At 41.2% G+C, this 55,273-nt stretch overlaps 1 protein-coding gene across 1 annotated transcript; it reads left to right on the forward strand.

Moving 5' to 3' along the window:
- Nucleotides 1-1,875: 1,875 nt before the first annotated feature.
- FHL2 (four and a half LIM domains 2) lies at nucleotides 1,876-44,124 on the forward strand. Its single transcript, XM_075265087.1, has 6 exons — nucleotides 1,876-2,072; nucleotides 24,025-24,203; nucleotides 37,894-38,068; nucleotides 38,706-38,875; nucleotides 40,478-40,664; nucleotides 42,418-44,124. The coding sequence occupies exons 2-6, from the start codon at nucleotides 24,048-24,050 to the stop codon at nucleotides 42,567-42,569; spliced, it is 840 nt and encodes a 279-aa protein (XP_075121188.1). The 5' UTR covers nucleotides 1,876-2,072; nucleotides 24,025-24,047; the 3' UTR covers nucleotides 42,570-44,124.
- The last annotated feature ends 11,149 nt before the right edge of the window (nucleotides 44,125-55,273 follow it).

Genomic DNA, 55,273 nt, shown 5'->3' on the forward strand with positions numbered 1-55,273 from the left:
TATGTGTGTGTCAGTGATGTAATGAAGATGGCTAGTGTTATGGCTCAGTTCATCAACTAAACCAGTCCCGTTCTCTATCTTGACATCAGGCACATCAGTCGAATGGGATCAGCTTATTTAATAAGTAGAACCAGATAGTTAACCCCCTTTATCATGTCACCGACAGAGAGAGGGAAAAAAGAAGTCCTTCACCTGTGAGTCTTAAAGGAATTTTCCTGGAGACCATATTAACATATTTACATAAGTGAATGTATGTGCAAAAATACCTTTTCTCTGAAAATCTCTTTGTTCCTGACAAAAATCTCCATTTACAAGATTTTCTGTGCAATACTGTGGGTGAGCAGCGCATGAACGTATGTGTAGTAATGCTCTCCAATAACTCTGTGCTGAAATCATTACCAGGTAAGGGTTGGTTCACACTAGTGCTTGTATTCCGTCCGCAAGGGGTCCGCATGGAGACCCCCCTGGACGGAATGCAATCGCAATTGCAAGCGATGTGCTTGCAAAGCACATGGAGCCCATAGACTATAATGGGCTCTGTGCGCTTGCCACGCACTGCCCGCACGAATTAATTGTACGGGCAGTGCGCGGCATGCACACAGAGCCCATTATAGTCTATGGGCTCCGTGTGCTTAACTGCACAGCGCTTGCATTAGTGTTGGTATTCCGTTCAGGGGGGTCTCCATGCGGACTCCTTGCAGAAGGAATACAAGCACTAGCGTGAATCAACCGTAAGACTAAAGCAACACATAGCGTCCAGCAGAAAGCAGTTTTTCTGCAGCGCTTTTCATAGAAAGTTCTGCTTCCATTATAATTACAGGGAAATCGCCGGTGTTTCCATAGGTATAATTGATAAGCTGCAATTTCCAAAAGCACCACCATTTTGTAAATCGCAGCATATTCACAGCGCATATGTCCCACACTGTGGGGATGGGATTTGGCACCTTCACTATACAGTGACTGTAAGACGTCACATTTTTTTTCAGCAGTGTTTCTGATGAGGGTAAACCGCAGCGTTTACGCCATGTGGGGCCCCAGCCTGAAAGTGCTTAGCAGGGACCTGCAGGAGCAGCAAGCAGAGGGGTTGCTCAATATGTTGTGAGTTGACCCCTTTAATATAATGATTATATCGTACCAATCTCTGCACTCTAGAATTCTGGCACAAAAAGTACAAAAATAAGAATTTGTGACATTTTGAATTTATTTGTTCAAAAATCTGACTTTTTGCATTTTTACACCACTCTCTCCATTTTTGAGTGTGTGAGAACATTGCTGTCAGTCTGTCTAGTAGCCTGATCCAGATTTATCAAAAGTCACAAAAATTGCTGCAACCTCACTCCAGTAAGGAGGTGGAGTAGCAACTGAAGTAAATCTTTGGACAGAAGTGTTGGACTTATATGTGCACCAAATGTATCATTGTGTGACATCTGATAAATTCAGGTTACACAGCAACGCAGATGCCAGCAAAACTGAGTTCTATCTTACCCATATTATAAAAAGTTACTATTCCAATGGCCATATTCCTGTTTGCAGATACATTGCCTCGTTCATGGCTAGCGTACCTAATATATTACTATTATAATCGTTGTAGACGTCGATGACTGACAGGTACTTGTAGATCTGGCTACTGACCTGGCAACTCATGTGGATCCTGGATGAAAGATCTGTGCTGAGTTTGATGGGATATTTCATTGGGAACCATTTAATGTAGTAGGTTAGAAGGGAAACAAGTCGGTATGATTGCAGGAAACATTCTAACAAAGACATTTATCTGTAAAATGAAAAAAGCCACAACCTCTGGAAAGAGAAAGTGTTGGATGCCAGCTGCAGAGTAAAAGAGTGCGAGAGTGGGATGCGTTTGTCTCCTTATATGGTAAAATGATATGAAGGGGTTTCAGTGTGCTGTGAAGGGAGCAAGCTTGCACACAATCTGGATGTAGTGCAGGATCCTGCAGTGTCACTACTCCAGCTGTGCAGCTGCCTAAGAGCACTGCTCTGTGCCACTGGATGTGTGACTTCCTCTCAGCCCCTGCCCTTGGGAGGAAGAGAGAGCACTGACTGGCTGCTGCTCTGTAAGTACAAGGCTATTCTCTTTTGTTAGACATTGCTCTTCTTGTTGGCTGTGGGTTAACATGCTGGCTGATGGAGGAAATACTAGGACACAGGAGTGTGAGAGATGCAGGCAGCATCCATGTACTGGATCACGTGTGCTGTGTGCAGTCTTATGAATGAAAATAGGCAGCTGGATCTAGCCGACATCATTTAGATTGGATTTACACTGGTTTTCCATGTGATACATATTTCATTTTTACAGCTGAATGTTAGCGTGTTAATATAACTGTTATTGGTTGTACAGAAAACGAAGGGTACAAATATAACATTAGTTGATATCTAATATTTCATGGTTGAAGTTTTGAAGGACATTACAATAGGATAGCAAAATGCACTGTTAAGTGACCGATCAGAATGTTAGTTGGTACATTCATGATATGATATCTCTGTATTACATTATTTAAATTTGCTTATGGCAGAAATTAAAAAATCCTGATATGTGAATTGTGACATAAATGAGAGAAAATGAGCTAATAATAAATTAATAGTTGATTGTTTAAAAATAACGATAGGTATGGGACTATATAGAACATTGCGCAGAGCAATGATGTTTAGTAAAACACAAATTCATAAATTTTGTATTTTTCAACTTTCAATAAATTGTACACAATTTTTGTAATTTTGTGGATATAGTTTGTGTTCAAAGCATCCCTAAATTTAGAGGGGACCTTTTACCTCTTCCAACAATTGCAAGTTTTTGTATGTACTATATATGTACTACTTTTTTATGTACTGTTTCTCAAAGGAATACAGATGCGGAGGCTCTTGTATAATGTAGGAAAGTTGAGGCTGTGGATCACTTCAAACACTTATATCTAGGCATTGTATTTCTCAGAACAGTGGTTCTGTTGTCATATGAAAGATGAGGTTGTTGGAGTTCTACCTGTGTTCTTTCCAGAGATATCATTGGTTGAAAACACAAATGGACTGGGAGCCGCTACAGCTCTATATAAATGTGCCAATAATGAGTACGTATTATTATACATAATAATACAGGTAGAACTATAATCCTGGTGTTATATGAAAGCTGAAAATGACACATATACCAGAAAACTAAAAGTTTTGGTATGCTTTCAACACATAGCTCTAGTTCAGTCCAAATTAGGTGAGGCACTGAATGACACTGTCCACCAATGCTGTGTGCATCAACTGCAAACTACTGGGTATTTGCTTTTATTCGTACAGTTACTGAATGGCAGCCATAATGCAGAAAACCTCAAAATATGCAGGTCCCCAGGACCCACAAATGAATGGAACTGATGGTCAACTATTCTATTCACTTCTGTGAGACTATTTCCATCCCTCCTATAAAGAATGAGTGGAGCTGTAGTGCTCAGGCTAAACCTGAAATTTGATTCAGATGGGGCACAGGACTCCTATTCTCATCATCAGCAGGGGATCCCAGCAGGTTAACTTATTATTATTTATTTATTATGCTTGCTTATATAGCACCATTATATTCCGCAGCGCTTTACAGATATTGTCAGTCACTGTCCCATATAGGGCTCACAGTCTCCATCAGTATGTCTTTGGTGTGTGGGAGAAAACCCATGCAAACATGGGGAGAACATACAAACTCCTTGCAGATGTTGCCCTTGGCAGGATTTGAACCAAGGACTCCAACGCTGCAAGGCTACAGTGCTAACCACTGAGCCACCGTGCTGCCTTTAACTTCAACTTAACACAATACCTCTATAAGTAGCCATACCGCAGCCATGTACTAATATGTTTATACAATGTGCAGATATCACTTAGAAGTAAATGAGAACAGTCCACAGATCTGATGCTGTTACAGGGTGAAATGCTGAAATGATGTTCTATTAGGGTTATTGGCAACATCTTTGAACATCCCTGGGAATCTAGGCGATTGAAAGCATCCATGATAACAGAATATATGTTTGCTTTGCGGTCTGGACTCACTGATAGTAATGGATGGTTCCATTGAGGCGTGTGCAGCACACTGATATAATTTATGTGCCCTACATGCTGTTCAACCACAGACCTGGCACAAGCACACATTTGTGTGCAAGTAACCTATGGTAGAGAGATACAGACAGAGCATAATACTAGTATGATCTAAAAGTAATGCAGGTATCTTCATGATCAGAAAGAGCTGTCACTACAGGAACAGCTTTTTCTTTAATTGCTGTGACATAAACTTGATGGGGGCGCTGTGGCTGCTGTTCAGGATGGATATGATTGGGGCCGGGGATTCATAGGGGAAAGGACTTATGCTGGGAATTATAGCTGGTACTTATTGGTGCACTGTGGAGTGAACTAATGTGAGGCAGTGTGGCTGGCACTCATGGGGTATATCTGTCACTGTCCTGGGGGCACCTGTGTAGGCTATGCCATACTTACTACCAATACTACCAACTTTACTGTACAAAAAATAGGAATGCTTTAAAGGATTGTTTCGATTATTGTTTTTTTTTTTTTTATCAGCTAATCCTACTGCTGAGGATTCTATAAACATAAAAAAATATTCGACCCCCTTCATTTCCAGCAGTGGTCTTTAGGTTATAAGTCCCCTCGGGTTGTTTGTTTGGGAAAAATCACGGCATTTTACAGTACAGGCAAAGTGGATGGGATTCTAATAAGTTTCTTGCCCACTTTGCAGTAAACACCACGGCGCAGATAGGCCCCCGATTTCCAAAACGGGTGTGGTTTTGGAAATTGCAGCATGCCAATTGTATCTACAGAAACATCGGCGGTTTCCCTATAGATATAATTGTTACAGAAAGTCAGTGGAGGAAAGCTCCGCAAACTTTCTGTTTACAGGCTGGGGCCCCACATTGTGGAAATACAGCTTTTTTGTTGCAGATTTAGTTGTGTTTTTTTTTTTTTAGCCAAAGCCAGGACTAGATTGAGCAGAAGTTAGAAGTATATGAGCTTTCTATATATTTCTATAATTATAACCACTCCTGGCTTTGGCTCAAAAAAGCCGCAACAAAATCTGCAACAAAAAAAGCTGCATTTCCGCACAGTGGGGCCTTAGCCTAAAAAACACCCAACTCTTCCTCCTATTTTTTACAATAGGAGTCAGTGGCAGATTTTTTCCTCTTCTGCACTGGTGACTGCTAATCATGCTGTCTGCAAATGTACTTTGGCGTTATAATAGTAACGCAGATCAAGTTTAAGCACATCCACTTTAGACAGCCCTTAGTAAGTAAGCTGGCTCCTGGGAATATCTTTTAACACCTGCTATCTCTGGGTTCGCAGCTTTGTGCCTAGTAAAGTCTACGTTTTGTTGTTGAAAGTTTCTAGCTCTATGATTAGCAGTAGTACAGTACATGGAAATCTTATGGAAAGTTTGTTACACAGGATAAATGGTAGATGGAGGTACCTTAAATAGGTTGTCTGGCAAAATTATTTTTTAAATAGGCCGGGGAGGTGAAAAAAAAATCATACTTACCTGTCCCCGCTGCTCCAGAGTCCTCCCAACATGATCTGGTCCTGCTGCTCAGCTGTCTGCTTCAAGTGAAATTCCTCGCTGGCTGTGACGTCCCACATCCTTTCTGTTGAAGCTGCTGATTGGACTCGTGGTCACATGTGGTAGGGACTTCCGCCACAAGACATCAACGAAACAACAAAGGTTGGGAGGGCAAAATCTCTTAATTTTAACAAGGCCAATATTCCCAGGTTACGGGATGCACTTCAGAATATAGATTGGGAACAGTTGTTGTCAAATAGTGATACAGAGGTTGTGGGAGACATTTAAATGTACATTGAGTAATTATATAGCAAAATGTAGACTAATAGGGAACAAAGAGTGGTGAACCTAGCCTCTCTGCTGCCTGAGGCGGATGCTCAAAAGACGCATCCCCCTTCCCCGGACTGAATACACTGTTTCAGTAAAAGTGATATGCAAATGAAGCTCAAGAAGTGCAGGCGGTGTTCCCCTTGTGCTCTGAGCACACCCGAGTCATCACCTCTCGCTGCCCCTCTAGTTCATTCCCTTCACTCCTCTCTTCATCTTCTCCAGATCTTCTGCCTTGCGTAGGCATCCGACACTGCGCTATATGTGGTTGAAATTCCGTGTATGCGCAGTCAGCTCTGCCATTTTGGCTTCAGCTTAATTTTCATATCACAGAAATGGGGGGGGGAGGAGCAGAAGTAAATGGAAGGTAGGAGTAGAATAGTCTTTATAAAGGCTATTCCAATGTGCCATTACTTCAAAAGGTTATTTCTAATGATAGACTCCCATTAATATCCATTGTGGGGAAACTCTGAGCGGCTCTTAAGCAGCTATATACAAGAGTATTTCAATATACATAATATTATAAGTGACAGACAGCATGGTTTTACTTAGGACAGAAGTTGTCAAACTATCCTGATTTGCTTTTATGATAAGGTAAGTAGAAGTCTGGAAAGATGGAATGCTGTGGATTTGACACTGTCCCTCATAGACATTTAATGGATAAAATCAGTTCCATCATGTTGGAAATATATAGTTTGTAATTAGACTGAAAACTGGTTAAAGAATTGTATCCAGAGAGTGGTCAATGACAGCAGCTCAGACTGTTCCCCTATTATAAGTGGTGTACCCCAGGGTTGTTATTTAACTTCTTTATTAATGATATAGCTGATGGGATTAATAACATTGTCTCTATTTTTGCAGATGACACAAAGCTATGTAGTACTGTGCAGCCTATAGAGAATATACATAGGTTACAAGCAGACTTGGACAGACTGAGTGTTTGGGCATCCACATGGCAAATGAAGTTCAATGTGGATAAATGTAAATTTATGCATTTGGGTAAAACTAATCTGCCTGCAACATATGTCCTAGGAGTAAAGCTGAGAGAGTCACTGGTGGAGAAGGACCTGGGTGTTCTTGTAAATCATAGATTAAATTACAGCATGCAATGTCTATCAGCTGATTCTAAGGCCAGCAGGATATTGTCATGTATTAACGGGGTATAGACTCACAGGAGAGGGATATACCGTATTTTTCGGACTATAAGATGCACTGGACTATAAGACGAGGAGGAAAATAGGGAAAAAAAATTTTGAAGCAAAAACTGGTAAAATATTTAATATATGGGAGTTGTAGTTTTGCAACAGCTGCAAGGCCACATTGACAGGTGACCCTGCAGCTGTACGGGGACGCATAGAGTGTTTTTTTTTGCGGGGCCAGATGTACTTTTTAGTTATACCATTTTGGGGAATATCTATTGCTTAGATCACCTTGTATTGAAAAAAAACCCGGTGGTTCATGATATATGATTTTCTACTTTTATATATATATTCTAGAGACAGGAGGTGATTTAGAACTTTTATTTATTTCATATTTTTATTATATATTTTTAAAGCTTTTTTTTTTTTTACTATTTTATTCCCCCCCGGGGGCTTGAGCCTGCGGTCACTTGATTGCAAGTCCCATAGACGGCAATACAACTGTATTGCCGTCTATGGGACATTCTGTATATTAGTATTACGGCTGGTCATAGAGACCAGCCGCAATACTAATACAGCAGTGACAGGCCTGGGAGCCTCATTAGGCTCCCGGCTGTCACCCGAACAGGTCGGCTCCTGTGATATCGCCGCGCAGGAGCCGACCTGATACTTCACAGGTATGGGGCCGGTGGGGACCGGCCCCGGGGGAGAAGGGGCCACCGATACTGACCCGGCATCCGCTGTACTAGAGAGGCGGATGCCGGCAAGGGATAGACGCCAGCACAGGTGCCGGGGCCTGAGACATCGCTGCGCTCCTCTGCCCTGCATGAAGCCAGCGGCGGGGGGACAGAGGAGCGGAATAGCATCGCCGCTGCCGCTGCTGGCTTCATGCAGGGCAGAGGAGCGCAGCGATGTCTCAGGCCCAGGCGTCTATCCCTTGCCGACATCCGCCTCTCTATTAGAGCGGGTGCCAGGCGCCACATTCGGCCTATAAGACGCACCCTTCTTTTCCCCCCAAATTTGGGGGAAAAAAAGTGCGTCTTATAGTCCGAAAAATACGGTAATATCAACACTTTATAAGGTATTGCTGTGACTTCATCTGGAATATACAGTTTAGTTCTGGTGATCAGTTCCTAGAAAGGGTGTCCTAGACTTGTAAAAGGTTTAATGGATGGAAACAAAATTGATAAGGGCATGAAGGACCTCAGTTACCCCTTGTTCACATTAGTGTTTGGATTCCGTCTGGGGGAGTCTACATGAGGACCCCCCAAACGGTATACCAACGCAACTGTAAGCGCTGTGCAGTTAAAGCACACAGACCTCATAGACTATAATGGGGTCCGTGTGCTTGCCACGCACTGCCTGTACGAATGATTCGTGCGGGCAGTGTGCGGCAAGCACACTCACCCCATTATAGTCTATGAGGTGTGTGTGCTTTTAGAGCACAGCGCTTGCAATTGTGATTGTATTCTGTTCGGGGGTCTCCATGCGGATTCTAACCGGACGGAATACATATGCAAACATGAACCGACCCTTATGAGGAGAGATTAAAGAGGACCTTTCATGTCCTCATCAATGTGCGGGTATATATATTGTGGTAAAGTGTACGGTAAGGTGGTGGACGGAGTGTATATCTCGCCTGGTTCAGGCAAGATAAAGGAAAGCCAGAGCAATAATGTTCTAGCAGAGCATAGTCTGCTAGAGCTCTTGTTCCATATTATGGGGTGGCTTTTCTAGACTGGAGGGCAGGTTGGTAGTGGGAGCCTTCCAGCCCACACCCTTACTCCACCACGGGTTTTGCCCTGAGTCCGGGGCATTCACAGGTGAAGCTTCCTTAGGGCTATTTACTGGGGAAGGAAGCTCAGTTATGGGCCTGATACACACACAGAGTGTGTGAGGAAAACACTCTTGAGACCAACAGGTATAGTGTGGACTTTGACCTGCTAATGTGGTGACTCCACCTGCTCTAGATCAGAGAGGTAACCTGTTATATAGGCAGAGCCGGACAAGGCTTAGGTTTTTGTTGTTTTGTTACTTTGCTGGCACAGTGTTTTATGCTGAAATCCCAAATAAAACACTCTGGACTTTCCTACTACTTGTCTGCATGGTGTCATTGCCGTTCCCAACTGTGTGAGCTGAACCCCCAAATATATATATATATATATATATATATATATATATATATATATCTGCCATATATATGATCTAACAGAACATGGAGGGTTAGTGCAGTTTTGTTTTTGTAACTGGACACACGGTTCATAATCTCTGTTGGCGCTAAATACGTAACAATTAATACATAAATACATTATATGTACAATATTTCATAATACAGGCCAAAAATAACTTTATGTAATTATGTGTAACTAGATTACTAGCCGCTTTATTAATGTGCTATGTCATTTAATTAGCTCTTTCTGCTCAGAAAGTACACATAGGACAAGTATGAAGGTCATGGATAATGTCCTGAGCCAGACAATGTTCACACTACAGATAAAAGCATGACTGTAAGAGGCAGAAAGATCTCTTCTTGCTGACAAGGGGATTGGCTGGGATTTTCAGAAAATTGCCTGGGAGCAGGCAGTTATATGAACTGATAAGATGAGCATTCTTTACATGCTAAATCCCCTGCTGGATCTAGTACTATAGTGATGAGGTTGTGTATATAATTCATGTGATAACTACTGCGGATCAATGGCCCCAGTATCCATAGGCTATACATTCATCACATTGCTTAATCACATCCACACATTGCAGAAAAATACGCACAGTAGACACCCTGCAATTGCCAAAACCATTGCACTTCTGGAAATTGCAGCATGCCAATTATAACTACGGAAATGCCGGCAGTTTCACTATAGGTATAATTTAAGCAAAAAGACTTTCTGTGAAAACCTCTGTGTGAAAAAAACGTGATTTGTTACTGCGCTTTTTTGCTGTGACCCGCTACTTGGGGCTTTACCCTTAATGGCAAACTTTCCAACTCCAGCAATGGAAATAATCTGCTGTGATCCATCCAAAATAAGAAACAAATAGTAAATATTAGACAATAGTAAAAATTCAGGTAAAGTTTTCTCTCTACTCAAGTTATTGTTTAGTACCAAATAGTACAAGTGTCCACATGGTTTTCTTAGGAAAATTAGGTTACAGATTACTTATGTAAATAACCATTGATGTTCTGCATCTGATTCGCCTGTAGCTTGCAGTAAGTGACATCCATAAAATGGTAGCCCTTGCATAGTAAATTTCACACTATGGCTATGAAGGAAGTTAAATCATCTATTGAATCGTGCCAATATCCTTACATCCCCCATATTCTTTAATTAACTACATTCAACTTGACCGAAATCCAGATTCAGCAAGCTTAGCACTTTTTTCTACATTGCCCATATACTATTTCCAAAGCAAACATTGCAGCCACTTAGTTATGTCACAGGATTTTCAATTATTGTTACCTCGAGAGACACATTCCTCAGTCTTGTCCTTCGAGTGCTTAAGGGGGTTGTTTTGGTCTCCAGGTTAAACTTTTCCTTGCTTAAACATTCTTGTGCACTGCTAGACTTTCACAGTGCAGTTTAGTTATTCTCTGTGATCACACTCACCATTTTTTAGTGCAATATTTCAAATGTCTCCTTTAGTGCCTGCCAGCTGTGGGAGGATACAGCTGGGTGACATGTCCATCTCGGGCAAGAGTTACAGGTGACCAGTGACTGATACGTACAACTCAGCATGAAACAGAGAAGCCTGTGCATTGGACAGGTGATCAGCTGGGAATGTAGTAGGTGGAGAAAGCAGCTTCAGACACACAACCTGGCTGGTGACATGGTCTGCTGGATGTGCCACTATTTGGGCTGGGCTCCTCAATAAAGGTAGCAATACTACATGTATGCATGTAAAGAATAAAATGTTGCTTTCTACAACCTTTCTACCAAAACTGGTGTCATGATGTTTCCTTTTAGATATTGTGGGTAAACTTGTGGAGGATATCATATGTACCCTTTAAAACATTCCTTAGTCTCATCCTTAAAGTGCTTATAAGGGATATCCAGGATTAGGATACATGGCTGCTTTCTTTCATGAAGGGCTCCATTTGTTCTTCTCAGGCGGTGTCATATCTGTTGGTCACATAGCCATAGGTTATTTTTCTCAATTAGAAATTTCATAGTAAATGGAAAAAAAAGAGAAATCTAAATCAGATCAACATTTGGTGTGACCATCATTTGCCTTCAAAAAAAAGCATCAGTTCTTTTAGGTACACTGGCAGACAGTTTTTGAAGGAACTCAGCAGGAAGGTTGTTCCAAACATCTTGAAGAACTAACCACAGATCTTCTATGGGTGTAGTGTTGCTCAAATCCTTCTGTATGTCGCTACTTTTGCAGATTCTCCCCCAGAGCAAGTTTTGCTGTATCGATAAGAGATAACTTGCTGATCACTGAGGGTGACCATCACTGCTTAGGGACGGGGACTTTTTGTCCTCCATCCGGTGGTTGGGCAGCACGTATATTGCTCCATTAATTTTAATCAGATTATCAGAGATAGCTAATAGTGGATAACTTACTTTGTCTCAGTCAGTTAACACTCATTTATATGCCCTGTTAAGCCATATGATCATCACTGAGAGCACCCCCCAATTAGGACATCCAACTATGGTAAAGAGAAGAGAGTTGCGTGCAATGCTACATTTTGGCAGGGGTCTTGGATGCTCTCATATTAAAGGGGCTCTATCAGCAAAATCATGCTGATAGAGCCCCACATATGCGTGCATAGCCTTTAAAAAGGCTATTCAGGCACTGTAAATGTTAAATTAAACTATCCCCCCGTTTTAAAATAATAACTTAAAAAAGAATGTGATTTACTTACGGAACGTGCACGCTGGGCGGGCATTCAGGGTGTGTCTTCATCTTCTTCCCCGCCTCTTCTTCCTCTGATGTCTTCGGGTCCCGTCCTCCTCCGGCGCTTGCTCGCGGACACTGATAAAAAAATATAACCCGGGCGCATGCGCAGTAGCCGTAGTAGAAGCCGCGTGCTACTGCGCATGCGCCCGGGCTATTTTTTTTATCAGTGTCCGCGAGCAAGCGCCGGAGGAGGACGGGACCCAAAGACGTCAGAGGAAGAAGAGGCGGGGAAGAAGAAGACGGCGCAGCCTGAAGGCCGCCCAGGGTGCACGTTCCATAAGTAGAGAACATTCTTATATAAGTTATTATTTTAAAACGGGGGGGTAGTTTAATTTAACTTTTACAGTGCCTGAATAGCCTTTTTAAAGGCTATTCACGCATATGTGGGGCTCTATCAGCATGATTTTGCTGATAGAGCCCCTTTAATGATTTTATGATAAAATAATGCAATTAGTATAATATGATTTTTGGGAGTTTTATGCCAGGGCCCCACGTAACGTACTCCCTGCAAAGTAATTGGGATTCTGGCTAATCCCATTCACACACTGCAGAAAATAATCCGCAACGGAAATGCAGCGTTTTTGCAAATCACACCATGTCAATTATACCTATGGTAACACTGGCAGTTTCCATATAGGTATAATGGAAGCAGAAAGTCCACAGAGGAAAACTATGTGGACTTTCTGTGAGAAGTTCTGCGAGAGGAACCGCAATGTGTTTCCGCCGCAGTTTTTTTCACAGCACTTTTTGGCTGCAGCTCTCAGTGTGGGGCCTTAGCCTTAAGATCAATATTATTAAAAGGATTGAAAGGATTTAATTAAAGGTTGAAAATAGAAACAGCACCATGGGCTGCATGTGGTATTGCAGTAGTATTTCATGTGAAAGGGAGGTTTTCAGTAGGGTGAAGCATATTAAATCAGAAACATAGATAGGTCAGGCGCACCTGAATTTAACACCCCATGAAAATTTGCACCTTAGTTGCTGAGATATCCATTTATTTCACAATATGCAAGTGAGTAGTCTGGAGCACAGAGGGCAGCTCCATTACTCCAAACTGCTATGCCCCACCATGCTCTAAAATACTGAGGCAAAAGAAAACAAAGAGCCAGACAAGATTTCAGCATAGCTCACTGGCCCTGTTACTCAAAAGAAGGGAAAAGTGGTAGGAGGGCATAGTAGAGCAGATTGGAGCAACAGAGCCGTCCTTGGTGCTCCAGATTGCTCATTTGTATATTGTGCAATAAATTAATATCTGGTCAACAGCGGGACAAATTTTCATTGGAAAAAAGCATTAAATTCATGTGAGCCTTACCTACATAACTGTGTTGTTGGTTTAATATGCTTTAGCCTGGGAACAGACTGCCTTTAGCCTTTTCCCAGATGTCAGTGTTTAAATATGGCGGCTGCTCAGGAGCAGCATTATACAGCAGAGACCCGGTGCTAATGTCCGTGATCAGTGCATTAAGGACTCCGACACCTTAGTCAAAGCTGACCGAGGCGCCATATTGCCGGCAGCACATGGGTCCCAGGCCAAAGTTCTGTTGCTATGACAGCCAAGAATCTTTTGACGGCTCCCAGACTTGTCTCACATTCATTTGTATGACAGGCTACTTTATGCAGCCTGTCATACAAATGCTGGTATTTTGCAATCTGCATAAAAATTTTAATAAAAAGTTATCAAAGCAATAGACATTCCCCAAAATGGTATATCTAGAAGTACACCTGGCCCTGCAAAAAAAGACGCCCTATACATTTCCGTATATGGAAATATTAAAAAGTTACAATTGTCAGATTATGATGACTTTAAGAAAAAATTTTGTTTTGCGCAGTTTTGGATTTTTTTTCAGGGGTTAAAATGTAAATAAAACTATATAAATTTGGTATCCCCGAAATCATACTGAAACATAGAATACAGGTGACAAGTCATTTCGGCTGCATGCCAATAAAGTCACATAAATGCACTTTTCCTGCACATTGTACAGAATAATAAATGGTACCATTATGAAGAACAATGTGTCCTGCAAACATTAAGCTTTCATTTGGCTCTGTGAATGGTACAATAAAAAATTATGGGGTTTGGAAGGCAGAGAGTGAAAAATGAAAAACGAAAAATTCTTCTGGTGGGAAGGGGTTAAAGGTCTGTTCTTATTTTCCTTTCCAGCATTTTTTGCTCTTTTTCTTGAGGGCAGTAGAGAGCGAATTGAACATACAAATCATTTTCAAAGAGTTTTTGAGTAATGGCAAACACCTCTGCTAATAAGTTAAACATTATAAAGCTTTTATGACATGCTGTTATGAGACTTACATTAAACATTTATATCTTTGCCCAGTATTTGTAGAGCTCTACTGTGCTAATTTTCCATAGATGTATTTATATATAATGGTGACTACCTATTAACTCCTTAAGGACACAAGGTAGTTTAGACATGAATGCTTGATGAATATTTTCATATTTTCCTTTCCCACCCTCGAAAATTCATAACTCTTTCATTGTTCTGTCTACATAGCAATGTGAGGGCTTATTCTTTGCAAGGTGAGTTTTACTTTTATTTGGCACCATTTTGAGATACATATAATGTTTTTATTAGCTTTTATTAATGTTTTTGGGGGTCTGTGTTAAAACCCACAATTTTATTATTTATTTTCCATTTTGTTCCTACGGCATTCACTCGGCATTAGAAATTATATGTTAACTTTGGATGGTGGGTCATTACGATTACTATATTTATATTGGTTTCATTATGTTTTACCTCATTTATTAATAACATGATTTCCCTGTATTCTGATGCCTATAACTTTTTTACTGTTTTGTTGCCAAAGATATGTAAGAGTTCTTTATTTGTGGGGCAAGTTGTAGTTTTTACTTGTACCAGTTTTTGGTAGGTATGACTTTTTGATTCGTTTTTATTGCTATTTTTGAAGGGAATCAAGGTGTCCAAAATACATTAATTTGCGCATTACAGCATATTTTTTATACCGTTCATCATACAGGATAAATAATGCTAGTTTTGGTTTAGTGTGGACTCATAGGCGCATGGGAATACCTGACATGGTTATTTATTTTATTTTTACTATGTGTTTTTCAATTAATAGGTCAGTTTTTTAAACTTTTTATTATTTATTTTTTAATTTTAATGTTTTCAACTCTTTTTTTTTTTTTTTACTTTTTTCCTACCCCACCAGGGGATGTGAAATTGGGATCTGATGATCCCCTGTGCAATATATTGCAATGCCTACAAGGCTCCTTATGTGCAATATAGAGATCGGCAAATGACTTCAATCCAAGTATCCCAAGTTTTTTGGATTTTAACAAAACCAAACAATTTGGGAGTAGTCTTGGATAAACTAAAATGGCTGTTGCAGCATGGATTGTGGTGAATTATTATACTTTGGAGTCTCTTCAGACCTCAGAGTATAATAAGTGGAGGCCCATGGGAGGTGACAAAAATAAAACAACATTCATACTCACCTTGAGCCATGACACTTCCGTGTGCCCTTGTCACTGCTGAGGCCTGTAATTGGCCCGTGTACATGACATCACAGGAGAGTGCCAGCCATCACCGAAGACGCAGAGACAGAGTACCAGACACTTCAAGGAGGCTCAAAAGAGGTAACAGAAGGAGAGTATGAATGTCTTTTTTTTGTATTTTTGTCAGCTTCCCCGGAGGAACGCTTCATCTGAACCCAGGATGAATTGAATCTTCAGGGGTTTGCCCATCTCTAAGGAAGTCAGGAGGCTGTTACTATTGGTCATGGCATCTGGAGAGTTAAGCCACAGAAGTTACAGTACAGCCAAGCGCACGCAGAATTACAGTGCTGTAGTATTATGGTGGTGAGCGTTAACTATTCAATCGGTATGACATAATAGTACATGCAGAGCGGGAAGGGATTAATATGTCATGTAGTGCAACAAAACCTTGCAAGACACTTTAGCAAACAAAATAGTTAAGTAGTAGGTTCTAATGCTATAGCTCATAACTACCGATTGCTGATGTCATATCTTCTGTTGGTAGAGATGATCCCTGTGACTTTTCTGATATATAAACATAAACATAGTTTCTAGTCTACACCTTTATATGGAGATGGAATTCCTGGATGACTTGGAATTTCCTTGCTGTTTCATGCATGATCAATGAGTGGTGATAGCAAGAATGCAATGATAGCCAATGCATTCATTGTTCGTATTCTCCCAGCTGAGGTATTCTGATGTTCACGCAGCTTGAGCACTATTCACTTATGCTTTAAAAGGAGAACAGTGGTAAAACAACTGCACAATTCTGAAAAATAATGTCACTTGAAGTTACTTGGATCCATACTGGTCCCAATTTACTGGTTAGATACACAGTATACGGCACTCTGCAAATCAGTGGCTGGGGTGGGTAACACTGTATCCAGTGGTTGGCTGAGCAAGCACTTTCCTGCATTTCCTATGTACATACATGGTACACAGGAAATATTCTTGTCTCTCATTTGGACAATGGTTTTTTATTAGAAGGACCCCTCAAGCAATAAGATAGCTACAGGTTATCCCACTTTATTCTGTAGGGGGACTTAGTACTAACTGTTTCATTTTGCAGCTGCATCACCACAGATGCAACGAAGTATACATAGTTCCCATTGAAATTAATGGACTGAGTGTATTAGGCAGCGATTCCCAACTGGTGTGTTGGGAAGCTGCCATGGAGACCACCCAGGGGTGTTGCGACAATCATGAGGGGAAATAGCCACACGTCCAATGTAGCTAAATAGAACAGTGGAGCAAGATGTATTGCTATGGCATCGGATAGAGATTATGATAACCTGCTGAATCGAGCAGCAGATAAGAGAAGCAGAAATCCTAAGAAATGAGGATGGGTAAGTGCTACTTGTTTTTTTATTTGTATAGCAAAACTTCAGTGTGGGGACACTGGGGGACATTAGTACTTGTTTCGGGCCCCTGGGGTATATTATTACTTGCCAAGGGGCTATTAGGTAGCTTTATTACTTTCTTGGAACCATTGAAGATCATCACTACTTATTGCTTATTTGGTAAGGGGTGTCCCAAATCTGAAAAGCTTAGGAAACACTGGTATAAGGCATAGACAAGCTATCCTCCATAGTGAGAGAGACTTTTGAAGCTGTTCACATTGTCATTTAATAAATGTGGTTGGACCGCTTTTGTTATCTCTGAATTATATAACAGGGCATTTGAAGTAGGTGTTCACAAAGTCCTATCTCCAGAACAGTCACTATTGAACTTCCATATAAGCACTCTCTTCCTAAAATATTGGCCTTTTCCCTGATATGTCAATGAGCTGTTAGGGCAACAAGTGCTCTCATCAAACCAATTTGCTATGTTGTCCATCATTCAGTCCCTCCATCCCTCACTGCTAAGACTGATAAGCACACTGCCTGGTGCTGTCCAGCATAGAAGGGATGTAGCTCTTTGGTGTTATAAGAGCAATGGTGATGTTCTCATCCCACCAACCAGCTCGTTAGCATATCTGGAAAAAAGTGAATATTTCCGTAATGGACACAGAAAAAAGTGTTTTATTTATGTGAACTCCATCTATCTGACTGTTCAATAGGGATTGTTCCAGTGACAGACACCCTTTAAGCTCTTCCGGTTATGGTAATGCCTTATGTTCAATGACACTATTTATATAATAGGGATTCTTGTTGTTAAAAATAAAGAAATAAATGCATGTTAGCCTATTGGATATCAGTCATGACAAGCTGATTAATGAACATATAGCTTTAGGGCTTACATGGAGAGAATGAGTCTTTATATTTAACCTTCCTGGAATCTAAGACTGGCTAACATGAGATTTAAAAAGATTGCCATTCAATTGTACCTTTGGCATTACAGAAATTTAATGCCATGTACTAGCATTTAAAAAGGTGATACCGAGCAGTAAACTACAGCCCAAAAATGGGTAATTATTTGGTTCTGTTCTGGTTGTGATTTGTCCAATGTGTCATTTCCAATGCTATAGTGGATAGTCCATTTACAGATCAGTAACAGTGCCTGAATTTACAGATTAATGCCATTAAAGGGGTATTTCCATGTCACTCTGCCTATATCCATAGGTATCTATCATAAATATCTGACAGATGCAGATCCCACCTCTGAAACCTGCATCAATCTTAGAATGGGGCCCTGCCTGTTTCCAAAAGTGAATGTAGAGGGGAGATCCATCACTCAAGTCACCTGTATGAGGTTACGGAAATAGCCAAGCAGGCAGCTTTGGCTATTTCCCTGACTCCCGTAGAAGTGAATGGAGACATACCCACTTGTGCAGCCCTTCTCCAGCACATTTTAGAACAGACAGGGCCCAGTTGTTGAGATGGATGTGGTTCCCAGAGGTGTGACCTGTATCTGTCAGGTATTCATGACATATCTCATGGATATAACCATAAATAAGGAGATGTGTATCGCCCTTTACCTTCAATAGAGCTGTTTGTGGAAGAAAGCAACCTTAGGTTTTTCTATCTATCTATCTATCTATCTATCTATCTATCTATCCATTATTGGTTTGAACACATCGTGTTTCCCTAGTGATGGCACTACACTCTTTCATCATATAGCTCATATTTTAATACCTGAGAAGAAGGAGAATATAAGCTTTCAAATATGTTGGTATGAGGCCCAGTGACCTAGATACTCTACCAACACTTTGAGTAGAAATGATGTGACAGATCATGAAATATTTAATGAAACCTTAGACAAAAGCATGTGTTTTCCAGATGGTCTATTGGACTTAGGAAATCAAATTCAATACCACGAGATATAATCAAGGTCAAAAATATAGGAAATACATCACATATTTTTAGTAGTCTAAAGTGCGTGCCTACATAGGCAGTATGGAGACTTACAAGTCATTCCTGCTCCGCTAGGGATTCTGGGTAAAAAATATGCAAATCTATTCTCCAGGATGTAATTAGGAGAACAGTGCCTCTGTATGTTGCCCTCTAGGGATAATGTGTATGATTATCCCCTGACCCTGGTCTATAGTCTCTCACTCTGCCAAATCAGTATCCCTGCGCTATGCTGAGGAGGTCCAAAAGACTGAAACAGCGCTGTCCATAGCTGGGAATCTGTTCCTTTTGGAATAGAAATAGTAATTTGGCAATAAACCCCGCATCATGTCAGTAGGCTTATTAACTGAGTCATGCATGATATTAAGGAGGCTGCCCTCTAGAGGGCAGCATACAGAGGCACTGTTCTCCTAATTACATCGTGGAGAATAGATTTGCATATTTTTTTACCCTAGTCTAAAGTAGTCAATGCAAATATGTAAGGAACAATATAAACTTCCTTTATTTGTTGCTGGGTTTTATGCAGCATGAATAATTATGTGATATTATATTTTTGGTAACAAACTGGACCAGTAAGAAACAATAAATACAACCAAACATACAGTCAAAATTGACCAAACAGTTCTATTTCTTTACCAAATAGGCTAAAGAGATTTTTGGGCCCCAAATTGAATTTTCATGCTTATGACCTATCCACAGAATAGGTCATCAGTATGTGATCTATGGGGGGAGGGGTTTGGAACCTAGATCCCACACAGATCATCTGTTCTAGCAGACAGTGTCATTGTGTCGGAAGCTACTAGTCGACAAGCGGCACATGCAGAGCCGAAAGAGATGGCAACAGATTGCATGTGAAGAAGATAAACTATCCAATTCAGCCGCCATTAATAAGGTATCAACTACTGAAGACTATCAAGCTTTTTTGTTTTCTTTATATTTCCTAACCAATGCAGTGTGATTCTGTGGATGATGTTCTTTTTTGAAACCTTTGGTTCTGGTATATAACTTGATGTTACTTTGACATGTACCACCTACAGAACCACTTAGCTAGACAGTATTGGAGACTCTGTACATCCCTTCATGGAAATAGTTAGGGAAATGTATCATGTCTTGCATGTCAGTTTTATGATTCTTAGAAGAAATTAATCAACATGCTTTCTCTTCCCCTGGTAAACTTAATGGCCGTGAATTTGTTAACTATACTATGTAACCATATGACTATATATAACTAGTTATACTTTACATCTGCTCAAAGATGTATATTAGAGGGGATGTTTATATATATACAGTCCTATGAAAAAGTTTGGGCACCCCTATTAATCTTAATCATTTTTAGTTCTAAATATTTTGGTGTTTGCAACAGCCATTTCAGTTTGATATATCTAATAACTGATGGACACAGTAATATTTCAGGATTGAAATGAGGTTTATTGTACAAACAGAAAATGTGCAATATGCATTAAACCTAAATTTGACCGGTGCAAAAGTATGGGCACCTCAACAGAAAAGTGACATAAATATTTAGTAGATCCTCCTTTTACAAAGATAACAGCCCCTAGTCGCTTCCTGTAGCTTTTAATCAGTTCCTGGATCCTGGATGAAGGGATTTTGGACCATTCCTCTTTACAAAACAATTCAAGTTCAGTTAAGTTTGATGGTCGCCGAGCATGGACAGCCTGCTCTCAAATGATCTGAAAACAAAGATTGTTCAACATAGTTGTTCAGGGGAAGGGTACAAAAAGTTGTCTCAGAGATTTAACCTGTCAGTTTCCACTGTGAGGAACATAGTAAGGAAATGGAAGACCACAGGGACAGTTCTTGTTAAGCCCAGAAGTGGCAGGCCAAGAAAAATATCAGAAAGGCAGAGAAGAAGAATGGTGAGAACAGTCAAGGGCAATCCACAGACCACCCCAAAGAGCTGCAGCATCATCTTGCTGCAGATGGTGTCACTGTACATCGGTCAACAATACAGCGCACTTTGCACAAGGAGAAGCTGTATGGGAGAGTGATGAGAAAGAAGCCGTTTCTGCAAGCATGCCACAAACAGACCCACCTGAGGTATGCAAAAACACATTTGGACAAGCCAGCTTCATTTTGGAAGAAGGTCCTGTGGACTGATGAAACAAAGATTGAGTTGTTTGGTCATACAAAAAGGCGTTATGAATGGCGTCCAAAAAAACAGCATTCCAAGAAAAACACTTGCTATCCACTGTAAAATTTGGTGGAGGTTCCATCATGCTTTGGGGCTGTGTGGCCAATGCTGGCACTGGGAATCTTGTTAACGTTGAGGGTTCCATGGATTCCACTCACTATCAGCAGATTCTTGAGAATAATGTTCAAGAATCAGTGACGAAGTTGAAGTTACGCTGGGGATGGATATTTCAGCAAGACAATGATCCAAAACACTGCTCCAAATCAACTCAGGCATTCATGCAGAGGAACAATTACAATGTTCTGGAATGGCCATCCCAGCCCCCAGACCTGAATATCATTGAACATCTGTGGGATGATTTGAAGCGGGCGGTCCATGCTCGGCCACCATCTAACTGAACTGAACTTGAATTGTTTTGTAAAGAGGAATGGTCCAAAATACCTTCATCCAGGATCCAGGAACTGATTAAAAGCTACAGGAAGCGACTAGAGGCTGTTATCTTTGCAAAAGGAGGATCTACTAAATCTTAATGTCACTTTTCTGTTGAGGTGCCCATACTTTTGCACCAGTCAAATTTTGGTTTAATGCATATTGCACATTTTCTGTTAGTACAATAAACCTCATTTCAATCCTGAAATATTACTGTGTCCATCAGTTATTAGATATATCAAACTGAAATGGCTGCTGCAAACACCAAAATATTTAGAACTAAAAATGATTAAGATTAATAGGGGTGCCCAAACTTTTTATAGGACTGTATATATATATATATATATATATATATATATATATATATATATATTAGTAAATTAACTCACTAATATATTTGCTTTAATGAGCCCTAAGGCCCAGTTCACATCTGCGTTTGAGGATTCCGTTGCACTCTACGTATGAAAAATGCGGAGAGAGAAGCACTGCAAGCAGCACTTTTCTCACCACATTTTTCGGGGAGGCAACCGAGAAGCAACCACATGGACCCCATTATAGTCTAAAGGGTCCACAGGTTTCCTAAGGTTACCGCTTTTTTATGCGGATTAGGTTTTCATTTGGGGGTCCCCAACCGGACCCCACCCAAACGCAGATGTGAATCTAGCCTTACATGCATCTTCACTTTACGTGACATTGCCAGAACAAATGACCCCTGTTTAGCATGAAACATATAATGTTAGATCATATTAATATTCAAGTGTTAAAATAAATAGTGGTTAAGTGGATTAGAAACACCAAACCACATTTATCCAGCAATGACAGCGTTAGTCTCCATCTGTATGTCTCTGCTCTAAATATTTAGGAGAAGTCTATGGTTAACCTCACATACGGCTGTTTATATTCCATTAGTACGTGTGTTAAATGACAGAATCCAGAATGGACATTTGATAACGAGTTGATTTTAAGTTCTAAAATAACAAACAAGTTCCTTATATATTTAAGGGAAACCTAATAAGTACTAGGAGAAGTCTTTGATTTCAGCATATCCTCCAAATGCTTAAACCTGGACAGAAGGCAACAAAATGTGGTCCGTTCACCTAGCAATTTAGTGAACTAAGGAATTGGATCTCCTCTTCCTGTAACAGCATGTCTTTGATATTTTCTTTTCGGATTACACTTTCATCTCCTCTCTGGGAAAAATGTGAAATATTTGAAATCGTTGATGGTCTTTACAAAAAAAAAAAGAGAGGTGCAGTGAAATCATGTGGAACAATTGGCTCAGTGTTACATGCAAGAGAATTAGTTTGGTTAAATACACAAGCATGCACAGAAAATATACAAATTCAAGATGTAAGCTATTTATTTGCACAGGAGGTCAGATCAGCCGAGAGACTAGATGGCATCATGTGGACATAGTTGTGAAAATACTGAAATGGAAAAAAAGTTAGAAGATGAATTGTGTGATCCAGGAATTCAGTTCTGGTGACAGGGCGGTCTTGTTTAGAAATTCCAGATGCAAGGACTGAGTGAAAGCAAAAAGTATTGCGTGACTTGACATAAGGGACTGAGGTCCTAAATTGAGATAAAAGGGATGTGAAGCTTTGTCGTGTAATAAAAAAAAATGATTCTTAGGTATGTGGAGAGGTTCAAGTTGCACTATGGTGGTGACTGATTTTCTGAGTTATTTCTTTTACTTTGAAGAATACATTAGATATGTGTATGACCCAGGAGTATTTAGGAAGCTGCAAGCTCTACGCTCAGTGGGTGTTTCCTGTGTAGCATACTTTCTTCCTGCCCCTCTTTTTATCTAATTGCTCTAGCTTGCAGACGGTGTCTCCTCCTCTCTCCATTCTTCTTGCATATATCATATTTTATGTGTATAGGTCTGCATAAAGTCTTTATAAAAAAAAAGTCATTTTATTTTAAAGCTTAAGTCAGAGTGGCTAAGTTTTTTCAACCCCAACCAAGAACTGGCCCTGACTCCACAACTCTATGACTCCAACTTACTCTATTAAATATTTTCTCTATAACAGTGTCATGGGCCAGTAAGAAGATTTTAAGGGGTATTATAATCTCAAGGATCCTATCTATACTGCTAGTTTATGTTAATTCAAGAGTTTTCCTAAATACCTTAGCAATGCTGCTTCCTTTGCCTGCTATGTGAAATTATTCCTCTTATGGTTTACACATCATTGTCATAGCACCTGGCATGGGTCTGGTACCAGGTCAGATGATGTGTCTCACTGCTCTCTGGGAGGGCTGAGTTCTCACACGGTTTATCCTCTGCTGTGCATCAGGACAATCTGTTCAGCTAATTGTAGTTTGAAAAAGCTGATAAAGGCTCGGACAGTGTCTATTATCTCTCTATGTGAACACAAAGAGAACATTTAGTTTACTGCAAGTGCCTTGTCAGCATAGAGCATGTAACGCCTACCAGCTTGTTGAAGAATACAAGAAGTAAGAAGAAGAGACAGCAGGCAAGCTGCTGAGAGAGGGAAATGGGAAAACCCCTTTAAGGGTAGAGGAACACATTCAGGTTTTGTTGATGCAGGTTTTGATGCCAGAAATCAGGTATGAAACATAACTGTTGAAAACATATAAAGAACAAATGATACTTCTCTTTTTTCAGTCCACACTTGGTTTTGTCATCAAACCTTCAGAGTTTCCCTGGTATTTTATTGAAGTGAATACAGTCATCTCTCTTGTGGTGAGTTATAATGGTTTGGTATCTTTTGCAGGTTAGGCGTGGACAGTATTTAAAATGACTGAGCGATTTGACTGCCATTACTGTAAGGAATCTCTGTTTGGAAAGAAGTACCTTCTCAGAGAAGAAAACCCATATTGTGTGAAATGTTATGAGAATCTGTACTCCAACACCTGTGAAGAGTGCAAGAAGCCCATTGGCTGTGATGGCAAGGTATGTGGTATTGTGGATCTGCCTTTTTGGATAGTTTAATCATATAGAGGTGTAGTAGACCACACAGCCTACAGGCAAGTATCCAAAAGTAGAAGAGCTACCACAAGCCTCTCAAACATAAATATGAGGATGGATAGTTTGCTACATCTGAGCATTTTCAGTTCAGTTACCTTATCTGCACAATGTTTTAATTGATTTTGTAAAAGAATAGAAGTTTTGGAACGTTCCCTGGGGTGCTTCTACTTTTGCAGTGTTAAGTTCTTACTAAATCACTTAATGGGTACCTGCAGTATTGGACTGGGATGTGTAGAGCCCACCACCAGCACCCAGTGTCAGACTGAAAGTCCTAAGGCCCACCCAACAGTTTCCTGCTAATAGCCCTCACTGAAATCTCAAATAGGTGCTGACTATCCTGAGTATTTTTCCAGTATAATCATCTCCTCTAGTACTGTGCAAGCATCAACATCTCCATGGCCAGTTCATTCACAGTACTGTATGAGGAATGACACCGTCAGGGAGCAGTGATGCAGGCAGGGCACACAGGGCTGCCAGCAGTAATTTTCAGCCTGCCCTCCCCCCACAATATAATGCTCCACATGGTATATAGTGCTCCACAGTGTCCTCCACAGTATAAAATGCTCCCCGAGCCCCCTTCCCATACAGTGGCCCCACATGGTAGATAATGCTCCACACGGTATAATATGCTTTCCACAGTGGCCCCACACAGTATAATTTGCTCCCCAGGGGGCTTTCCCTAGTATAATGCTTCACAGTACCCCTATTATACTTTTGGGATCTCTTCAGACCCCAGAGTATAATAATTGGAGGACCAGGGAAGATGAGGGAAAATAGCAAACACTTATACTCACATTGCCTTACCTCTCCTGGGCATCCTCATATTAATGCCAGTCCCACTGAATTTTCCAGGTCTGTGGCTGACGTCACACATTCTGAACGTCACCCCTGAGGCCTGTGATTGGGATTCAGTGGTCACATAGGGCATGCTGATGTTATGACTCCAGTGCGCCCCATGTAACCCCGAAGGCGTGGCTATTCATATACTTGTGACTAAGTAAAATGTCAGCAGACAGGATGATAGCATTGGGACACCCCCATATGCCTCTGATTTTTTTGCAGATCCTGTCACAAGTGGCTTTGGTGTCATGTGGATAATGATAAATGTGATAAAATAGAGAAGAATTGGTACTTTTCCTCTTATGTCACATGATATCTCTATCATCTAAGTCTGTTTGTTTAAAACTCAAAGAAGGAAAGAACATTGCATTCTCTTTTCTTTCACATGGCCCTGTCAACATAGCTTAAGGAGCCAGAAGAAATCCAGACATTTGTATCTGCTTATTCCACCAAATTCACAGCTACAGTTAATATCAAACTACTGTAAATCCCTAAGACCTAACTGTATTTTCTCTTCCCTTTTTAATTGAAAACCTGAAAGTGGTAATATCGAAGACTATTTTTGTATTATCCAATTGTTTAAAAAGTAAAGAGAGGATGAACATCTCATTTCTTCATCTCAGTGAAATTGAGCAATAAATGAATCTCTGGAGTTGTGTCCCATTTTCTTCTGTGGGGAATTTCAAAAGTTGGAAGGAAGTCAGAACATTTAAGTCAGAAAAGTATTTAGGAATGAATCAGCCTGAACTTTTAAACTCATATTTATGATTTGTTATTCAAAACAATGAAATATCATTTCCCAAAAACTGTTTAAGGGAAAAATCATTGTTTGCTAGCAAAGAAAACTCCAAATGTGACTCTACAGTGAAAAGCTAGATGAGATGTAGAAGAATAAAAAAAAAACAAAAAAAACCTTTTTTCCCCCTAGAGAACGCTCTATGAATTCTTGTTATTCGGTTCAAGAAGGTTTAGGTATATCCTTAAAGAGCATTAAAGGGATGCTATCAATCAAAATTTGTGTTTTTAAGTAAACCCACGATGGAATAACCTTTAGAAAGGCAGTTCTAGCCCTATCTTTGCTTTTCTTCTGCTCACAGCCATTTTTGCATTCTCTAGTTTTCAGCTATTATGCTAATGAAGCTCACGGAGCACAGGGGGCATTCCCTTTGGGCTCAGAGCACAGCAGCATCATACTCTCCCTGGCCTTTACTCCTAGACATGACCACTTTAGGTTAGGACTGAGCCGACAACGCATGCGTGCAATTTTGTTATGGCAGAGATCAGACAATTTGTACAGTCTCTGTATGTCTCCAGCAGCTGCAGTATATATGGACATAGTGTCCTCTCAAAGCCATAGATCTAGTGATATACCATACAACTTTTTAAGAACTGAAAGAGGGAAAAAGTGTGTGATGCGCGTAGTGTGCTGTGGCAAATTTTGCCCCGCCCACTTTTATGTTGACTCCACCCATTCTCATTCATTTTCCCCCACACAGTATAATCCTCCTACAGTCACCCGTAAATTATATGTCCCCCCTCCATCTCTGCCCCAGATTTATGTCCCCCCATCTCTGCCCCCAGAATCTTGTCCCCCCATCTCTGCCCCAGAATCTTGTCCCCCCATCTCTGCCCCCAGATTCATGTCCCCCCATCTCTGCCCCCAGATTCATTTCCTCCCATCTCTGCCCCCAGATTCATGTCCCCCATCTCTGCCCCCAGATTCATGTCCCCCCATCTCTGCGCCCAGATTCATGTCCCCCCATCTCTGCCCCCAGATTCATGTCCCCCCCATCTCTGCCCCCAGATTCATGTCCTCCCATCTCTGCCCCCAGATTCATGTCCCCCATCTCTGTCCCCAGATTCATGCAATTCCCCCATCTCTGTCCTCAGATTCATGTCCCCCCATCTCTGTCCCCAGATTCATGCCATTCCCCCATCTCTGCCCCCAGATTCATGTCCCCCCATCTCTGCCCCCAGATTCATGTCCCCCCCATCTCTGCCCCCAGATTCATGCCCCCCATCTCTGCCCCCAGATTCATGTACCCCCATCTCTGCCCCCAGATTCATGTCCCCCCCATCTCTGCCCCCAGATTCATGTCGCCCCATCTCTGCCCCCAGATTCATGTCCCCCCCATCTCTGCCCCAGATTCATGTCCCCCCCATCTCTGTCCCCAGATTCATGCCATTCCCCCATCTCTGTCCCCAGATTCATGCCATCCCCCCCTTCATCTGCCCCCAGTTTCATGGACCCCCTTCATTATGTTCCACCTCAATGTTTGACACAAAAAACCCACTTATACTCACCTTTTCCTCGCTCCCCCACCACCGCTCCCCCACCACCGCAGTGTCACTCACAGAGTTGTAAGTGCGATGTGACATCAACCCCTCCCTTACTTTACAATATGTTTAATCTGGACAATTGTAGGTTTTAGCCAGACATTTTGTGCACATCACCGCTGAGGTCACTGCAGCAGGAAAATGAGGAAGAACTGGGGCATCATCACTTTTGGTCTGGCAAAGATGGCAGGGACTGAGATGTCAGCACTGGAATGAGGGGAGCGTTCTAGAGGAAATTCTTTCTGACATCAGTTGTACAAGCCCATTTGATGACATATCTCAATAACATCAGCTTGGTGATAGCATTTAGTCGTCCAGGCTAATAACTACATGTGGTACTAATAACATAGTTGGAATAAAGCCATCACATTACATGTAATCATTTCAAGTTATTGTTTGTAATACCAGTGAGCAGATTACAAAGTCTTGCATATTTTGTGGTAAAACAATCTGGCAAAAATTAGTGAAAAATGTAGTTAGTCTTGGAATGTGTATACGATGCACGATTTATACCACGAGCAGCACATTCCGAAGGTAAATATGAAAAATGTCGCTATTTGTGAAGGAATCTTTCCTCTTTAAAAGCTGTGCCCCATAACCTACCCCAATGGAGCTGTATCCTGTATATACAGTAGTCTGTCCTGGAGATTCTCAGAAAGACAAATCATTATGAGCAGGATGGCTCTTGTTAAAATGGGAAAAAAAAGATTCTTGTCATGGCATTTCCCTTCCGCACATCATCACAGTAAATGAATGAAAAGTTTAACTGATCACTGTCTGAAAAGATAGACATAAATGACCATTACACATGAAAAGTAACATTAGAAAAGCTACGTTTTAAATATATGAAATTCTATATTTATTTTCCATATTCTCCTGACAAAAACAAGTAACTACACTTAAAATGAGAGCTCTGGTTTTAGGTAGCAATACCTCTACTCTACTGAGTAATGTTCACTAATTATCCCCTTAAGGCCAGGGCCCCACAAGATGATCGTCCCATTTCCCACTCCCAACACCATGGAAACCTTTCTATTTTTCTGGATGTCTGGTTAGAAAGGGTCCTGAGCCCGAATCCCTCACTATGCCCTAATAGAACATATGGACATAGGTTACTTTCATTAGACAACTCCTTTAAATGGAGTCGATCACCAGAATCCAGCATATCCAGTCAGCCCCACAGTTCATGTAGTAACAAATGGTGTTTTTGCCTTGTGAATCAGTACCTCTGTTACTGAGATATCGCCGTGCAAATGAGGCCTTTGGAGCAATTGCTTACCTCTTTGTAATGACAATGCCCTCTTTGGTCCCTCGTGGCTTATTTGTATATTGACAAAAGCTATGAGTAAGGGGCAATACGCTCTGAAACGCGTAGGCTGTTTTCATGGATCCTGGATTTCTTCTGTAACTTGTGGTCTTTTTAACTATACATCATTAAAAATAATTTTTTACTATTTGGATATTATCATTGTTGGATGCTGGAACTTTTTTTTTTTTTTCTTTGGAATTAGAGTCCACAGAGCGTTCTTAAACATTCAGACACATGAGTCAATCCATATGTGAATACTTGTGAGCTGACAAATATTTTTTTTTACGAGTTTTGCTTATATGGTATATGACCCCCTTTTCCTGGCACACTACACGGTATATAACCCCCCTTTTTCCGGCCCATCGCACGATATATGACCCTTTTTTCCTGTCCCCACCCCCCACAGTATATAACCCCCTTTTTCTGGCCCAACACGCACTCTATGACCCCTTTTTTCTGGCCCATCACACAGTTTGACCCCCTTTTTTGCCACCTACCTGGTATGTGACCCTCTTTTTTTACCCCGCAGAATATTACCCCTTTCTTATGCCACCCCAACAGTATATGAATCCTTTCTTATGCCCCCCCAATATATGACCTCTTTTATGCCTCCAGCACAGTATATGACCCTTTTTATGGCCCACACATAGTATCTGATCCTTTTTATGGCCCCACACAATATCTAACCACTTTTTATAGCCCACACATAGTATATGACCCCCTTGTTTTAGCCACCCACATACCATATGATGCCCCTATTTATGGCCCCCACACAGTTTATAAACCTCTTTTATATTCCCCACACACACAATATATGACACTTTTTACAAAAGCCCACCTGCAGGATATAAGACTCCCTACTCACATGTCCATGCTCCTGTCCTGGCCACCCTCCACTGCTACCTCCAGGGGGCTCTGTAGCTAATGCTGAAGAACTCCGAGATACTGCAGAGTGCGTCTCGGTGTTCTTCAGTGTCATGATGTAATTGTAGCAGCACCTAGAAGAGGCAGTGGAGGACGTCCAGGACAGGAGCATGGACAGATGAGTAAAAAGTATTGGCAGCTGCTTATTACAATAACACAATAAGTAGCTGCTGATTAAAAATAAATGCTACCACCTAATTTATTCCATGAGGCGCCGTCTGAGGCCATTGCCTCAGGTCATCTCATGAAAGATGCACCCCGGCTCCCTGCTTTTAATTGTCTATCTACACACTAGAGATCCAAAATAAGTAGTTGTCGAGTTCAGCTAAACCCAAAACTGAATTATCGGTTTCACTTCTAGAGTCTCTTTGATTACATTCCTTGTAGAGACATATCAGATACACAAAACCTACAATGAAGTGTTCAGCCAGAGCCATTATTATGGAATTTGCTGTGTGAGGTCCATAGTACAATTTACAGCTGTATGCATACAAAAAGGATCCTCACTCCATAAAAACAACATCTATTTTACCGTTTTGACATTTTTGGCAGTAGAATACTACAAGCCTAATCCTATCGTTGTTGTTTGTTCATATTTGCAGATGGTAGCCATATAAACTATGACTTGGATTAGATTATGAGTGGTAAAAGTGGATGTAAAAAGTTCAGGACCAAACAACTTTCAGCAGGAGTAGTCTTAAGTTCCACTTTATTTATCGGAGTAGAAGGATAAATATTATTCTGGACAGAGGTTTCAATAAAACTGAAGCTAAATAGCGCATATTGAGCATATTGTACTTGAAATATTCTTGGCTGAGCATATTCATTCTCAGAATGTAATGGATTAGGCAGGACAATATTTCTTCAGATTAAGTAGATCTGACTATGTAGCTAACCATCGTACAGCAATGAGCTGTTATACTCAACTCTTGTGAATACGCATATGAGTTTTAAAATGAGACATTTAGACGAAGCTTTATATTATTTCAGTCTATTTGACATTAGCTGTGAGCAACTGTTCATCTGAAATATTTAGAAGCATATAACTTTGCTTTTATTTTAATAACACAACATAGTCTTCATTGTCAAATGTACAAAAAATGCCCTCACTTACTGATGTGTAGTGGAATCTGCACCACATATGCCATACCATGGTTGGAGATTCTTCCTGGTGGCTTGGAAATACAGCTTAATGGAAAGAATGCTAGAATTGTATATAGTTCATCAGTCCTTCATGTAGCACTAGAATACATACAAACAACAAGTACCTTTACCATGATACAAAAATGGAGAAGCCACCTAAAAACCATAACTGACTCCAAATAGAGGATCAAATAATAAAGTGTGACTGTGACTAGTGAAAAAATGTAAACGCAAGTCGACAAACAAATTCATAGCAAGCATTCTTAGCCGTAAGTGTTGGCACCCCTAAAATTTTTCTAGAAAAAAAAAGTATTTCTACCAGAAAATTATTGCAATTACATATGTTTATTTCTTTTGTGCGTTGGAACAACAAAAAGAAACTGAGAAAAAAAAGCAAAAAAAGTGATATAATTTCACGCAAAGCTCCAAAAATGGGCTGACAAAATTACCGACACCCTCAACTTAATATTTGGTTGCACACCCTTTAATAACTGAAATCAATCACTTCTGATCCTTCTGCTGGGTTGCTTTCTCAAAGTGAAACTCCTCGCTGGCTGTGACGTCCTGGATCCCTTCTGCTAAAGCCACTAATGGGCCTCAGCGGTCACATGGTTCATTTTAGCCTTTAAGTGCCATCATCCCTTTGGTTTCCCTATGTAACAGGCTCCTCTTTATATCAACCACCAAACTACCTTAACTCACCCTGTCAATCCCTCTAACACTATGCCACCATGTAGCAGTTAATATTATTTGCAATCAGGTAAATTTTGTGTTCTTCATAAGGTAATGGAGGGATATTAAACCAGTTCACAGGCAAGATCAATGTTTAGCAGCAGCACTGGTGAGTGTTTTTGAAGTATCGACCACAAATTGGATCAACGTAAATTAAAAGTTGTTATAAAACAAACTTGTTTTATTGATACCGTCTTTGTTCATAATACTTACTAGTAAAATTTCACTGTCTTTCTCCTCCCAAACCCCTCTGAGTATCTCTCTGGCTATTTCCTCTATCCTGGAGTGTTGCAGATAGATCACGGGCTTGTATTTCAAATCTTTCATTATTGTAGCAGATTCTTCGAATATGGAGAATTTTACCCATAGGGATAGATTTTTTTGACTTTAGGGTAATGGAATGACTTTGCATGCAGGAGTCAGTTTGTGGAATTAGATTTCCTGAAAACATTGGTGGAAATCAGTCCATCCAACTTTCATCTTACTGCTAGTCTAAGTCAATCTAATATTAAGATCATTCTATTTAACGGACGCCAAAAAAGTCTCAAGACCTGATGTGGAGTCCTGCCAAATGAAAAGTATATCATCGATATACCTAGGCCAAGAGGCAATGGTGTTGAGAATCATTGGAGTTGTTGCCACCTCTCTACCACAGCTTCAGGAACTGGTTGGCATATGAGGACACACAAGTCATCCCCATTACCGTATCCTGGAACTGCAGGAAGAGATGGTCCTTAAAAATGAAATAATTTTGAAGCAATACAAACTGTAGCATAGCAACAATAAACTCAACCAATGCTGTACCAGGATCGACCATACCCAAAAAGAATTTTGACGCACGTATCCTGTGGTCATGGCATAAGTTTGTATACAGGGTCTTCATGTCACACAGGACTAAAATCATGTCTTCGACAAGATACCATCAAGACATCACAAAATGTCTGTGGTATCCCTAATAAATGAAGGAAGGATCTCCACACATTTTTGTAGACTTTTTCACTCAACCCACCAATCCCTGAGACAATGGACTACAGCAAATCTCTTTAAGGCTGAGACCCCACATTGCGGAAATGCAACTTTTTTTTTTGTTGCAGATTTTGTTGCAGTTTTGTAAGCCAAAGTCAAGAATGGCTACAAAAGGAATGGGAAATATATAGGAAGTTGTTATACTTCTCCCTTCTGCTCAATCCACTCATGGCTTTGGCTTAAAAAAAATTGCAGCAAATTGCAAAATTTCCTCAACATGAGGCTTTAGCCTAAGGCTAAAGACCCACATAGCGATTCCCAGCTATAAAATGCTGCAACAATAAAAACCCAGTGAAATGTGTTTCCGCTGGATTTTTTTCTGCAGCATTTTACATTTAGTTTTTGCTGGATTTTACTCTGGGTTTTTTTTTTCTTCCCTTAAACAAAATATGTGAAATGGCTTGGATTCTGCATCTAAAATTAACATGCTGCAATTTTCACATATTTTTAAAAACAAGCTTTCGGCAGCTCATTTTTCTGCAAGGTGTGCATGAGATTAATCAGAATCTCATTCACTTTTCTGATAATGTAAAATGCAGCATTTTTTTTTACACTGCATTTCTGCAGTAGCCCAAAATCCTCCTTTTCCACAACATTGAGGAAAAGTGGTACAGGGATTCATAAATAAGGATTCTGGTTGGAAATTCTTATTTTCCTCTCCTTTTATATACATTTTAAATTTTCAAGGGACTATCATTAGGAAACTTTATTTTTAGCTAAGCACATCCCTGCATAGACTTTAGAAAGGCTATTCCACACCTACCTTTTGTATGTAAATTGCCTCAGTAGATTTTGAATACCGTATATACTCGAGTATAAGCCGACCCGAATATAAGCCGACCCCCCTAATTTTACCACAAAAAACTGGGAAATCTTATTGACTCGAGTATAAGCCTAGGGGGGAATGCAGCTGCTACTGGAAATTTTCAAAAATTAAAATAGATATCAATAAAATTACATTATATTCAGCAAATTGCTGCTGTCAATGATCCGCCTGCTCTGGTGTTTCGGCTCTACTACATCGCTGCATATGCACAGCATATTCAACTCTATCTACATCTCTAGATATGGACAGCATACTCAGCTCTGCTACATCTCTGGATATGGACAGCATACTTTGCTGTGCATATGCAGAGTTATAGCAGAGCTGAGTATACTGTGCATATTCAGAGATGTAGCAGAGCTGAATATGCTGTGCATATTCAGAGATGTAACAGAGCTGAGTTTGCTGTGCATATTTAGAGATGTAGTAGGGCTGAGTTTGCGGTGCATATGCAGAGTTGTAGCAGAGCTAACTCAGCCCTGCTACATCTCTGAATATGCACACCATACTCAGCTTTACTACATCTCTGCATCTCTTTCCTATGGGTTTTTTCCCCCACTTGGAATTCAGGCTGGCTGAATATAAGATATCTGCATTGCTCCCATTAACCCCTTCCTGACAGAATAGAACACTATAGACCCTATATTAAACCTGGCTGTAATTGGGGGAAAAACACCCCAGTCTCAGGTAAGAGGTAGTTAGACAAACTAAACGCCCCCACCCCTAACCCACCCTACCCCCCATTCCCCAGCACATATGGCACCCCAAACCCCCATCAACAACTATATTTCACACATTTTTCAAAATGGAGAAGCATAACGGTACTTACCGTTACTTCTCCTATCTGGCCAGTAAGTAACCCAAGCAACCACCAGCTCCTCCCACGCTTGGATGGGATCCTATCAGCGTGCAAGGGGTGTGGTTGCCTAGGTTGCACTGTCGGCCAGTGTCATTCTGGAGCCGGCGGTGAGTGGAGGAGGAGCCAAGCAGCGGGACCAGGGGAAGGAAAGCCTGCATTCCCCCCCCCCCTTCCCCACCACCACACAGCTTACCGGTATGTATTCCATCCGGGGAAGTCCGCATGAGGACACAATCGCAGCTGCACGCTCTGGTGATAGCACACGGATCTCATAGACTAGGGTCTGTGTGCTGGTCACGCACTGCCCACACGAATTATAGTCTATGGGGTCCTTATGTGCTTTAACAGAACAGCGCGTGCAGCTGCCATTTTAGAACAGCGTGCGCAGTGAGCTGAAGCGGGCAGTGTGCTGCAAGCACAACGGACCCCATTATAGTCTATGGGGTCCGTGTGCTTTAACTGAACAGCGCGTCTGAAGCAGGCTGCCGCCGGAGTCACGGAGAGGTGTAGCGCTGCTGTCTCCCGGGCTGCCCCAAGTCATCTCTCCTTGACTTCCTGACTGCCCCCTGCTCCTTGACCCGAAAACCGAGGTGACCTTTTTTTAGCACAAAGACCGTGCTTATACTCGAGTATATATGGTAAGTCTGTTTTTATTCATATGCTAACTAGCTTCTCCATGCACCGGAAGTCTCAACGTGCACTCCTCTCTGCTATTCCCTATGTGTATGTATAGTAGAGGCTGCTGGCAACCCTTGTACTCATCTATGCTATATATACACATAGAGCAGACTGTGATCACAGACACTTTCGGGTGCACAAAGAAGCTTATTAGAATATGACTAAAAACGGAATTATTCAAAATCTACTTAGGCAATTCACATACAAAAGGTACATTTCTAAAGGCTATGCAAGGATGTGGTTAGCTAAAAATGACGTTTCCCGATGATAGAGCCCCTTTAACAATATATAGTGGTAATGTACACAAATGATTGAATACAGTTTAATATAATACCTTTGCAGTAGTTAATACAATGTTTGGTTGGTTTACTTTTATCAACATTAGGAGTCATTTTTTCATTTATAACATTTTGGGGTTTTAATCCAAATATCCTTTGAGAAACTGCTTCGGTAATGTAACTTTCTTTGGCACTTATGTGTTTTATATATCACATTTATATCTACTGGAATTAGAAATACTTTACTAAGCTGTTGGAGATTATGCCAAATTGAGAAATATCCTGTGTGAAGTCACAGTATTATTTATGGAGAGCAGTATTGCTCATGCTAGTCTTGCCAAGTTTTCTGCAGAATCTGCACTATGTAATGTGACAGATTTATTTTGGTCATGTGATCTGGCAGTTCATGGTAAAATAGAAAACAGATAGATATGTGGATTTGCTAATTTATTTGATGATGTGATAGATAAATGATGATTGTTTTTCAGATGTCTTTGTCAACTTTTAAAGTGCATAAAAGATATAAAGAACTAACAGAGCATAGGTGAAAATAGGATGGCCAATGTTGGTTGTATTAAAATAAAACTAACTGGGAAACAAAAGGCTCCCTGCTGTTCTATGCTTCAGTACTAAAAAGTCAGGAGTGGAGAAATTTCTCATTGACTGTCATTGTTGCAAAACAGCAGAAGACCTAATACCAAACAGCGAGTGTCTCTATTCTTATGTATAGGAGCATAGACATCTGCTAAGTAACTATTCATATCTAGAAAATTATTTAAAACTCTGTCCCATAATATTACTTCTTCAGGCACAGTTAGGTATTCCGTGCATAATGTTATTCATGTATATTGACGATCCATAATAGGACTAGAAAAGTGTTAACATCTTGAAATAAATCCAGAAATAAAAAAAAAATAAAGGCAGGGATTTATCAAATATGGTGCAACAGAAAGATGAGGAGTTACCTGTGTCAACCATTTAGTGGATCTGATTTGCTGCGATGGACAACTGTTTCACTTTTGCGAAATGTCCATCAATGCTGCATGTAGATATAACTGTATAATGTATATATGTATATAATGTATAAATGTATAACTGTACCAAGGGCGCTGGGTTGTTCAGAAAACGTGCCCCTTAAATTCATGCCACAGATCCTTGTGTCAGAAGAATGTTCCATAGTGGCCCTTCACACATTATAAGGTCCCAAAAGGCCACCACACAGTATAATGTCCCATAGTGGCCCTTCCACACAGCAAAATATTCCACATTAGCACTGCCACACAGTATAATGTCCTAGAGTGGCCCCTACACTACTAAAACACACACACAAAAAAACATATACTGACTGAACTGATTTTCGTCATGAAGTTTCCAAAATTTTTGGATCTGAAAAGACCACAGAGAATAACAATAGCAGTTCCAGTTTGGACGTGTTGGATACAAATGAAACTACCTAGTAAACCTCGTGAATATTTGCAATGTGAATCGCTTGCTGGTCTGCCAACAAATACTCCACTCAAGCTGACTTCTGTTCTCTGCCACAGTAATCAATTGAACCAATATTTTTTGATCGGAAGCCTTGAATGATTCTCTTTTACAAGATACAAAGAGGCAGTAGGAAGTTCATTTTCTGTTTAGATTTATTATGAATTGTACTTTGGAGATGCGTTGTCATGCTTGAAATGTATTGTAATTTGTTCTGTTCCCATAAATGTAAATAAAGAAGAAAAAAATGGAAGGCCTGGTTCACATCTGTATTTGGTATTCCATTCAGGGAGTCTGTATGGGGACACTCCAAACGGAATACCGAACGCATTGACAAGCAGTGAGCAGTAAAAACACACGGACCCCATAGACTTATGGTCAGGAATACTGTTTGCATAGGACACGAATACCCTTCCTCTTATTCTCTTAAAGGACCATCATACATAATATTATTATACATATTATATATTACTTTACATTATATATATTACATATATACATATTATATATATACATACATATTATGAACAATTCAATAGTCAATCCCAGCCTGCTATATAAGGCACCTTCACCTGGGCAAAAGTTTCTAGCTTGCTACCATCTTGCTACCAGCTTGCTATATTACTTTATCCTACACTTCTGGGCTATACTCTGCGAATATCTGTGTCTGACTCAGGCCTTTTCCTGACCAATGAACCTATACAGTCTGCCTGACCTTTGCTTGTACTTGGACTACTCTCATGCCTCACCCCTTTGTGGTTCACATCAGTGTCTTTTGGCCTCCAAGCTAGCTGTCACCTACATTGGGATGCCTGCCTAGCAACATGATGGACCTCTGTAGCCAAGGGACAGATCACTATATAGAGGTGAAACAGTGAAAACCAGGGGACCACCTAGACAGTGCCCTCAAGAGTGTCACAATGTCAAACCAGTTAGATGACACATGTGGTCCACATGCTCTGGTTGTTACAAATGGCGTATGAAAAAGTCCTTCAAGGGTTACCTGATCTATACGGATCAGTATTGATCGATTTTTCTGTTGATCCTTATCTTTACATTGGCCATTATGTAAGTTTAACTCTATTTATTTGCACTTATTGGCAGCTTCAGCACTTAAAAAAAAATCAATACTATACCCTAAAAAATATGACCTACTAATAGCGGCAATTTGTTTTTCTCAGGATCTTTCCTACAAGGATCGCCACTGGCATGAAGCCTGCTTTCACTGCTTCCAGTGCAAACGCTCACTAGTGGACAAGCCATTTGCTGCAAAGGATGAGCATCTCATCTGTACTGAATGTTACTCTAATGAATATTCTTCCAAGTGCCATGAATGCAAGAAAACAATCATGCCAGGTTAGTGTACAGATTATAAGGATATATTCATATCTGACAGATCTGTTTCAGAAATTTCTAAATCTAAGGGCACATTCAAATGATCAAATTTCAGCCGTGAAAGGCAGTCCGTGTGTTGACCGAGTTTACCGGCCTGCTCCTTATGTTGGGAGGGGAATTCCTATCAGTATACTGATGGCTTAAACTTGGTCATGTGAATGCACCCTAAATGCCAATTCCATAAGTCTTGGTATCTTTGTTTTGGAGGCAAGTATTTGGATTTCTGTAAACCACCATTCAAATGAGTGTTAAAAATATCTTCAACAAATATTCTGCTTATAAATGTACCCCAAGGGCTCTATTAGACAGCTTGATATTCAGGGCAGTCATCGGCAGAGTACTTCTAACTCCTAAGCCCCTTGTCTTATAAAATATTTGTTGGAGATTTGTCTCCATGTGTCAAGCACATTTTGCACATTTTGTATATTCCGTGGAAAAGATTGAGCAAAAGTAGTGCAACAAAAAAATGGAGAAGTTGCCTGCAGCAACCAATGAGATTCCAGTTCTTATTTTCTAGAGGAACAATTCATATAATTTTTAAAGGCTAATTTAATAGAATTCTATCCCAGGCAGTGAGAATTTTTTTATGTCCACACAGGAACACGCAAGATGGAATACAAGGGAAACAGCTGGCATGAGACTTGCTTTATCTGTGCCCGATGCCAGCAGCCAATCGGAACAAAGAGCTTCATCCCAAAAGAGAACCAGAACTTTTGTGTGCCATGTTATGAAAAGCAGTTTGCAATGCACTGCATCCAGTGTAAAAAAGTAGGTGATCTCTTATAACAAGAAGGTGATCTATTATTCTTTGTAGAGCTGTGTTCACAAATTTGTTGCAGAATTTTTAGTCTTGGCTCCACAACTAAAGTACAGTACTATACATGTGATGTGGAGTATGAATTCCCTGGCACACTGTCCCTTTACTTTTAAAATTATATACTGTATAACCCTTTTATATGCTTTTATATTGGTGTTAATAGGGGTACATTGTACACAAAAGTACTGTCAGTTAGTTTTTGCACTATTTAAAGGTGTATAAAAAAAAAAGTTCACTGATGTTGAGTAGTACCCCTTTCAAGAATGATAATGTAGATATAGGACACATTTTAGTTTGCTGAGGGGGGTTTAAGACTGAAGTTTAGACATGTGTTATTTACTTTACATTTATCTAATTCATTTTTACTATTTCATTTTACATTAGTATAACTATTGTGATTGCACAATGTGTCCCCTATAAGATTATCTTGTGAGCACAATGACCCACAGATCTCAAATATAGTTTCATTTTAGCCAATGTGAAAAAAAATTTATGGGCTGGGACTTTTTTTGATACTGATGACCTATTTTTAGGAGAGAAAATCAGAATTAGGTTGTGGGTCCAATACACCGATGAGTATCTACAAGAATCCTTCTGAGCAGGAACCTATACAGATGATTGAGCTTGAAGCAGTCGAGATTTTAGCCATTTCTGAGTATCACTTGATTGGGATTAGAATGGTAGTACTCTGCCATAGCTGCAACACAGTGGATGGAGCCTTTTGGCTTCCTGCACTAGCTTCTATATAGGTTTCAGCACCAGAGACTGTTAGAAATAGCAGATTGCTGCAGGGTCTGAGTCATTCGACTCTGATGACCTGTCATCATTATCAAAGGCAGCCACATTTCCCGAAAAACCCTTTAAATGCTAATTTACAGACATACAGAATCTTGCAACAATTCATTGAATGCATGTGCCCTATGTAACATATTTGTCTCAACATACATGCAAATTATCTTATACTAGACAAATCAGAGATGACAATATCTACATAGCATTGCTTTAAAAAATAGTCTGCATACACTGCTGTGCCTCTTTAATGAGAAACAGCCACCCCCTAAGCCTTGTGTATGGCATCTCAACCAGCCATCTAGTATCCCTTCCATACAATCTTCCTGAAACAATGCAGTCCACACACGGGTGTCACTTATTTGCCTGGTGTCTGTTAATCTACGTATTTGTCTTTCCATGGACCAGTGCCAGCAAAATAAATATCCATATACTACTGTGTCAGGTGGTGCAAGAATAAAGTGGAATCCCAGCGTAATAATTGAAGAGCATCTCTTTGACAACACGAATAGCAACATAGTTGTCAATCCATTTATGCAATTCCAAGGGTAAAAAATAACACAACACAGAAAAAGGTGTTCCAGAAGTGAATACCTACTTACCAGTCATGTTAGGAGAGTGGACAGATCCTCTTTAAAGAAACATATGTGACAGCGTAATAGAAGATGAATAACTTATAGGAGGTCATCAAGAAATCTGTAACATTTGGTAGACAAATGCTAAGGTCAGAAGTAAACAATATTGTATATTCTATTCTATTAAAGGCCATCACTACAGGAGGAGTCACCTATCGGGATCAGCCGTGGCATAAGGAATGCTTTATCTGTACTGGCTGCAAGAAACCATTATCTGGGCAGAGATTTACTTCCCGGGATGAATTTGCCTATTGCCTAAACTGCTTCTGCAACTTATATGCCAAGAAATGTGCTGGATGCACCAGTCCTATAAGTGGTATATACATCTATACATATTTGCTTTGTTTTCTTTTTTAACATTTATTGGTATTTTAGTTCTGAAACTTCGAAGCAAAGTATTAACTAAGAAAAATACATAGAAGCAGCAGCAAAAAAGTAACAGTTAAAAGCAACTTTTCACTATAATACTTTTATGGCTTTTCTCATAGATACCGTATTTCATAAAAGTGTGATTGCTGAGTGAGATGAGTCACAATCTTGTTCTGCTAGTTCAGCCTCTGACTTCAGAGCCTCCACTTCAATTATATTATTGAATGAAATGTATTCACAGTACTTGCATATGGCCATGGTGACCTATTTATTACATTATTAATACTCCAATTCTTTTGGATAATAATACACAGTACATGATGTTTAACCCTTTAACCCTATACACATCTATGACAGATGTGCGCTATTCCAACATGGAGCTGGTGAATCTGCTATCATGGAATATCTATTCCAAATGTCAATAATTTAGAACCACAATAAGTTCCTATAATTACTAGAGATGAGCGAGTAGGGAAATATTTGAGATTCCATATTTGTTTTGAGTAGAGCCTCAATATTCGACTACTCGATCGAATATCGAATCCCATTATAGTCTATGGGGAAATATGCTCGTTTCAGGGGAAACCACTATTTGACTAAAGGAGAGTCACCAAGTCCATGAGTAGCAGGAGGAGAGTGTTTAGGAGGAGCGAAGTGCAGTTGAGGAGTGTTGAGGAGGAGTGCTGTGCAGTTAAAGCGCACGGACCCCATAGATCAGGGGTCCTCAAACTGCGGCCCGAGGGCCACATGCGGCCCGCCAAGCACTTCTGTCTGGCCCTGCTGACAACGCCGGCAGGTGTGCATTTATAATGAAGCTCCTGGGGAGCTCGGGCCAGGCCATGTGGAGCGCACTTCACTTTACCTATTGGAGGGCACCGCTCCTGATGTCTGTGCGACCTGCTCTTCCTCCGGCCCACTGTTTAAAAAGTTTGAGGACCCCTGCCATAGACTATGGGCCAGTTCACATTAGCGCTTGCCTCCCGTCCAGAAGGAGTCTGCAGGAGGATCCCCGAATGCAATATCAGTGCAACTGCAAGCACTGGACAGTTAAGCACACAGACCCCATAGCATATAATGGGCTCCGTGTGCTTGCTGCGCACTGCCTGCAGGAATCGTTCGTACGGGCAGTACGCAGCAAGCACACGGAGCCCATTATATGCTATGGGGTCCGTGTGCTTAACTGTCCAGCGTTTGCAGTTGCGCTGATATTCCGTTCCGGGGGTCCTCCTGCGGACTCCTTCCGGACGGGAAGCAAGCACTAATGTGAACCGGCCCTTACTCGTCCTGTAGAACCAGCATTGATTGGCCAAATGCTATACGCTGTACAGCATTCGGCCAATCAACGCTGATTCTGCCGGAGGCTCGTCTGTGACGAGGCGGAGTCTAAGATCGGACCACAATGAAGACTGCTTTGGTCCAATCTTAGACTCCGCCTCATCACAGACGAGCCTCCGGCAGAACCAGCGTTGATTGGCCGAATGCTATATACTGTATAGTATTCAGCCAATCAACGCTGGTTCTAAATCGAATCTTAACTGTGAATAACGAATAGTATTCGATTGAGTTTGAGCATTTAGAATACCGTAGTATTCGATCGAATACCTACTCGATCGAATACTACTCGTTCATCTCTAATAGTTACTCATATTATGTATTATTTTTTACAACATTTAATAATTGTGATTTCTTAAATTTACCAGGACTTGGAGGAACAAAATACATATCTTTTGAGGAACGCCAATGGCACAGCGATTGCTTTAACTGTAAGAAGTGTGCAATTTCCTTGGTGGGTCGCGGATTTCTGACAGAAAGAGATGACATCCTCTGCCCTGAATGTGGAAAGGATATATAAAGGAAATAAGGAAGACATAGACAAAAAGCCTAAAACTAACAACAATATAATGTATGATACAACAAATATGTGCAAATTTTGTGCTTTTGGTATTTTTGTCCTTGTACCTCTGAACAGATGATAGCAGATGCTCCTGACATATGCTAGAGCTTCATATAACTTTATAAACTGAATGTTTTCTAGAATCATATTTTAGAAGTATATTTTATTACAATGTCAAAGTTATAGAGCTAATGTGCAAAACCCTTTAGTTAATCTCATGTACATTTTCTCTTTCATTTATTGTCATGTTTATAATGTGTTGGTTGAATGCAGAAGTTGTATGAGCTTGAAAACATGCTTTCACTTTAACAATAAAAAAAGAGTCTATCATTGTATGATAACCAAAAAATTGACACCAGAATGTTGCTGCAATTCCAACATTAATAATTTTGTTATTAAGGGAAATAAGCCGCTGCCAGGGGTTATTAACCTCTCACCACTGACACATGCATGCTTGGCTGAACCAAGTGTGCATGTATACGGGACAATCAGAATGAATGTCGGTCAAATGAGTATTCGGCTGACAGTTATTAAAGGTACATGGGTTCCTTTACAGTCCACACCTCTAGAACTTCAGTCCAGACACCTGCCCTGCAAGAAAAAAAATAAAAAAAATTTGTAGCCACTCAGACTTGGGCTGGCTGGAGAGACCATTCTTCTCTATGAGTGTCTCTCTTCTGGCTCATAAAGAGGAATCTGAAATGGAGGAAACCCTTTTGATAACCATAAGTCCTAATCGGACATGTGAAAAGAAGTTGCCTTTTCATTAACTTGGCCATCTCCATATACCGTGATAAGAAAAATAGACAAATTGCAATGGAGGAAGATGCTTTGAAAGATTGATCTGAGACATGGCAATGTTCATGGTCCATCTATGAAATCTGAGAAAAATATACTGCTAGACATAACAGTTAGCACTGCAATGCTACTTTCTCTTATAATGTATTATAACAGAGCTTTATGCAATTTAACAGCTGTTATCCTGCATCCTATGTTCTGAGGCATAGCTTCAAGAACCAGGGCTTTGGTACAGTACAACAGAGCGGTAATTTTCTGTTCAGCTTAGCATGTGTTTATCATCATTGTTAATGACTATTATCATTTACCCCTCCTCTACACACACGTGTCTTATCTATATATTACATTAGCTTTGCAATATCTGCATTCACATTAAGGGTATGTTCACACATGGCGGATTCCACCGCAAAATCAGCTCCATGTTCCGCCAGCATTCTGTCTTTTTTTCATGGTAGATGCCTGAAATGGCTCCTGTCCATGTTCTGTGGTATTCAAGGGAAAATTTCTCAATCAAAGAATGTGCTTTTAGCTTAGTAAAACACAGATACATATAAAGCTATATAGTGTAATAGAAGCGAAAAAAAGTTTATATGAACATATTTTTAATAGATGTTATTAGAATTATGTAGAGCAGTTATATATATTTTGTTGCATGCTTTAATCATGAGTGAATTGCAGCAATGAAAAGAAATGACACAGTGTCAGTATTGTATCTGTTGGAATTAAATTGCACTACATTATATAGATCTGTAAAAAAAATAAAAAATAAAAACATACTTAAACGTAAAATGTTGTACGTTTACTTGTTGTTTTTAAGTCTAGTGCAAGTTCCGGGGAGAGCAATACAATAGGGAGAATTTACTAAGCCATCTAGGCCAGTTTTCTAGTGTAAATCGGCTTACCTGTGGCGGGTCTTCGACACATACCATGTTATTGTAGCTGTGCTCAGATCACCATTTTTTAAGAAGGTGAGGGACCTTAAATTCACACCAGTTCCTGGCTATTGTAAGTTTGATTTCTGGCGCTCAGGAACTCCAACAGGGAGCCTGAATATTAAGAAACCAGAGCCTTTTCAGATATGCTGGTGGGGAAATGTGTTAAAGGGGACTTTCCACTACCTCCACTTCCTGCCATCCTTAAATACGTGCCATTCCACTGATTATGGCACAGTTGGAATTTTTTCACTAGTTCCTACCAACTTTGTGGAACCATTCTGCAGAAGGCCAATTCTGTCCCAACATAACTGCCTCGGTGCGCAAACCATAAAGGCATGGTTGGGCAAGTTTGGTGACCTCATTCCCACCTAACACATTTGCAATGAACCAGAAAGAAGACTGCGAGCCAAGACATCTGATCTCAAATGCTCTTCTGGATGAATGGATAAAAATGCCCACATACACACACCAAAATGTTATAGAAAATCTTCCCAAAAAAGCAGACGCTGTTTTAGCTGCAAAGGGAGGACCAACTCCATGTTAAAGTCTATTTATCTATTTATTATTTAGAATGATATGTTATGAAAGCTTCTGCAGTTCTAATGTCCTAATAGTTTTGTGCATATGGTCTAGATATTTAATACATGACAATTCAGTGTTTCAAAAATGAAAAAAAGACATTAACATAACATTTCTAAATGTATTTATTGGTCATAAGACAGACAACATTTTACTTCCTTCCAGAGCCATTCTAAGGATATTCATTACCTTTACTTTCAAAAGTCTCAGTTTCCACTGTGTTTAGGGAATATGTTTGGCCCCTACCCCTGAAATGTGTAAATAAATGTATGAACCGAATATATATTCAACTATAATATAGTAAATAAGGTTGGATAAAAACACACATCCATCAAGCTACAAAGTTGATCCTCTAGATCTAAAGGATGCCCCTTTTGTCATAGTTACCGGCCCCAGTATAAAGAGCTAATTGAAATGATCTCTGTTCAGTCCAGTCATATATATTTGTACATTGTAAAAAGGCAGGGGTCACATTTGCATTTGATCGCTGTTCGGGGATTCTATCCCCCCACATTTTTCAGGCAGGAAACCGGGCAAACATATATATATATATATATATATATATATATATATATATATATATATATATATGTGTGTGTTATTTATATATAGTTGTGTAACTGAGGTCATGAGTTCTCATTTCAGTTTCAGATACAAAACTGATGGTATGTCTATTATTGGAATACTGCTTTTAATTTCTTAAAGGAGTTATCCAATTTTTAAAGGGGTCTGACCTCTGAGACCCCCACATCTGTTTAGTGACTGCGCTTCTGGTAGTATTTGCATACTGGGAACTGTGCTGTTTACCTAGTGTACAATTTCAAGAGATAAACGTAGCACTCAGGAGGGGTGAAACAAAAAATGTTTTTAAGAATACCTGTATATCCCCCTATAAACGTAATATCAGCACTCTAGGGTAATGTGTTCTTACCGTCAAGAGTAGAGCAAACATGGACCAAAGGAAAGGTCAGGTAAGTTAAACACTCATGATAAGAGAGTAACACAACAACCGTTATTTATAAAAATTACTAAATAAATTTTATTGGCAAATATAACAATGATAAAAATACCAAGAGATATGTAAGGCATAACAACAACCATATAACAATAGCCTGCTAAGTCACAACCACTGGAAGGGGAAAAAGGTAATCCCATGTATGTGACTAGTCAACATTACAAAGTATCTATGAGTATCACCAAACAGCATAGAGAAAAAAAGGAAAGCCACAATGCTTCACAAAAAGGCTATACCTATATTGTTACATGCAGTATAAATTTGGACCACATTACAAAAATGTATAATGGTAGAACAATACCACAAATATGCCAACTGATGTCCTTGTACTAGTACCACTAAATACGGACAAGGAACAAAAACAGCAGCTAAATCAGAACCATAGTGTTTAAAGGTACTGGCCTGAACATTATGTCGGGGGAGGGACTCCAAGCGTAAAAGTTATATATATACCGTAGGTAGTATAATCAGTATGGGACAGTATGTATGCTTGGAGGCAGGGACTTCTACTAGCATAGATAACTATTATGCTAGAAGTCCCTTTCCTGGCATGATGTTCAGACCAGTCAATACAGCAAACACACGAGTAGAGTTTCACATTTGAATCCTAGGCCTGTCTTCAATACTTTTTTTTTATTTTTATTTCAGGCAGCGCTAGGATTGATTTTGCCCTATTTACTTACCAATCCCTGCTCCTTCTCACAGCAGCCTCCGCTTCCCCTTCTGCATCCATTCTGCAAAGGCGACTGTGAGCAGGAGAGGGCCCATGAACCCCAACAGATCCTGCTATCATTATACATTGGGGTCTCTTCATACCCCAGAGTAGACGTGTGTTACTAACCTCTCCTGCAACCGGCGCTACTCCCTGCAAATTTCGGGCCTCTTTGGTGACATTCCAGACATCAACTGAGCAAGGCCGGCATCAGTATGCATCAGTATGCATCTCAACGCATTTTGGACTTTACTTTTACCAGTCTGTAAAGACCCCAAAGTATAATAATAAGTTCATGGACGGTCCACTATGAGGCATAATACTGTGTGCAGGGGCCACTATGGGACATAATACTGTAAGCAGGGGCTACTATTGGACATTATACTGTGGAGCAAGTCAGTTTGCTGGGGGTGCAGTCTTTGCTAGTTATGCCTCTGCATAGGAGCACTGGTAAGATTGTTCCTTTTGGCACATTCGATATCTGCGTCCTACATTTTGCAGCCCTATTGATCTATGCTTATTGTGGTGAAGATAGTTCCTACTAACCTGGCATTGAATTGTTTATGCTTATCCCATAATATGGGGCAATTTGTGGTTGCTTTTATCTTGTATTTGGGCCTAGCCATTTTTTTTATTCCTAATTTATTAAATGTTACGTTTTATTTAGATTCTTGTTGCTTATAAACTATTGATGTGTGAACCCATGTTGTGCTGATGCTCATATTGTCAGTTGACTTCTTACAATTTACACTTTAGTTTTGCTGTCTTTTGACATTTCTTTCAATATGTGTCAAGAAGCTTAATGTCTGCTGTTACCAAATCAGTAGGAAATCCCGCTCTGGCAGATAGTAAAAAATATTGCAATGTTGGTTGAAGCATTAAACATACTATTATGATTACTTTGATGTGAGAATTTTTACATAGTTTAAAATTATCTGCTTCATATTATTACTTAAAGGGATCCTATCATTAGAATCCCTCTTTTTCTAACACATAGGAATAGCCTTAAGAAAGGCTATTCTTCTCCTACCTGTAGATGTCTTATCCGCGCCACTGTTCGGTAGATATTACGTTTTCCGTTTTTATGAAAATGAGTTCTCTGCAGCACTGGGGGCGTCCCCAATGCTGCGAGAGAACTCTCCAGCGCCACCTCCATCTTCTGCAGGAACCGGCCTCTACGCGTCTCTTTAGTTGGCCCAATAATCTTCAGAACAAAGTTTATGAGGGTCAGATTACCGATCTCTATGAATTCTAGGTCGCCCTTCAGGACTTGCCTGAAATTTCTCTTCCTGATTGGCTGGTGTTTCCTCTGCATTCCACTTCCTATGATTGCTGCTCTTCCTCCTCTACCTTGCCTCTCCAGTGCTATGGAGAACCTAGTGCTGCGACCCCCTGATGGGATGTCTTCCTCCAACTGGTGTAATATTTTTGCCCTTCCGGGCTTTGGCGTCATCATCTGGCCACATGCTGCGGCACAGGAGGTGTATTTGGCTGTGATTTCTTTCTTTGGGTTCTTCTTACATTGTCTGAACACTGTCTTATTCTTTCAGCTTGGTAATTGATTTTTCACCTCACCCATCTCCTTCACCTTCATTTCTCTCTGCTCCTCTAATAGTTCATTATAGCCTTGTCCTGTGATTGACAGCCTGCCTTCCTATCAACTCCAGGGCGGGTTCTCCTCCCTATTTATTCTTGGCTCACATTCATATTGGTGCTTGCTATTGCCTTGTGTGTGCTGGCTTTTCTCTCACTGTTATTACTTGTATTCTGATTCTTGACCTCTGGCTTTCCCTATTGACTACTCTTTTGGATTTCAATTTTTTTTTTTTTTTTTTTTTTTTTATAAATGTAGATTGTGAGCCCCACATAGAGTTTCTTCAGTCATAGACTAGCTTTGATCTTTATATGTTCTTTGTTTTTTTGTCTCCATGTGTGATTGTCTTGTACTTTCACTAAATCACATGGTATTGGCTCCCTCTAGTGGTCACATGGGCCAGAGACATGTTACTATTTCATATGGAATAGGCTTCCTCTAATAGTGACAGCGGCCAGTGTTATGTTAGTATATTATACATACCTCCCAACCGTCCCGATTTCCGCGGGACAGTCACGATTTGAGTGACATGTCCCGCGGTCCCGGTTGGAGGGAGGTATGTCCCGATTTCAACTCAGATCTGCGTCCAGAGGACGCAGATCTGAGTTGAACACATATGCGGCTGAAGCAAGGAGCTGACACAGGTCAGCTCCTAGCTTCGCCGCTGCGCATCTCTCTCGCTAATACATGCGGCTGAAGGAAGGAGCTGACACAGGTCAGCTCCTCGCTTCGCCGCAGCCCGCCTCTCTTCCTGACACATGCGGCTGAAGCTGCTTGCATGCTCACTTCGCCGCTGCGTCTCTCTCTCGCTGACACATGCGGCTGAAGCGAGGAGCTGACCTGTGTCAGCTCCTCGCTTCGCCCCTGCCGCCGGCTCCTGGCTTGTAGACGCGATGTACAAGCCAGGAGCCAGCAGCAGCAGCGAAGCGAGGAGCTGACACAGGTCAGCTCCTCGCTTCAGCCGCATGTGTGAGCGAGAGAGACGCAGCGGCGAAGCGAGCACGCAAGCAGCTTCAGCCGCATGTGTCAGGGAGAGAGGCGGGCAGCGGCGAAGCGAGGAGCTGACCTGTGTCAGCTCCTTCCTTCAGCCGCATGTGTCAGCGAGAGAGGCGGGCAGAGAGCGGCGAGGGAGTGGAGGAGAAGGTAAGTTTAATGTGGAGGTGGAACGTGAATCTGGGGGCAGATGAAGGAGAGGACGGCATGACACTGGGGGCAGAGATGGAGAGGACATGAATCTGCGGGCAGAGATGGGGACATGAATCTGGGGGCAGAGATGGAGTGGACATGAAACTGGGGGCGGAGATGGGGGACATGAATCTGGGGGCAGAGATGGAGAGGACATGAATCTGGGGGCAGAGATGGAGGGACATGAATCTGGGGGCAGAGATGGAGTGGACATTAATTTGGGGGCAGAGATGGAGGGACATGAATCTGGGGGCAGAGATGGAGAGGACATGAATTTGGGGGCAGAGATGGAGGGACATGAATCTGGGGGCAGAGATGGAGGGACATGAATCTGGGGGCAGAGATGTGGGACATGAATCTGGGGGCAGAGATGTGGGGACATGAATCTGGGGGCAGAGATGGAGAGGACATGAATCTGGGGGCAGAGATGGAGGGACATGAATCTGGGGGAAGATATGGGGGACATGAATCTGGGGGCAGAGATGGAGGGACAGGAATCTGGGGGCAGAGATGTGGGACATGAATCTGGGGGCAAAGATGTGGGGACATGAATCTGGGGGCAGAGATGGAGAGGACATGAATCTGGGGGCAGAGATGGAGGGACATGAAACTGGGGGCAGATGAAGGGTGTATATGAAACTGGGGGAGAGATAGAGGGGGGACATATAATTTACGGGTGACTGTAGGAGGATTATACTGTGTGCGGGCACATGAAAAATTAACGAGTGGGCGGAGTCAACACAAAAGTGGGTGGGGCTAAATTTTGTCCCTCTTTCGGTTCTTCAAAAGTTGGGAGGTATGTATTATATGGAATAGGCTAGCAGTGATAGCAGTATGTTACTATATATTATGGAATAGGCTCCCTCTAGTGGTGACTACGGCCGGTGGTATGTTACTGTATAATATGGAATAGGACTGGTCAGTGGTGTAACTAGGAATGGCGGGGCCCCGTGGCGAACTTTTAAAATGCCCACCCCTCTTGACCGACACCAAAGACCTTGACCGACAGACCCCCGCCGCATTCCTGCGCACTCTATTATGCCCCATAGTGGCCCTGCACACACTATTATTATTATTTTTTTTTTTAATGTAGATTGTGAGCCCCACATAGAGCTCACAATGTACATTTTTCCCTATCAGTATGTCTTTGGAATATGGGATGGAAATCCATGCAAACACGGGGAGAACATACAAACTCCTTGCAGATGGTTTTTTTGCCCTTGGCGGGATTTGAACACCAGGACTCCAGTGCTGCAAGGCTGCAGTGCTAACCACTGAGCCACCGTGTGGCCCCCCCTGCACACACTATTATGCCCCATAATGAACACCCATGAACAATTATTATACTCTGGGGTCTTTTCAGACCCCAGAGTATAATAATTGGAGACCTTGAAGGTAACCGCTTTTTAATGAGTATAGGATTCTGTTTGGGGAGTGTCCAAGCAGACTCCACGAACGGAAACCTGAACGCAGATGTGAATTTGGGCCTAAGCTTCAAATTATAAAATACAATTCTAGTATGTATAATGGTAGACATGTATATAAGCAAATACAAATAGATAGATAGACAGATAGATCAATAGGATATAGATAGATAGATAGATAGATAGATAGATAGATAGATAGATAGATAGATAGACATTGATATGCTGTATATACCTACATATATACACATCTATTCACAAACATACATTCATATACAACATATGCACACACCCCTATCTACACACATACAGGACACATACAGTATATAACACACAGAATGTTAACACTAGAGATGAGCGAACAGTAAAATATTCGATATTCGTTTCAAATAGTTGCTCAATATTCGACTATTCAAACGAATATCGAACCCCATTATAGTCTATGGGGAAAAATGCTTCATTTCAGGAGATCCCACCATTCGACTCAGGAGAGTCATCAAGTCCACTATGACACCCCAGGAAATGATGCCAACACCCTGGAATGCAACTGGGACAGCAGGGGAAGCATGTCTGGGGGCATCAAGTACCTTTATTATGTCGGGATCCCTGTCAGCTTGCGATATGCGCGAGCTGACTTTTTCCCATAGGAATGCATTGACCAGCGTTGATTGGCCAGTACACAGCATTCGGCCAATCAACGCTGGTTCTGTCAGAGGAGGCGGAGTCTAAGATCCGTCCACAGCAGTTTCCATTGTGGTCCGATCTCAGATATGGTTTCATATATTTCTAACTTAAATTTGCGTCAACAGAAAGATTAGAGGGGCACCAATGGAAAGGGAATTATTTCATCCTGCACATGTTAGAGTCAGTTTACAGTGGAAAAACCAGCTTACAACTTCATTTAAGGCTAAGACCCCAAGGGACGACACGCAGCGCTAAAGCACTGTGGGAAAATCTGCAGTGGGAACCCATCGTGGTTCTTCCTGCAGCAATTTGAACAGAAAGTTCACAGAGTTTTCCTCCGCGGACTTTCTCTTACCATTATATCTATGGGAAAGCTGCTGGCATTTCCATAGATATAATTGACATGCTGCATTTTTCAAAACTGCGCCGTTTTGGAAATCGCAGCGTGTCCGCGCTGCATTTTTTACCGCAAAGTGGGCATGTCATTCGCATGAAATGGGCATTTCCGGCTCATGGGGACCTGGCTTAATTATGGAAACTAAATTAATTTAAGGGTCTGGTCTGGGGTCAGAATAATTTTGGGCCCTAATATGTGACATACATTTCAGCTACAATTTATGTCAGTTTTCTGATGTAAATTATTATAAATTTGTAAAGTAGCAATGAACCTGCCCCTTCATTACTTGGTATGCCCACTTCTTACAAAAGAGGAGCAAAGTGCTTAAATGAGACCCAAATGTTACAAAGCACAGTTTTGTAGTACTTTAGGATTCCAGAAAACATGTTACTGATTTCATGGATTCCTCCTAGTGTCTTAAAATAATTTTTTCAGGTTTTCAGCACTTTTGACAAATTAAGCACAAAAAGAACTGCAGATTGCTCTACACATACCATCAAAAATACCAGGACACCTGACAGAATGGGAAAAATGCCAATGTGAACATAGCCTTATATATGCATACACAGCGCCGCACCTCTAATGAGGTGAATTGAGGCGCCCGCCTCGGGTGGCACACCGGAGTGGGGAAGGCAGCACGGGTGATTTTTTTTTTGTATTGTTTTTGGTACTTTTCCGTTATTGGGACAGCATTGCAGTTCAGCATCAGCATCGGGACACGCTGAACTGCTGGCCTGATGCTGGCTGGCACTGGAGCTGTGTAAAGGAGCAGCGGATCACAGGACGCCAGAGAGGGGCGCCCAGGCCCTGCCCTCACTCACGGTGCGGAGAGGATGGTGGAACCCGGCCTGGCGTGAGCGGTGTGCCACAGACGGTGTGTGCGTGTCACTGCAGCCGCAGCATCAGGGGGTGATGTCCGGCCTCACCGTGTCCTCCTGGCACTGGGATGTGCAGCCCGGCTGCTGACAAGCTTGTGCTCACCGACAATCACCGCAATCCCCAAGTCAACCCACACCCCGACCCCGTCACCATCCTCTCTGCATCGCGGGTGAGGGCAGGGTCTGGGCGCTCTTCTCTGGTGTCCTGTGATCTGCTGCTCCTTTACACAGCTCCAGTGCCAGCCAGCATTGGGACAGCAGTCAGCATGTCCCGATGCTGGTGCTGAACTGCGATGCTGGCCCGTTTTTACTGTTTTCTCTCTGAACCAGCACAAGGAGAGCTGCTACTCTCCTTGCGCTGGTTCAGACATCTACGTATCAGCGTACGTGGCATCTACGCTGAGACGCAGTGTACTGCCGGGAGAAGAGGATGCGGCGGGAGCATGTTAAATATCTTGTATTTGCCGGTGAGACTTGTGTCCACTGTTAAATATCCGGACCTGGCCTTGTCCACGATAGGAAGAAGTCAGCTTGTTATAAATCAGTGTAGAGGTTTATTAATATCTTGAAGGAAAACACAGGAACAGGGAAAATGTCCAAATAACACAAATATCAGTCAATTGTCAATAGCTTACATCTTCAGAGAAGTTAAATCATCTGGATATCTTGTAGTTACAGCTTGTTCATGCTTGTCATCTGGTTGGTGGACTTGGGCTGGTTACGACGTTCATGGATGTCCATCTGCCTGGACCACCCACCCTGGTGTTCCCAAAGACAGACCTCCTGGTCTTCCCCTGGTCTTCCCAAAGACAGACCCAGACATGTGTATTTCTTACTCATTTATATTCATGAGAGTGGGTGTTACCTTCCATCTTGTAGCTATGTAAGGAGATTTCTAAAATAGTGTACTCTAACCGCACCCATGTTCCAAGAATATAAGACTATGATGTCAGTAGAGTGTTAACCCCATGTCTGCTAGAGAATATTGTAAATATATAATATTTAACAGAGCAGCGCTCATGTCAGTAAGTATAATAACTTTTTTTTTTGTTTTACAATAGACCGCTACTTGCTGGAGTATCTCCAGCAAGTAGCGGCCTATTTACCAACCTCCCCAGACCTGCTCACTGCCGCACCCGCTTCCTTTGTACTATAGGCCGCCGAGGGCGGCAGTCGCTATTATTATACTTGGGGATCTTTTCGGGGGGGGAGGGGTGTCTTTTGATCGTCCGCCTCAGGCAGCAGAGAGGCTAGGTTCACCACTCTGCATACATACAGAATCCGGCTCAAAAATCCGCCTCCCATTGAATGCAATGGGTTCCTTTTTCTGCGAGCGACATGCCATTTCTTGAGGCGGATTCCGCCGTAGAGTCTGCAGCTCAACACCTCCCTCCCAACTAGGCTGATTCATTTGGGCCTAATCCGGAGCGGAATGCCGCAACTGTATGCACTGCACCGACATCCAGTTGCAGTTAGCCATTTTTGGATCAGATTCTTAGGCAGCCTCCGCCTCAGAATCCGGTCCAAAAAACCTCTGTGTGAACCCGGCTTTAGGGTCTGTTCACACAGCGGAACTTTTTCCTCCATGTGAATTCTCTGTGCGGCATCCCGCTCCTCATTAGGCCCAAATGAATGGGCCTAATCAGGAGTGAGTCTCGCGCCGCAGACGAGTCAGTCGAGGAATCCGCGGAAAGATAGGGTGTGTCGCTTCTTGAAAAATAATTGCTAGTTGGAAAAAAAAGCGAGTGGCTTCAATTAAAATGAAATGGAGCCTTTTCCTGCATAAAACTCCATGTGAACATAGCCTTAGGGTATGTTCACACATCAGTATGATTCTGGACTACTAGAAAAATAGGAAGAATTTTATAGATTCCTTTGATTGCTCAGAAAGCACAGAATAGCTTTTTTTTTATTTAAAATACCAGTTTCAAATCCATTTTTAGATTTTTTTTTTCTTAAAGGGGTTATCCAGCTTCCAAAATTATCTGCAAATACATCCACTGCAGTGCTAAATCCTCACTTCCCTTGTGCACCCCCTTTCTTGGCTTTATTTTACCAGCGACTCCTTAGATCACTGTTATTTACAAGCAGTAAATCTGTGGAAAAAAACTACATTTACCATGATACATCTCTCCTCTCCCTCTCTGTATTTTCTGCTCACAGATGGGAGAGGGAGTGAGCTTCCAAACGAAACATCACAGCATCATCTGACCTTAGATATGGGAGTGATTTATTACCTGTTATTTTATTGCATCAAGGGAACTGTGAATGGATGCAGTGGATGTATCTGATGTTAATTTTTGGAAGATGGATAACCCCTTTAAAAAGAGGACCTTTCACATCCTCTGGCAACCACGGTATTATATATCACTAGAAAGCTGACCATGCACTGAATTCAGCACAATGTGAGCTTTCCCGATATTGCCTGGGTGCAGGAGATATCGGCAGAGATATCTCCCCA

The sequence above is a fragment of the Leptodactylus fuscus genome, chromosome 2 (genome assembly GCF_031893055.1).
Source record: "Leptodactylus fuscus isolate aLepFus1 chromosome 2, aLepFus1.hap2, whole genome shotgun sequence".
Classification (NCBI taxonomy): domain Eukaryota; kingdom Metazoa; phylum Chordata; class Amphibia; order Anura; family Leptodactylidae; genus Leptodactylus; species Leptodactylus fuscus.

Bases quoted from the DNA above. Each gene is read 5' to 3' on its own strand.
- FHL2 (XM_075265087.1), top strand. From the start codon at position 24,048: ATGACTGAGCGATTTGACTGCCATTACTGTAAGGAATCTCTGTTTGGA. The intron at 24,204-37,893 runs GTATGTGGTATT...TGTTTTTCTCAG, and splicing joins CCATTGGCTGTGATGGCAAG to GATCTTTCCTACAAGGATCG. The intron at 38,876-40,477 runs GTAGGTGATCTC...ATTCTATTAAAG, and splicing joins ACTGCATCCAGTGTAAAAAA to GCCATCACTACAGGAGGAGT.